General features: G+C 33.3%; 3 protein-coding genes across 3 annotated transcripts; 2 read left to right on the forward strand and 1 right to left on the reverse strand.

Annotated features, from left to right (window-relative positions):
* Positions 1-29,485: 29,485 nt before the first annotated feature.
* Positions 29,486-34,444, forward strand: LOC141693684 (putative pre-mRNA-splicing factor ATP-dependent RNA helicase DEAH5). The gene is made up of 2 exons (XM_074498837.1): positions 29,486-32,874; positions 33,806-34,444. Exons 1-2 carry the CDS (start codon positions 29,678-29,680, stop codon positions 34,197-34,199), a joined length of 3,591 nt encoding a protein of 1,196 aa, XP_074354938.1. The 5' UTR covers positions 29,486-29,677; the 3' UTR covers positions 34,200-34,444.
* Positions 34,445-35,495: 1,051 nt separating this feature from the next.
* On the forward strand, positions 35,496-42,014 carry LOC141690383 (uncharacterized). Its single transcript, XM_074495189.1, has 7 exons — positions 35,496-35,708; positions 36,556-36,674; positions 38,119-38,201; positions 38,558-38,679; positions 39,766-39,927; positions 40,433-40,523; positions 41,489-42,014. Exons 1-7 carry the CDS (start codon positions 35,522-35,524, stop codon positions 41,679-41,681), a joined length of 957 nt encoding a protein of 318 aa, XP_074351290.1. The 5' UTR covers positions 35,496-35,521; the 3' UTR covers positions 41,682-42,014.
* Positions 42,015-42,670: 656 nt separating this feature from the next.
* LOC141690382 (cytokinin dehydrogenase 3-like) lies at positions 42,671-45,686 on the reverse strand. Its single transcript, XM_074495188.1, has 5 exons — positions 45,032-45,686; positions 44,281-44,408; positions 43,889-44,146; positions 43,335-43,603; positions 42,671-43,239 (listed from the first exon to the last, which is right to left on the reverse strand). The coding sequence occupies exons 1-5, from the start codon at positions 45,642-45,644 to the stop codon at positions 42,945-42,947; spliced, it is 1,563 nt and encodes a 520-aa protein (XP_074351289.1). The 5' UTR covers positions 45,645-45,686; the 3' UTR covers positions 42,671-42,944.
* Positions 45,687-72,089: the final 26,403 nt, after the last annotated feature.

Consider the following 72,089-nt stretch of genomic DNA (forward strand, 5'->3'; position numbering starts at 1 on the left):
ACTTAATTAATTATATTAATTAAGTTTTTTTTACTACAAATATGTGTTCTTAAATAATAATAATTCAGCTTCTATCTTGAGAGAATACAAGAAAATTTAGATATATGTTTGTTACTTCTAAACTAAGGACTCGTGCATTCTTTATAGACTAGCAACACAGGTTTACAAAACTTGCACTAAAATGTACTAAACCAATTTCTAAAGCAACCTTGGCTATTTCCTTTTCTGGTGTTAGAAAATTTGTGCAGAATCTTGCAGGTTTGTAACCATCCTTTGTCCAATGAATCTTGGCCCTTGAACTTGTATTCTTCAAGCAGCTTTTGTAGACTTTCCAATTCAGTGAATGATTTGTTTGTTAACTAATCATCTTGAATCTTGAACTTGTCTGTATTCTGAATTTGAGATAGTATATCAAGAAGTCTTTTTTGTTTTGTAGAGAAGTGACATCTCGATAAGTAAAATGACTTATCGATATGCCCGAGTTCTCAACATAAGTAAATGACATATTGATATGTCTGAGTTCTCGATATATGTAAATGACTTATCGATATGTCCGAGTTATCGACATATATAAATGACTTATTGAGGTCTCTTGTTCTCGACATGTAGAATGACTTGTCGACATCTTCCAGTTCTCGATATAAGTTTTTGACTTATCGGCATCTTGAGTTCTCTACATGAAGAATTTAACTTGTCGATATCTCCAAGATCTCTACATACAGAATTGACTTGTTGATAACTCTAGTTCTCTACTTCTTCATTTGACTTGTCGATATCTCTAAGATCTCTACATGCAGAATTGACTTGTTGATATCTCCAGTTCTCTACATCTTCATTTGATTTGTCGATATCTATGAGACTTCTCTATAAGTCATTTTGGACTTCTTGAATAACTTCTTGATATACCTTGATCTATGACTTGTCGATATCTTGACTTTAAACATTTTTCATAGAACACCATTATTCAACTTCAAACTTCTACATCTTTTCTCTTAGGCATGATCAGGACTTGATCTTCTTCCAGAGTTTATTCTTTAGCTTGAAACTGTTCACAGAAAAATTCTCCAGTATGATCTACTAAACATTTTACAGACTCAAGGAATACAATTACATAATACAAATATTGATTATCAAACAACTTAATCTTAGGGATGTCAGTATGACCTAGTGTTGTTATTATACAAGCATGTATTACACAACGGAAAGTGCTATCTATAAGTCAAACCTATGAAATAATCTATTAAAGAACCACCTCATTTGACATTAAAGATACTTTCTCATTTGAAAGAGGTTTTTTCGAGCAATTCTCCAACTTGGTCCATCACCATCTCAGCAGATTTACCTCGTGATAAAGAAGAATTATGTTTGGAGGTTCTACAAAAGCGTAAGACAAGTAGTGGAGTGGTGATTTCAAATATTCAAAATGTTATATAATCTTTTGCTATGGAAACGTGGTGTGGGTACAATGTCACGGGCACTTCTGATGAGCAGCGTAGGAAGCTTATTGTACAAGACATGCCTTAATATAACAAGACTAAGTCACATTGACAATCCTAAGATTTAGTTGACTTTTAGTTATTATGTAATATGTAATTGTGTTCATTGAGTCTGTAAAAATGCTTAAGATGACTAGACTGTGATATTTTTCTATGAACAACTATCAAACTAAAGAATAAAGCTCTGGAAGAAGATCAAGCTTGATCATATCTTAGAGAAAAGATGTATAAGCCTGAAGAAGAAGAATAACATTGTATGTTAAAAAATGCTCTAAGTCAAATGTCAAGAAGTCACGGACCAAGAAATGTAGAAAAGTCATATCGAGAAGTCATTGTGGCCCATGGAGAAGTCACATCGAGAAGGCAATTTGGCCCATAGAGAAGTCACCTTTTTTTACTAAATTTTATATATGTTAGAGAGAAGAATAATAAACAAAGGGCTTCACCCTGGCTCTATGAAGCATAAAGAGATTTATCTAAACACAATCTGCACTCAAAAAGATTTGAAAAAGAAAGCAAAAAAAAGTGGGCAGAACAACCTCTGAACAACGACTAGTCTATACATACACATGGCATGTTGCAAAGCTTGGAATACCGGCTTATGAAGTATGAGTATTGTATATATATTATGAACTAAATTATACGAGTTATGAATTTTTTTAGAACCCGAGCATGAGATTATTGGTATTTTGTTAAAGAGTATTGTATGCAGTTCTATGATTTACTTGTTCAAGTATTTTTCATTCTAATACTTACTATTGCATGTTCAACTCTAGTAGGTTAACGAGTTAATTATAATATTGAGATGATTATAGTTAATTGACACAATACTTGAATGGTGCATGATTATACATGTTGATATTAATTTTGTGACTCTATAGACACTAGGGACCTTTGCCCGCGCGCTACGCGTGCTAGCAAAAAAAATATTAATTTTATTATTTTTTACGATTAGCCCCAAATAAATTATTTTACCAATTCTTTTTATAATTTGAATATTTTATTTTTCACGGAAAATTATGGTGTTGAGTTTAGGTAAAAGTATCTCAAGTAATATGATCACGAATAATTGCGATATGATATTAGTTTTATTTTTTGTTGCTAATATATAAGATAAAAATAAAAGTTTCAAATTAGACAATAGCATAAATTAATTAATGTGATTTAATTTTATGAAAAAAATGTATAGATACCAAATTGTGGCCAAATTAAAATTCAATTGACACGTCTCCTATTCTTTTATCAGGCATCAAAAAGTTTCAGTTATTATTTTTACTACAACTACAGAGTAACCATCACTTGAATAAAAAACAGAGGTATTATTGTTATTCACCGGTTCCATTTTTTTACTTCCTTCTCTATATGCACCCTTACAACATTGATTTTTTTTCACATATGATATTACATATGATATTGCATATGATTTTTTTGTAGCGGAGGATTTGGAGAAGAATAAAATAGAAAATGGGTAAGATGAAGATGTAAACGATATATTTTGCATTTGAGATATTAATGTAACACCTTTATTTGTCTCAAACTTCCTTACAGTACTAAAGCCTTCTTTTTTTGTTGTTGTGTGTAGATGGAAATTGAATGCTTAGATGTTACACGATTCATCACTATTTTCGATCCTTATTAAGATGATAATAATATTATGGTACACCTATATGTACATCTAAGAAATCCATATATGTTAAACAAATGTATAAGAAATCTCATAATTTAATGCCTGAGAAATATGATCTCGTACTATGTCAAATGAACTTTTTTAAGTACTGTTGAAATAAAATATTTAAGTTATGTATAAACAAAATAAGCTGTTTTTTATTTTCCCTATGTATATGGAAAAGTTCTATGGAGACCACTATTTAATTGGAGACCCCGGAGACCACCTATGTCCGACGATCAAAACACTATAAAATATATTATTTTGTAAAGTATGTTCTATGAATATCCCCAATTCATTAAAATTATATATATATATATATATATCTTAATATGTATATTTGAAGTACTAAAATATGTATATTTAACAAAAAATGTGAATTAAAAAATAATGCAAAATTTTATAGTTCACAATTTCGATCATTACATTTTATAAAAATTAGATCATGTCAATTTTTTGCTTAAATTTTTTCTCAATAATTTTGAAATTTAACTAAAATCAAAATCAGATATTTATTGATAATTACTCGCCATCGTCGCCTCGTATTTTGTCACTAAAAAGGTATAATAGAGGATACACAATAATTTTTAAATTGGAAAAAAATCAATATAAGATATTTATTAACAGTTTCTCCGTGTCGTCGGTCGAATCCTTATATTTTATAACTAAAATGGAATAAAAGAAGAATTATAATAATTTAGTAATTGGAATAAAACCAAAAAATGTTAATAATTGAGTGTTTCCCGACTTCGTTTTTAAGGACGCCTCATATTCTATAATTAAAAATTATATTAGGGGATATACAATAATTTTAAAATTAGAATAACATCAAAATGATAAATTTATTGATAGTTTCTCGACATACGACGCCTCGTATTCATCAACTACAAAGGTATAAAAGAGGACGTACAATAATTTTAAAATTGGAATAAAATAAAAATAAGATATTAAATGACTTTTAATCGACTTCCTTTTCGATGATACTTTATATTCTATCACTAAAAAGTATAACAGATGATATACAATAATTTTGAAATTATAATAAAATCAAGATAAGATATTTAATCATAGTTCTCAGACGAAGACAATGCCTCGTGTTCAACAACTAAAAAAGTATAAAAGAGGATTTATAATAATTTTAAATTGGAATAAAATTAATTTAAGATACATAAGAAGCGAAAAAATGTTATTCAAGCGGAAAAAAGAAGATTTTACCTTTCCAAGCCAACATCATCCCTTTAAAATAAACTTGCAAGTTGAAACAGGATAATCCAGGTAATTACTAAATGCTGCATAAATGAAGATGTTGGCAAACATATTAAATGGTCATCCCACCAGCAATATGCTAAACTCTGGTCTCTATTCTATAAATCTGAAAGAAAATTTTTCTACTTGTTTTTTAGAAATATGGTTATTCACATTGCTTAATTTATTACTTGCAATAAAAATTTTATTGACAATCTCTTGGCGTCGTCTTCGACGACCTTTGTGTTTTGGAACTAAAAAGGTATAATATAGGATATATTGAAATTAGAATAAAATCAAAATAAGATAATAATTGACTGTTTCTCGGCGTCATTTTCGAGCTCGCCTCATATTTCATAAATAATAGTATAATAAAGGTTATACAATGCATTTAAAATGAAATAAAATCATAATAAGATATTTATTGACAGTTTCTCGGCGTTGTCTCGTATTCTGAAACTAAAAAGGTATAAAAGAGGTTATACAATAATTTTAAAATTGAAATGAAATTAAAATAAGATATTAATTAACTATTTCTCGGCTTTGTTTTCGATGACGCCTCGTATTTTATAACTAAAAAGTATAATATAGGATATACAATAATTTTAAAAATTGAAATAAAATCACAGAAATGTATTTATTTATAATTTCTCATTGTCGTCGATGCCTTTGCCGTTGACGCCTTGTATTCTGCAACAAAAAATATATAAAAGGGGATATAAAGTAATTTTGAAATTGGAATGAAATCAAAATAAAATCTTAATCGACTATTTTTCAGCTTCGTTTTTGACAAAACCTTGTATTCTTAGCTAAAAGGTATAATAGAGGATATATAATAATTTTGAAATTATGATAAAATCAAAGTAAGATATATATTAACAGTTTCTGAGCGTTGTCGAAGCAAAAATGTATAAAAGAGAATATACAATAATTTCAAAATTGCTTAAAAAAATAAAATTGAAATTTAAATGAAATTAAAATAAGATATTTACTGACAGTTTCTCGGCTTCGTTTCCGACGACGCCTCGTATTCGGCAACATAAAAGGGATAATAGAGGATACACAATAATTTTGAAATTGGAATACAATCAAAATAAGATATTCGTTGATAGTTCCTAAGCGTCGTCTTGTATTCTGCAACTAAAAATGTATAAAAGAGGATACACAATATTTTTTGAAACTGGAATAAAATTAAAATAAGTTAATAATTGATTATTTTTCCGGCTTCGTTTTCGACGAAGCCTCATATTCAATAACAAAAAGTATAATAGAGGATATACAATAAATTTAAAAACGAAATAAAATAAAATCAATATATTTATTGACAGCTTCTCGGCGTCGACTAAAAAGGTTGAAAAGAGGATGCACAACATTTTTGAAATTGGAATAAAATTAAAATAAGTTAATAATTGATTGTTTTTGGGCTTCGTTTACTATGACGCCTCGTATTCTATAACTAAAAAATTATGATAGAGGATGAACAATAAATTTAAAAATAGAATAAAATCGAAATAATATATTTATCGACAGTTTCTCGGCCTCGTATTCGACGACGCCTCGTATTCAGCAACTAAAAAGATATAAAAGAGGATACACAATAGTTTTGAAATTAGAATAAAATCTAAATAAGATATTAATTGACTGTTTTTCGGCTTTATTTTGGACGACACCTCATATTCTATAAATAAAAAGTATAATAGAGGATATTCAATATTTTGAAATCGGAATAAAATTAAAATAAGATATATATATATATATATATTCATAGTTTTTTATGGTTGTCGATGCATCGTATTCTGCAACTAAAAAGATATAAAAGAAAATATAAAATAATTTTTAAATTGAAATTAAATTTTAAAAAAAATATTAATTGATTATTTCTCGGCTTCGTTATCGACGACACCTCAAATGTATAACTAAAAAGTATAGTAGGGGATATACAATAATTTTAAAATTGGTATAAAATCAAAATAAGATATTTATTGATAGTTTCTCTGCTTATAATGCAACTAAAAAGATATAAAAGAGGATATACAATAACTATAAAATTGAAATAAAATTAAAATAAAGTATTACTACGACTGTTTCTCAGTTTAATTTTCGACGACGACTCGTATTCTATTAATAAAAAGTATAATAGAAATTATGTATATTATTTGTTATAAAATTGAAAATAACATAAGGCATACATGGTTCACCTTTACAATATTTTATTATATTAATAGCATGCTATATATGGATGTAAAATATGTATTCTTCACGTTCTTTAAAATTGTAACATTTTATATCATTTATGTTAGTATTTTTAACTGCAGTTTTGATTGTAAAGTTTAAAATAACTACTATTCTCAAATGTCACATTTTGAATTCTAAATTTTTTACTACGTCTGAAAATATATTCTGCTATAATTTATGAATAAAATTTTGATATTAAATTTAGTAAAATGCAAAACGTCCCATATCTAAATAAATATAATCTAAAAGATAACATGATATAAGAAATATAATATTAATATAAAAATAATGTTATCAATACTGTATTATAATAGTCAAAATATTAAAAAATTTCTAGTGGATCGATATCCATACTAATTATCTTTTTAACTAAACTATTTCACCTTTTCTATTTTCACCATTTTCAAAAATTACGGAGGCTTCTTTTTATAAAGTAAAATAAAAATATTATAATTACTAATAACTAATCAATTTTTCTGTTAATTAACTTTTCTATTTTCAAAAAAAAGTTTCTCCTTTTCCAAAAATAATATAACTTTATTACATAAAATAAAATATTAATGAAACAAAAATGCATAACTACCTATCTTTTTGAACTATGAAACATCGTTTGTTTTATATTTTATTGCCAAAGTACTTACGTTTGTAAACCCATATGACGAACGTATCAAAATTTTTGAAAATTTAAAACTAACAAATTTCATGTATTAATTTTTTAATTCAAATTAAATATAAAAATAAAAAAATGTTTACAATGCACCATTATAACTTAAATTTGCATTTAAATAATTTTATAATAACCTTTTAACTAAATCTTCACTTGTTATAATTATAACAAATAAGAGAAATCATACGGTTCTCCTCACAAACTCCAAACCCATAATTTAAGCTAGAATTAACACATAAATTTGTATTTTATGAAATGAAATATTTGTTTAATAAATATTAAATAAATGAAAAAAGTAAAAAGTTCCATCTAATTGTTTTTTATTAGAATCTAGGATGAACTTAGATAACAAAAGTTCTATTAGTTTATACAGGCTTATTTTATAATATTTTAATCAAAATGTTACATGTTCGGTAGTTACTGTCATTAATATATATATTAAGACTTTTGTATTAATTTCCTTAAAAAGTTAACTTTAGACTTACTTTGAAAGGGAAAAAAAAATTCAACAAATAGAAATAGTTTGTGTAACAGCATCTTTGCAAAAATTGGTTAATTAGTTTGAAACGATAATAATTTTTATATAAAATATTAAAATAAAATTATAATGCACTTTCGTTAAAATATTATGTCATAATTATTCATTTAAAAGGTAATAAATGTGAAGTTTTTTGTATATAGTATATTTTTGCTTTTTATTTGTTATATGATTACAAAAAAAAATTGTAAAGTTTTTTATATAAAAAATTTACTACATGCAGTATTTTCATAATTCGCCCATGAATAAAATTTAAGATAGTAGCAAATATATATATTATTCAATATATTAAATATAAATAAAAATTATTAACATAAAAGGGAAAGCTTACTTTTACATAAACTTTTTTATTTTTTAAAAGATGTCTTGTTTAAATTATAGTTCTATTTACTAACATCTTCCAAACCAAAAAAATATGTCAAGGGGATCCCTTGCTGCATTAAGTTTAAATTCATTTCTTGTCCCTGACAATTTTTTAGAAAAGGCTAAACTATCATATATTGATAGAACAAAAGAAGCATCATAACACCAATGCACATGACAAAAAGGAAAAAACACTACTGAATACTGAATACTTCTGTAATACTATAAAGGAACTACTATATTAAATTACTAATGCAAATAATGCATCTCCTAAAAAGCATGTTGCATACCCATTTTCAAATATGAAAATTTCAGTTACCACATAGTGCACATTAACTACATCAGTAGCCTACATCTCTTCCTTGGGAAGTGAAAAAAAATGTTTCTGAGCTCTGCGGATCTCTGTAGTTCCATTAAGACTCCGTCAAATCTCCCCAGTTCTATTAAGAATGTTTTTGCTGGAAAGCAAGCTCCATTGTAAGATAACCCATTTGTAAGCTTCTCAGAGTGAATAGATCGTATATATTAGATGTTAGGTCCACAAATTCATTAATGCAAATCCTGTCAATGCGATCTGTGTATAGAATGTTCCCAATCTCCAAAGATCTACCATCAAACAATTCACTAGCTTCCAACACTTCTTCTCTAGCAACTATTCAATTAAACAATTAGCAATAAATTATTTTCTTATGGTCACATATACTCGGAGAAATATTGAACACCTCTCGTGCTGGAACTCTGCAACTTTACAAAAAGTACTGATTAGATATTTGAAGGAAGATATCATTAGAGCAAACCCGTTAGTAACATTTCCCTAGAAGATTAATTGTATCTTCTGCTCTCTATTTTCATGCAAAAAATTTATCAAATTATTGTATGTATCCTGCATTAGGAGACACTTATCTTTCTTTCATTTCATCCATCAGTTCATACATTTCATATATTTGAATTTTCCTACTCAAACCACGAATTAAAAAGTTATAAGTTATTGACTTCTTCCCACATCACTTATTCATCCATATCCTTTAGAAGATGAAATACAGATCATAGCTTTCCTACCTGAAAAAAATAATGTATGAATATATTATAAAGTAATGAATAAGGGTATAACATTCTTTTCATCATTTTTATAAAGTTCTTTTTAGCTTCTTGAAACCTCTCATCCTTCTATAAAGTATCTATTAAGGTTGAATAAGTGACCAAGTCAGGCATGCATTTCATTAGTATCATTATCCTTGCATTAGTTTAATAATACAACACTCGGCTGGTGAAGGTCTTCTTACACACAATATTAGATAATAATAAACCATCTTGCTATCTAGAGTGTTCAGAATCATGACTTAAATTAGTTGGATAGTAATCATTTAACTGGGAGTGTGGCCCTTGATATAGAAAAAATTGTGCTTGTTAGAAATTGGGGAGAAGATGTTAAAAAGAGCTGACCTAGAGTATACTGCTGACGCTGGTAATTAGGTGATCATGGAATCAAAGGACATATGTAATTATCCGAGTGTATTTATATTCCTGAAGTCCTTGTATTCTTGCCTCAAGAAAAACTCTGAGTGACAACAAAGAAAATAAATCCTTCGTGAGGTTAATTCTGACCTTAAATGATTAAATGAGAAAAAATCGTTGTGAAACAATACTTTTGAAGGCAGAATCTTGGTTCCAGGATTCTTGTTATTTTTTATAGTGTAATTTTAATAAAATCATTTAAATAAATATATTATACATAAACAAAATACAATTAACATAATCATCATCTTTATTTTGCTTTCTCCAAGAGATGATAAATGCATATACTTCTTATAATTATTCATTCTAGAACAAAAAACACTTGAGCAACTTAAAAGCCTACATTACATAAATGTTAAATGTTTGTATTGTGTAGTTTAGTGACGTGTTTAAGGAAGCAAAGAGAGAGGGAAAATGTGATAACCTGAGGACCCATACTGACCTTTTCGGTTTCAGCAAGATAATTTACACCATAAGCAATGTATGTCTTTGGACCCAAATGAAGTTTAAGTACATCAGGTGGCAACTTCACAGCAAGATTGAGAAAACCATCCCTATGATCTGTGTATGCCTGGAAAGTAATGCACTAATAAAATTGTCACAATGGTGAGGCAATAAATTTTCAAACTTATTTGATGGAGGCCACTCATTTAATTTGAGCATCTGAGAACACAAATTTGCATAGGTTCTTCCTTCAACATAACCATGGAGTAACCCGCAAGTATGAATCTCAACATATTTATGGAAACATAAATTAGACTTAAGACACGCTCTTTTCGTAGAAATGAATAAGATTTTACACCGGTCATTTAATTAAAACTTAATCGTGATCTTATTTCAGTCTGGAATAAAAAAAACATGGATCTGAAAAATATTAGTAGGTCACTTAATTTTCTATAAATCAATAAAGTAGGTAACATAACTACCTGACTGAAGTGCAGATGATAATCTCAAAGTTTTCCGTGGCGCCAATAGCTTATTGACCATCAAATGGCTTGTACCAAGTTCAAATCTGATTCAGAGTCATCACATTCAGTTTAACAGATTAAGCATAATATGTGTTATTTGTCTTTCCATTCAATATTTAGAGTAAATAAACGTTTCTGTAGTTTTACATAACACCAAAAATGTCCAACTGATGTGTATTCCTTGTATTATTAATTGTGATAAATATATGGGATAAACTTGAACTACAGAGTTTAAATATATCCAACATGTAACCTGGAAAATTATAAATTACAAAGTAATTTTTCTTTATTTTATAGCCATTTCAGAATAAATTTGTATCACATTGAACAAATTGTAGGTCATAAGCAACTTTCTAAAAAAAACTCGCACTAAAATTTTAAAGATCTTTATGCAGGATTCCAAAAATCACATGATTTAAGATATGCAAGTCAGAGCTGAAAAAGAAAAGTTGACCAATAGAAAAATGGTTGGCCAACATCAGTTTTACACCACTCCTCATAATAAAAATATGAGCTAGTCATGGATCAATCCAATGCTGAAATGTCAATTTTTGTGCTTTGTTTAATATATCAAGTGTTTTTTTGGAAACATAGATTGTAAAATATAAATTAGTCCATATACAATTCTAAGTGCTAAAATTGCATCATCCTCGCAACTGAAATATTCATTAGTTGAACTGTTCCGAAAATATAGTATCATATTAGTTTACTTTGTTGTTTAAGTCCGACTTTAGAGATCTTATTGACTGATATAAGTAGCACATCCATGAGGCACATACACTTCCACATATTGCAATCAACATAGTTTGTATATATTGAGGCTATAAACTTGTAAACAAATGAAACTCACAGATTTAGTAAGGAATTTTGATGGAAGGTCGGTCCATGTGAAAGATTCCTCGACATAAGTCCATTAAATATTAGAATACATATTCCGGTATAGACATTATATCTACGTCACAATTTTGTCATATTATTTATTAGTATTATCAAATTGATATTATCAATGTAAAATATTTTACATATCAAGGTTGAAATATATAAAATCAATTGGAAACTCTATCAAAACTTTAATTTAATATTTAATCGACAAACAAATATATAAACCATTAGTAATATTTAAAAGAAAAAATATAATACCTTCAAAAACTACTTTCAGAATTCACAAACTGTCCACCAAGTTTAGCACTCATGGCACCAAGATTAAAAACACTTATGCGCCCAATAACACCAAGGCTGCCAGTGACTGAATGGATGATCAATTTATCAAGTAAGCCAGCTCTGTCATATACTCTATCAAATACTGCCCTTCTATGGAGGTGCATTTGACTTAAATCTCCATCATTTTCTTCACATTCTGAATCATCACTATATTTCAGAAAAAATCATCAAACATGTCATAAACAAAAAATATACATTTTAATAAATAACTAAAAATTAAATCATGAAAAAAACTTAAAAGAAAAGATAAGGTTATAAAAGTAATATCGTTGTCTGGAGAACTTACTTGATTTGGATGAACCCATATATCATCTATGTGATTTTAACAACTATATTTCACCATAATCGTAATAATAGAATTGCACAAACATGAAAACATAAGATGAACCAATTGTGTTATATGAATAATAAACCAATCAAACAACATGTATAAACAAAAATTACCCAAACATATAAACACAAATATATTTATACACATTGAAAATATATATTCATAGACATACAATACTAAGAAGAAGATGTGAGAGAATTATTGAGAATTAAATTTTTAATAGATGCAATGATAGTCAGAAAATACACACACAAACCTAAACTAACACTTTCGAAACAATTGGTTTATGATCAATTACAGCTTCATCCTGCACAAATCAAACAAATTATACATAAATATACGAATATATATAAAAAGGCTATAAAAGAAGAAGGAAAAAGAAAAGATTAATGCTTTTGTGTGTGTATAGCCATTCTTGGGAGAGATCTGAGAGAAGATATATTGTTAGGAATATGTGTATTAGTTTGATGATAAGTTAAACAAAACACTTAAGTAGAAATTTAGTGTTTGTAGCCTCAACGGATAAGACCATCTTGGCTATCCGTTGAAGGAGTAGCTTTACTTAGAAATAAGTTTAGTATTGTAGCACATTTCATTCTCTGGATTCAAGTTGTAATTCTTAGATGTTGTGGGAAATTATCAGTCATGTTGACTACTAGTGGATATGCAAATAGGAGGGCTAATTGGAAATATTTCATGCCTTGTAATTTTGTATAAGTGAAGAAGTATCAACTGATATTGAAGACCTTCAACGGATAAGAAACAGAGTTTCAACGGATGTCTCTAAAGCTTCAACGGATAAGTGCTTCAACGGATAAGACTTCAACTGCTAATGCATCACCTGATAAAGCTTCAACGGATAAAGCCTCAACGGATAAGGCCTCAACGGATAAGGCATCAACGGATGAAAGCTTCAACGGATGCTTAGTTCAATAGCAGTTGATAGTGACAATTCATAAGCTGACAGAGGCACATGGGTTGACAGAGACAAACTGGAATGTGGCAGCCTCTAGGAGGAATCAAGAAAATGCAGCATTTCCATTCTGGTGCAAACAAGGGAGTATTCAAAGATTAACAGCTAAACCTAAATTGCATTGGATAGAGAAATGAAGAAGAAACATGTGAAGAGCCTTTTTAATTATATTTTACAGTTTTGTCTTCACTTGTAAACTTGGTGATATATAAACCAAGTAGCAGCTAGTAATTAGATGTGAATTTTCCAGAGCTGTTTAGAAAAATCCAGAGAGAAAATCATCTAGTTTGTACTAGGAAACAGCTGTGATTTAATTCTTTGAATCACAGATTTTCTGAAATAACACATCTCAGGTGGAACAACAAATCCACCAGAAAAGTTTTTAAGTTCTTTGTGTTCTTTACATTTGTGTTTGAATATATATCTGTCTGTATTAGCTTCAAGCAATTCACACACATTTGCTCTTTAAAACACTTAGCCTTAGAAACTGCTCAAAACTTGAAAAAGTTTTGAGATTTACATTCAACCCCCCTTCTGTAAATCTCATTGTTAGTCCACCGGGAATAACAATTGGTATCAGAGCAAGCTCTTAACATACAAAGAGTTTAAAGATCTATTCTGCTAACATCATGAGTGCACAGAAGAATCCTCCTGCTATCAACATGAGTAGGAAGGATATTGGTATAAAGATTCCAGTCCTGGAAAAAGATAACTATCATCACTGGAAAGTGAAGATGCATTTACAATCTTCTTTCTCAAGATGAAAGCTACATCAACTGTATTGAAAATGGTCCTCACATCCCTCACAAAGTGGCCACAACTGCTACTGCAACAGTTGCTGTTGGACATTCCATTCCCAAGCCAAAAGCAGAATGGACTATTGAAGACATGGAAGAAATCCGCAAGGACAAGAAAGCCATGAACATTTTGTTTAATGGCTTAGATCAAGATATGTTTGACAATGTCATCAATAGCCAAACTGCAAAGGAAGTTTGGGATACTGTACAAATCATCTGTGAAGGTACTGAGCAGGTTAGAGAGAATAAGATGCAGCTTCTTATTCAACAGTATGAATATTTTCACTTTGAAGAAGGAGAATCATTAAATGATACCTTCAACAGATTTCAGAAACTGTTAAATGGATTAAAGCTGTATGGTAGAGTGTACCAAGTCAAGGATTCCAACTTAAAATTTCTGAGGTCTCTACTAAAGGAATGGAAGCCTATAACAGTCTCTCTAAGAAATTCTCAAGATTATAAGAACTTCACACTTGAAAGATTATATGGAATTTTGAAGACTTATGAACTTAAAATGGAGCAGGATGAGCTGCTGGAAAAGGGAAAGAGAAAAGGAGGAACAGTTGCACTTGTAGCTGACAGTGAGAAGATTGAAGCCAAGAATGAGGAGAAGACAATGCCAAGTCTTAAAATTGGCACAAGCAAATCAGAATCAGGCAAGGGTAAAGAGCAAGTAGCTGAGGATGAAGACAATTCCAGTCAGGATGACTCTGATGATGTTGATGAACATCTGTCTTTTCTGTCCAGGAGGTTTGCAAAGATGAAGTTTAGGAAAAATACAAAATTCACTAAGCCAAACAAAAACATGGTGGACAAATCCAAGTGCAAATGTTATAACTGTGGCATTAGTGGACACTTTGCAAGTGAGTGTAGGAAGCCAACCTCTGATAAGAAGAAATTTGAGCAAGTTGATTACAAAAAGAAGTATTTTGATTTGCTCAAACAAAAGGAAAGAGCTTTTCTCACTCAAGATGATTGGGCAGCAGATGGAGTCAATGAAGATGATGATATGGAATATGTCAATCTAGCCCTGATGGCTAATTCTGATGAAAATGAAACTAGTTCATCAAGCAACCAGGTAATTACTACTGATCTCTCTCAGCTTTCTAAAAATGAATGCAATGAAGCCATAAATGATATGTCCAATGAATTATATCATTTGCGTGTTTCCCTTAAATCACTAGCTAAAGAAAACACTAGGATCAAAGAGAATAATATGTTTTTAAGTGATAGGAATGTTGTGTTAGAGGATCAGGTAATTGAGTTTGAAAAGATTAAACTTAAATGCTTGACTGTTGAGAGTGGACTAGAAGAAGCTGTTAAGAAAGTAGAAATTCTTTCTAAACAGTTAGAGAGTGAGCAAGAGGTAATCAAGGCCTGGAAAACATCTAGGGATGTTAGTGTTCAGATTACCAAGGTTCAGGGAATTGAATCATTCTGTGAGGATGCCTGGAAGAAAAACAAAAAGGAGTTAGAATTAATTGATGGATTGTCAACGGATGTGGAATCAACGGATGATGAAAGTTATCCGTTGAAGGAAGAAAAAGAGCATTCGTTGAAGGCTCATCAATTAAAATAGGCAAGTAATTTTAAAAATAAAAATCTCAATAAGAAGGATGGTTCAACTCTCAAGAACTTTGTCAAAGAAGGAGCTAACACATCCAAAGATGTCAGTAAGGTGAATATAGGACACATGACTTTAGATCAGCTGAAAAATAGGCTCAAGTTGGTTGAGGATAAAAAGGAAACTAAAAGAAAATCTAAAAGAAATGGGAAGGTAGGGATTAATAAACATAAAAATTACACACCTGATAAGTATGCTCCTAGAAAAAGCTGTGTGCATTGTAAAAGTGTTAATCATCTATCTGATAACTGTAAATCTGTTAAGAATGCTCCCATGCCTTCAAATCCCTCCATGCCTAACATGTCTATGTCACCTCTGCATGCTATGCCTGTTATGTCTCATCAGAATCCCCATGCACATTTTGCAAACATGTCATATATTAATAATCCTTATTTTACTGCATTTAGTATGCCTCAAATGCCATACAATATGACTATGTGGAATAATATATTTGCACAATCTATGCCTTATCAAATTCAATCAAATGTGCTAAATGATTTTGTGACTAACCCTACAGTTCAACCAACTACATCTGAGACCAAGGTTGACCCAAAGTTACCTAAGTCAAAAGATGCAGGAGGAATGAAGTCTAGGAAAAAGACTAACAAGGCTGGACCTAAGGAAACTTGGGTACCAAAATCAACTTGATTGATTTTGTTGTGTGCAGGGAAAAAGAAGGAATCTATGGTACTTGGACAGTGGTTGTTCAAGACACATGCCAGGAGATTTCACCCTGCTCACAGAGTTTAAGGAGAGAGCTAGCCCTAGCATAACCTTTGGAGATGACAGCAAAGGATTCACTATGGGATATGGCTTGATTTCAAAAGAAAATGTCATCATTGATGAAGTTGCATTGGTTGATGGTCTCAAACACAACTTATTGAGCATCAGTCAACTATGTGACAGAGGGAATACTGTTTCCTTCAATTCTGAAGCCTGTATTGTCACAAGTAAGAAGGACAATAAAGTGGTTCTAACTGGAGTTAGAAAAGGGAATGTGAATTTAGCTGACTTCAACTCTACAGATGCAGAATCTATTACTTGTCTTTTCAGCAAAGCAAGTCCAGTTGAAAGTTGGCTATGGCACAAGAAGCTGTCCCACTTGAATTTCAAGACAATGAATGATCTAGTCAAAAAGGACTTAGTTAGAGGAATGCCTCTAGTAGAATTCACAAGGGATAGACTGTGTGATGCTTGTCAGAAATGAAAGCAAAAGAAAGTATCATTCAATAAGAAGCTTGAATCTGCAATTGATGAACCATTACAACTGCTACACATGGATCTTTTTGGACCAGTCAATGTATTGTCAATTTTAAAGAAAAGATATTGCCTAGTGATTGTAGATGATTTCTCAAAGTTTTCATGGGTTTATTTTCTTGGATCAAAGGATGAAGCTAGTGAAATCATTATCAATCATATCAAGCAAGTCAACAATCATCCTAATTTAAAAGTAAGGAATATTAGGAGTGACAATGGAACTGAGTTCAAAAATTCAATCATGAAGTTGTTTAGTGAAGAAAATGAGATCATGCATGAGTTCTCAGCTACAAGGACTCCACAACAAAATGGTGTGGTGGAAAGGAAGAACAGATCACTAATTGAAGCTGCAAGGACAATGCTTAAAGAGTCAAAACTCCCAACTTATTTTTGGGCTGAGGCTGTTAACTGTGCATGTTACACTCAGAATATTTCTCTAATCAATCAGGCAAAAGGCATGACTCCCTATCAATTATTCAAGAGAAGGAAACCAACTTTAAACTTTCTGCATGTCTTTGGTTGCAAATGCTACATCTTAAGGAATCAACCTGATCACAAAGGAAAGTTTGATGCAAAGGCTGATGAAGGAATATTTGTTGGTTATTCTGCTGGAAAATCATATAGGGTCTACAATCTAAGAACCAACATTGTCATGAAATCTGTGCATGTTGTGTTTGATGATAACAAGATTGATGGACTAACAGATGAGGGACATCATGAAGGACTCAAATTTGATAATATTGAGATATATTGTGATGATAGTGAAGATGAGAATGATGAAGAAGACATCTCAAGAAGAATTCAAAATTTGCCTTTGGATAATGCAGATAATGCTGCATCTGTTGAAAGTCATAATTCAGCTTCTGTTGAAAGAAGCAATGCAGCATCTGTTGAAAGACAAAGTGCATCATCCGTTGAAGTTCACAATGAAGCATCCGTTGATCACAGTCTGTCAACGGATAATCAACTCACTTCATCAGTTGATAGAGCTCCCAATACCTTTCAAAGGATCAGCAACTCAGGGGGAGTTTCAACCAATCAACGTTCTATCACACATCATGACAATACCGAGGCAACCTCATCTAGAGCTAATCTACCACCTCAAAGGAAATGGACCAAGAATCACCCTTTTGAACTGATCATTGGTGATGCTACATCTAAAGTGCAAACTAGAAGGGCTACTCAAGATGAATGTCTGTATAATAGCTTTCTATCACAGGAGGAACCTAAGAGAGTGGAAGAAGCCCTATTGGATCCAGATTGGATTTTAGCAATGCAAGAGGAGCTAAACCAATTTGAGAGGAACAAAGTATGGAAGCTGGTACCCAAGCCAAAGAACAAGAGTTCTATTGACACAAAATGGGTATTCAGAAACAAGATGGATGAAAATGGCATTGTCATAAGGAATAAAGCCAGATTGGTTGCTAAAGGCTATTCTCAACAAGAGGGAATAGATTTTGATGAGACATTTGCTCCAGTTTCCAGACTTGAAGCCATCAAAATCTTTCTAGCCTATGCAGCCCATGCCAATTTCAAAGTCTATCAAATGGATGTCAAGAGTGCATTTCTAAATGAGGAATTGGAGGAAGAAGTTTATGTAAGCCAACCTCCAGGATTTGAAGAACCAAACTTTCTAGACTATGTGTATTATCTGTTGAAAGCACTCTATGGACTAAAGCAAGCACCTAGAGCCTAGTATGAGACTTTGTCAAAATTTCTTCTAGATAATCACTTCACAAGAGGTACTGTTGACAAAACTCTTTTCTTTAGAAATGTTAATGGCTCTACAATACTTGTTCAAATTTATGTAGATGATATTATATTTGGATCTACAGATGATAAGCTTTGTAAAAAGTTTGCTAAGTTAATGCAAAGTAAATATGAAATGAGCATGATGGGAGTGTTAACTTATTTTCTTGGTTTACAAGTTAAACAAGTTAGTGATGGAATTTTCATTAGTCAAACTAAATATATTTATGATCTTTTAAAGAAGTTTGACTTAATGGACTGTTCATCTGCAAAAACTCCCATGGCCACTGCCACCAAGCTTGAATTAAACAAGGCTGAAAAGTCTGTGGACATTTCAAGTTATAGAGGCATGGTTGGCTTACTTTTATATTTAACTGCTAGTAGACCTGATATAATGTTTTCTACATGTCTCTGTGCAAGATTTCAAGCTGACCCTAAAGAATCTCACTTAGTGGCTATTAAAAGAATCTTCAGATATCTCAAAGGGACTCCAAATCTAGGAATTTGGTACCCTAGAGAGTCTGGTTTTGATCTAATTGGCTACTCAGATGCAGATTATGCAGGCTGCAAAATAGACAGGAAAAGCACAACTGGCACCAGTCAATTTCTAGGGAACAAGCTTGTGTCATGGTTCAGCAAGAAGCAAAATTTTGTTTCTACATCAACAGCTGAAGCTGAGTACATTGCTGCTGGTAGTTGCTGTGCACAGATACTATGGATGAGGAATCAACTATTTGACTATGGACTAACTGTTGACAAGATTCCAATATTCTGTGACAACACAAGTGCCATTGCCATTACTGAAAATCCAATGCAGCACTCAAGAACCAAGCACATTGACATCAAGTACCACTTCATTAGGGAACATGTGATGAAATGTACAATGGAACTTCATTTTGTTCCAAGTGAAAAGCAGATTGCAGACATATTTACCAAGCCACTTGATGAATCAACATTCACAAGATTAGTAAGTGAGCTAGGTATGCTTAATTATTCATAAATTTATGTCCTCTTTATAATCTGCCTTGAAGCCTGAAATGAATTTGCTGCAAGAACAAAGTTGGCTTTAAGTAAAAATTATTCTATTAATGGATATTCCCTATCCGTTGAAAGCCAAAATTGTTCTATCAACGGATGTTCATTATCCGTTGAAAGACAAATAGATTTCTGGTAATTTTATCCCTCAACGGATATAATAGTGTTGATCATTGACGGATAACTATTTACCTTATCCGTTGCAGTGTCACATCAGTTACTTTAAGGGAGTCACAGCCGTTGATTCTTTTACTTAACCGATTGATACAGATATACACTGTTGTATGTATTTGTATTAAAGGCAGTTTTCAGAACTACAGTTTTCTTTATTCTCAAACGGCTGTAATTTATTTAAAAGTATCATTTAATCATTCTATTTACGTTTTAACTCAAGAAAGTATAAAAGCCCATTGAATTCTTATTTTCACTTTACGCTTTCTTGCAATTTTTATTCTCTTTCTCTCCCAAGAACTCTCAAGTTTTTCTCTGCAACCTCTACTCACAACAATGGCACCAGTAGTCAAAATTATGTCTCACTCTGGATTTGTTTATGAAAAGAACAATTTCGTAGCCTTGGTTGAAAAGAATGAAGCCCATTCTGATTATCACAAGATGATGGACTTCATCAAAAACTGCAAACTAAGCTATGCAATGTTGGAAGCCCCAACCATTTACTGTGAGGTAATTGAGGAGATTTGGACAACTGCAGAGTTCAACTCCACAGATATGACTATTGTCTTCTCTCTCAAAGGTAAGGATTACTGCATTAACTGTGATGATATACAGTCTTGCTTTAAGTTGCCTGAGAATAATGCCATGATACCACATATTGATAAAGATGTATCTGCTATGTTAGATTCCATAGGCTATGCTTTTGATTCTGCTAGTTTAGGTAGTATTATAAGAAAGGGCCTTAGAAAAGAATGGAGTTTTCTTGGAGATGCCTTTATCAAGGTTTTCTCTGGGAAGATTAGTAATTTTGATGCCATAACTTCATCTCTTGTTAATATGCTCTATATGCTAGTTTCTGATAGGTACTTTAATTTTAGCAACTATGTCATGCTAGAATTAGGTTCCAGGTTAGGTAACAAAGCTAATAGACCCCATAACATCTACTATGCTAGATTCTTTATGTTATTGGCTAACCATATTGCTGAAGGGTTGGTTATATCTAATGAGAGCAATAAACTCAAATGCTGGGCTCAAGAGAAAAGGGTCCTTGCAGACCTTGTGAGAATCAACCTCAACAGCCAGGTGCCATTGGTATATTTGCCAATAATGAATGCACCACAGGTAAGTGAGGTAAACACTTCTATAACTCCTACTGTTTCCAACCCCATTGTTTCTTTGCCTTCTAGTGTGGCAATGGAATATGTGTCTTTGTCCCAACAGGTTCCTACCAAAGTCACCAAAACTAAAATTTCAAAACACAAGTCAAAGAAAACCACCTCTATTGTTTCTCAAAAGACAACAGTTGTAACAACTACCATAAACCCTGAAGGGAGTGAACAGGGTGTGAGTGGTGAGGGGAGGGGTGAACATCAAGAAACCCCCCAGGATAAGGTGGGAGAGGTGAGTGGTACCCCAGCCAGCCAAGCCACAGTCTCTCAAAAGACTGTGGTGGTTCAAAAGGAGTCAAACACATCCCTAGTTGCATCCTCCCAAAAGGATGCAGCTATTGAAAATAGTCCCCAACCAGGGACACAGAACAAAAGAGGGAGGGACACTGAAGCCACACATTCACCAATCAAAGCCTTTTCAAGGAAAAAGAAGGCTAAAATCCTAGTTTCCACACAGGGGGCACACAGAACACAGATACATCCACCTGTATCTTTGCCTTCTCAAATTCAGCTTGATGTGACTCCAGCAAATGTGGAGTCACAGCCCCATTCTCTCATAATAGAAACACATCAATCATCAAACTCTCCATCACCCTATCTGGATGTGGATATGATATTCACATCAATTCCTGATTCTCCCTCCTTAAAACTCAGGGAGGAGGCCCACTCAAATCCTGTTGATCATCATCTTTTAGATGATTTGTTGGATCATCAGCCAATTCTTTCAGATATAGTTGAAGAATATGTGTCACCTCACTTAAAATCAATTCACACAGATTCAATAATTATGTCACTTTCAATATCTACATCTTTTTCTTCTTCAACGGATATCTCTCATCCGTTGACAAGTGGTTGTTCTTCGGCGGATAAGCTTAACAACAGTTATCCGTTGATACCATCAGTTTCCACTTCAACGGATACTCCCTATCCGTTGATGGTCTCTACACATATAACAGAAATAATTCCAACTGTAGAAGACATGGTTACTGTTCAATCACTTTTAGGTTTGAGGGAAGGGAGTGATAATTTGAGTGAGAGGCTGGGTTGCTCCCAGGCAAAAGGAGAGGTTGAGAGTCAACATATGCATGCTACTTCTTCCCGCATGGCAAAAGTAAGTGAGGGGAGTGCCACCTTAGAAGGTGAGGGTGAGGGTGTGAGGGTGTGTGTGAGCCAGAGGGAGCCCCTGATGCAAGAAAATAGAGAAAATGAGAGAAAGGCAGGTACAGAAGCTATAAGGGAGGATCCAGCCATTGCTAGTGAGTCAATGATTGTGGATGATGCAGAAAAGGAAAGACAATTTCAGCAACATTACAAAGCTGTAATTGATAACATTTCCTTGGATGCTGACACTTTTACTCACCCTGTTCCAGCCTATCAATTGTTGGCTGCTCAGGGCAATGTGGAGGCAGAACAGACTTTGAATATTGTACACACTTCAGAATCTCTTCTCAGAGATAAAGCTGCTGTTAGTAGGCTGCCTTCTCAAGCTGGTGAGCCATCTGAAGAATTTGGAGCAAATTCTAATGATGATGACTCTAATTCTTTGGATGAGAGCATGAACTTAGGGGGAGCAGCAGGCCCAAGTTCTATTCCAAATCTACCTGAATGGGCATGGGCAAAGGAATCTACACCAGGACAGTTTGGTGTAGCTTTGGTCAAGCAAGTTATGTCTATACAGAAGGCCCTTCAGGAGACTACAGATGCTGGTCCAAAGGCAATTCTTCAAGCTCATCTAGACTCTCTGCATCTCTTGCAGTTGCAGCATATCAGACAGAATCTAAGTGTGGATGAACTCAAGCAGGATATTACTGATCTGAAATCCTACAATGCTGAGAAGTTGGATTCAGTCATGCCCTATGGTACTATGCAAGATTTGTTAGTGAGATTGGGGAGAGAATCTGATGCTAACAAGAGGCTGGCCAGGTTGGAAAACAGAGTTCAGATCATTGAAGACTCTATGGTCACCATTCTTCAGAATCAACAAACTCAGACAAATTTACTAATGCAGCTGGCAAAAGCACAAGGCTTGTCCCCTACCCTTGATGATAACAAAAAGGGGGAGAATAAAAGGGAAGGGGAAAGGGAAGGAGAGCCATCAACAACAGTTTAAATATCTAAAGTGCTAATTCCTGCCATCATCACTTCTCCAACTATTCAAATCAAAGGAAAGTTTGATGGAATTGATCTAATCCAGATAGCAGCAGCTGAATTGCAAGTCAAAGAGCAAAGGAGGAAAATTGATGAAAAGGTGCAACAAATTTTTGGTTCTACAGCTTCTAAATCACAATCTGTGAAGCATAGCACAAAGGTGGAATCAATCATTATGGAGTTCAAGCCAGTAAGGAGGAATAAGGTTGGAGAAACTTCTTCCAAGAATATGAAACCTATGGTTCTCAAGCCCAACAACAGATCCAATAAGGACTCTACAAAGAATCCTCTAAGCTTTTCTCAGATGAAAGAAGTGGATTTTCCTCTTCCAAAGCCTAATGAACACAAGACTTTGGGTGGAAGTATCAGAAAGCACAAAGAGACCAAGGATGTGGTTAAAAGGATGAACATGGCTATTATCTTTAGAGAGGGAAAGAGCATCTGTGTGATGCAAGGACATCCCAAATTCTCAATAGCCAAGAGGGAAGAAGCTAGAAGGTTGAAGGAAGAAGCCAAAAAGCTAAAGGCTGACAAAAGAGCACAAGCAAATCTTGAAAAACAGCTAAAGTCAAGTCAAGCTGAAGAAAAGAAAGAAATTGAAGACAAGAGTGAAGATGTAGGTATGGGGGATGTGTTTAGTGATGATGTGGGGGAAAGAAGTAAGAAAAGAGAGGAATGACAGAAAGGGAACAGAAATAAGGCCAATGCAAAAAGAAAGATGGTAGATGAGACTGAAGAAACCCAATCAAAATCCAAACCACTACCTTCTATTCCTGAACCAATTGTGCCTGACCCTTTCATAAACATCTATGGTGAAACAATCACTCCTAAGGAGGAACCAATTGATTGGGACACCATCAAATTGCCCACCTTCTTAACCACTTATCCACCTTCAAAGAAACAGAAAAGGAAAATCAAATCAACACCTCCTCTAACCTCAATCAAATTCACTCAGAAGCCTAAGCCTAAGCCACAAGCCTCTAAGGATGATTATGTTTACATTTGTGACATAAAGGAATTTTCAGACATTGAACTCTATCTGGATGAGCTGGAGGAAGTAAGGGGAATAGATGCCTATAGACAGCTACCAGAAAGACTAGTGTTCAAATACAAAGGAAGTGGGGAAAGAACTTGGCCTTTCTACAGAATTCTGAATGTAGGCTACTCTACCTTGGTTAGAGTCTACTCAGCCATAAAAAGGGATTCTGGCTTTACCAGGACTGCCAAGACTGAGATTCTCAACAAGATTGCCAACATAAGGAAGACTTGGTGGGAGCCCAATGCCTTGCCTAGAACATTACTCATTCAAGAAAGAGGAATTACAGTTCACAAATCACCTCATTGGTTGATGGAGTTCAGAGACAACAAAGGAGTCAGAAGATTTTTCAGACTTGAAGATCAGCTCAAGATTGCCAGTAATGAAACTCTCAAGGATATGCAATCTAAGTTGGACATCAATGAAGAAGATGAAGTTGGGTTCTACAGACAACTTCAACTTCAAATAGAGGAGAATGACAGAAGGCTAGGAAAGAAAATAAGGGATCAAAGGAAAAGAAATTAATCTGCTCAGGCTAAAGGAGCACCCTTGGAAACAATGTAATTCTTCAATTCCATCTCAGCATACACATTTTTGCAGCACTTTTGAATTTATGCTTTATTACAGTTAATATGTTTGTCAAGTGTTTTGTTATCATCAAGCTAAACCCAAATTTATGCCTACAGTTCTAGTAGACATAAATAGGGGGAGATTGTTAGGAATATGTGTATTAGTTTGATGATAAGTTAAACAAAACACTTAAGTAGAAATTTAGTGTTTGTAGCCTCTAACGGATAAGACCATCTTGGCTATCCGTTGAAGGAGTAGCTTTACTTAGAAATAAGTTTAGTATTGTAGCATATTTCATTCTTTGGATTCAAGTTGTAATTCTTAGATGTTGTGGGAAATTATCAGTCATGCTGACTACTAGTGGATATGCAAATAGGAGGGCTAATTGCAAATATTTCATGCCTTGTAATTTTATATAAGTGAAGAAGTATCAACTGATATTGAAGACCTTCAACGGATAAGAAACAGAGCTTCAACGGACGTCTCTAAAGTTTCAACGGATAAGTGCTTCAACGGATAAGACTTCAACTGCTAATGCATCAACGGATAAAGCTTCAACGGATAAAGTCTCAACGGATAAGGCATCAACGGATGAAAGCTTCAACGGATGCTTAGTTCAATAGTAGTTGATAGTGACAATTCATAAGCTGACAGAGGCACATGGGTTGACAGAGACAAACTGGAATGTGGCAGCCTCTAGGAGTAATCAAGAAAATGCAGCATTTCCATTCTGGTGCAAACAAAGGAGTATTCAAAGATTAACAACTAAACCTAAATTGCATTGGATAGAGAAATGAAGAAGAAACATGTGAAGAGCCTTTTTAATTGTATTTTACAGTTTTGTCTTCACTTGTAAACTTGGTGATATATAAACCAAGTAGCAGCTAGTAATTAGATGTGAATTTTCCAGAGCTGTTTAGAAAAATCCAGAGAGAAAATCATCTAGTTTGTACTATGAAGCAACTGTGATTTAATTCTTTGAATCACAGATTTTCTAGAAATAACACATCTCTGGTGGAACAACAAATCCACCAGAAAAGTTTTTAAGTTCTTTGTGTTCTTTACATTTGTGTTTGAATATATATCTGTCTGTATTAGCTTCAAGCAATTCACACACATTTGCTCTCTAAAACACTTAGCCTTAGAAACTGCTCAAAACTTGAAAAAGTTTTGAGATTTACATTCAACCCCCCTTCTGTAAATCTCATTGTTAGTCCACTGGGAATAACATATATAATCAGTTACGATTTTGAATTCAAAAAATTTCAAACTTAATATTTAATTGCTACAATATCTTAGGCAATATCTTAGGAAAAATCACTAAACTCCATCATCGTTTTAAAATACCAGAATAAGAATTTGAAAATCAATCATATATAACATGTACATATCAAGATAAACATAAAAGTACATATACACATACCTCGTTCATGGAATCAAATTATTCATCATTGGTATCAATTTATTCACTTTCTGCACAAAATTAAATATACATCCTCAAAATATAAGCATTTCACTGAGACACCAGATCAAGCAGTAGGTAAACATATATTGATTACATGACACAATCAATCAGACAATATCTTAGGTAAAATCACTAATTTTTATCATCATTTTTAAAATACCTCATCTATGGAGGTACAGATTAAGATAAATGTAAAAGTATATACATACCTCCTCCATGATATCAAATTATTTACCTGTTATATCTGTTTATTTATTTTCTGTACAAATCAAAGAAAACTAAATTATAAATATAGGTAAGCAAAAAATTTGAAGATCTTTTCCAAACTAACACATAATATCATATATACAGACACGCATATATACATATACATACCTGAATTAACACTTTTCGAATTAATTGATTTAGGGTTCATCATCGTTTCTTATGCATAAATCACCCAAATATGAATATATATATATATACAAACAATACAAAATCAAAGCAAAAGACTTATTAAACAGAGATAAGAGATGGAATAGAAATAAATAAATAAATAAAAAGATTGACTGTGAGATAAGAATTTGAATTTAAAAAAATTAATTGTGAGAGATGATAAATCAGGAATGTATTGATTTCCGTATAAGCATTATCAGTTAGTGGGTTATCAAGTTTTAACAGCATTATCATGTTTAGAAATAATACAATTCAAAAAAATTCAAAAAATTCAGTTGTTATAATTAGGGAGCAGTTTAGGTGTATAACTTGATATGTTAGTTTAGTTTCTATATGGGTTAAATGGATTTAAATGTGAAAGATCCATGGATATGTGTATAATATAAAGTTTTATGTGTAACAATAAAATGGATCATGGGTCATGGGTAAATTTATGGGTAAATCTTATATGGGTAATAGTAGCTTTTAAGATTATATAGATATATTGTTAACTTGCATATCCGTGTGAAATTGGTGCTTATTTGTATTTTGAAAATTAAATTGAGGACAGACTAAAGAATCTATACTACAGTGATTTAGAGAGAAACCCATGATCATTGAATTTCAGGTTAGTGAATTGTGATTTTGCTATAGTATTATATTGCTGTAATTTAGTTAGTTATTCTAGTTAATTAATTAGTTTAGTTAGAAAATTAAAAAATCATTTTTTCACAACCCAATTGTTGGATATTATTTACATACAGCTTTTGAGAAACAATATTTAGTATTTATTACTATTTTACTGGTCGATTGTGTACACTTGCACAAATATTATTTTACGCAACAATATATGTTTTGCATATATATTCAGCAACAAAATCATGATTAATAATAGATGGGCCCAAATTATTGGATATGTAAAAATTTCGAGAGTTATTTGAACCTTAAATAAAACTTAAATCTTAACAATTATAATATTTTAAAACAAAAAATTGATTCCTGAATTTCGACTTAAATTATGCCTTTTTAGTTCTTGTTTGTTTATGAGGATGCGTTTGTGCATCGCTTATAACTCAACTTACAACTTATAAACCCCCCAAAATGTAATAAGTGTTTGTTGACTGAGTTTATAAGTCGAAATTATATAACTTATGAGCTAATAAGTTGATTATTAATAACGACTAAGGGTTCTCAACTTATTTTAATTTTTCTTTTTGTACAAACTTTAATGTTAAATTTATATGTTAATTTGATTTAAAATTTACGAATTAATATAATATTATTTAAAAATTATTTATTTCATTTCATTTAAGTAAAAAAAACTCTAATTTATAAATAGAATTATCCAGACATTTAAGTATTCACGTACTTTTATAAATTACTTTTTCATGCACCGGCACATCAGCTACCAACAAAATAAAAATAAATAGGAAAAATATTCACAATAAACTTAGTGAGTAAGAAACATAATTCTTTCACCATCATGACAAATCACATAAAATCTCCGTAATAAATAACATTGAATACCCATACATAATTTATAAATTTTTTATTATATCCTAGTAGTATAAGAGAGTTTCAATGGTTTGGACGTCAATATAATAATTTAATTCTTTAATTAAAATATGAATTTAAAACTATTAAAAGGAACAAAAGTGAGATACTACACCAACTCGGGCAAATTTCGAGGATGCGGATGAAAGGTAGGGAAAGGAAAGAATAATTATATAAATATAATATCTCACATTTTTTTTTTGTAAATTATCATATTATCCTGTGTATTTAAAATATACTATATATAATTTAGTGAATTTTAAAACAAAAAGATAAAATATTAACAAATATTTTAACCTAAATTTAAGAAAAAAAGATTATTACATAAATATTTTTTAAAAATACACTATTTTAAAGAATAGCATGAAATTTTTAATAATAAAAGAACTTTTTAAACAAGAAAAAATTATAAATCCAAATAATTTTTAAAAAAAATAGGAAAGACATCTTACAAATGAAATATTAAAATCTAAATAGAATAAAAGTAGCCCGTGCTTTATAACTTATAACCTGATAACTTGAATGTTAATAACAATTTACTATTTTTTAATTTATTTTAATTCCTCGTTTTATATAACCCTTAGTTTTAAATGAATATTTTTATATGTTAATCTAATTTTAAATTTACGAATTAATATAATAACATTTATAAATTATTTATTATGTTTCATTTAAGTAAATTAAATTTTAACTTATATGTCAAATTATCCAGACATATATCTAATTTATTAATATTTATCTAGTTATAATTTATTAATTATTTATTATTTTTAAATTATAAGTTATTTAACAAAACAAAAACATTATTTTATGTTAAGCAATGTACGCATTTATTAATTTGTTTTGCGTAAATACTTATTTATATACATAAAATTACAAAGTCTTAAAACCAAATTATAATATTAAAATCCATGTAAATTTCATAAATATACTATAGTTATAAATAAATTATGATAATGAAAATATAATTCAAAATTAATTTTTAATTATTTGTTAAAAGTAGTTTTTTGTTCTTTCTGGTATATTATGGTCACTAGTATACTAAATAAAAGACCATAATAAATAAATACGTATTAAATAAGAGACCCCATGTGAAAGACTAAAAATTTAATTTTAAAGGAAATTAAAATATTGATTTTGAATTATATTTTTACTGCAAAATATATTTTTAATTTAAGAAATAAAAAAACAAATAATTTTAAAAAATAAAATATTTCGGATGCAGTTAAATCTGTATTTAAAACATAGCTGACCTAATTGCAACACATCAAACCTATATACACAAATTGAACCATCTCTTTTAATCCCCAATTTTCAAGTCTAGGGTTTAAACTTTTTCCCCAATTCACCATCAATCTTGCATTAAGATTCGATCTTACACCAATTATCATACACATATCATCAATTCACCTTCAAATTTGCTTGAGATTCAATCTCTACACCAATTATCATACATAGTTGTATGTATACATGGCGTCTGAGGTTAAAGATGAAGGCTTGAAGAAACTTGAGTATCTTTCATTAGTTTCAAAGGTATGTACAGAACTTGAATCTCATTTAGGGTTTGGTGATAAAGTATTGGCTGAATTTATAACTGAGTTAGGTAGAGATTGTGAATCTGTTGATGAATTTGATGTTAAATTGAAAGAAAATGGTGCTGAGATGCCTGATTATTTTGTTAGGACTCTTTTGACTATAATTCATGCTATTTTGCCACCTAATGTAAAGTCGAAAAAGGGTGGGGATGGGAAAAGGGGTCAGGACGGTGGTGATTCAAAGTTCCCGGCTTTGAATATTAGTGATAGTAGGGAGAGGGTTAAGGAATTAGAGAGAGAGATTGCGTTGGAAGCGAAGGAGAAGGCGAAAAAAGATGGGGGTGATGAGGATAGGAGGTATCGCGAGAGAGATGATAGAGGGAGAGGGAGAGATAGGGAGAGGGATGGACGAGATGAGAGGGAGAGGAGGAGGGATGAGAGAGGGGATAGGAGGGATGAGAGAGGGGATAGGAGGGGGAGAGAACGGCGGGGGGATCGGGGGGAGAGATATCGGAGAGATGAGTATGATGAAGATGGGGAAGATGGGAGCGGGGATTTTAGGGGGAAAGAAAGGGGTAAGGATAGGAATGAGAGGAAACAGAGAGATGGGGATTATGAAGATGGGGATAAGTGTCGTGATAAGGTGATGTCTGGTGAGCCGGAGCTGTATCAGGTTTATAAGGGGAGGGTGCAAAGAGTGATGGATACGGGTTGTTTTGTTCAGTTGAATGAGCTTAGGGGTAAAGAGGGGTTGGTTCATGTTTCACAGATGGCGACTAGGAGGATTTCGAACGCTAAGGATGTTGTGAAACGGGATCAGGAGGTGTATGTGAAGGTGATATCGATTTCAAATCAGAAGTTGAGTTTGTCGATGAGGGATGTTGATCAGAATACGGGTCAAGATTTGTTGCCTCTGAAGAAGAGCTCGGAGGATAGTAGGATGAATCCTTCAGGGTTGAATAATGGAGGGCCTACTACGAGGACTGGGCTTTCTGGGATTAGAATTACGGATGATGATGCTCCTCTTCCATCTCGCCGACCCTTGAAAAGAATGAGTTCGCCTGAAAGATGGGAAGCACAGCAGCTGATTGCTTCTGGTGTTTTGAGTGTGAAGGAGTATCCTATGTTTGATGATGAAACAGATGGTCTCCTCTATGAAGAGGAAGGTGCTGATGAAGAGCTAGAAATTGAGATGAATGAGGACGAACCAGCCTTTTTGAACGGCCAAACCCGATATTCTATGGACATGTCACCGGTAAAAATATTCAAGAATCCCGAGGGTTCATTGAGCCGTGCAGCAGCCCTTCAGTCAGCTCTTATAAAGGAGAGGAGAGAAGTGAGGGAGCAGCAACAGAGAACCATGCTAGATTCTATTCCCAAAGATCTTAACAGGCCGTGGGAAGATCCAATGCCTGAAACAGGTGAGAGGCATCTAGCGCAGGAGCTTAGGGGTGTTGGTTTGTCTGCATACGACATGCCTGAATGGAAGAAAGATGCTTTTGGTTCAGCTCTCACTTTTGGGCAGAGGTCAAAGCTGTCCATACAAGATCAGAGGAAGAGTTTACCTATATACAAGTTGAAGAAAGAACTTGTACAAGCAGTACATGACAATCAGGTTCTGGTGGTTATTGGTGAGACAGGTTCAGGCAAGACAACTCAGGTGACCCAGTACTTAGCTGAAGCAGGTTATACTACCAGCGGTAAAATTGGATGTACTCAACCTCGTAGAGTTGCTGCAATGTCTGTCGCTAAGAGAGTGGCAGAAGAGTTTGGGTGTCGTTTAGGGGAGGAAGTTGGTTATGCCATTCGGTTTGAGGATTGCACAGGTCCGGACACTGTTATAAAGTACATGACTGATGGTATGCTTATGAGAGAGATTCTCATTGATGAGAATTTATCTCAATACTCTATCATAATGCTTGATGAAGCACATGAGAGGACAATTCACACTGATATTCTTTTTGGGCTACTCAAAAGATTAGTGAAAAGGCGACCAGACCTTCGATTAATCGTAACATCTGCCACATTGGATGCTGAGAAATTTTCAGGTTATTTCTTTAGTTGCAATATTTTCACAATTCCTGGAAGAACTTTTCCTGTAGAGATACTGTATACCAAACAGCCGGAAAGTGACTACTTAGATGCAGCACTAATCACAGTCATGCAGATTCATCTGACAGAACCTGAAGGAGACATCCTTGTCTTCTTGACAGGCCAGGAGGAGATAGATCATGCATGTCAGTGTCTTTATGAAAGGATGAAGGGGTTGGGCAAGAATATACCTGAGCTTATTATTTTACCAGTCTACAGTGCTTTACCAAGTGAGATGCAGTCTAGGATATTTGATCCTGCTCCCCCAGGGAAGAGGAAAGTTGTAGTTGCAACTAATATTGCTGAAGCTTCACTGACAATTGATGGAATATATTATGTTATTGACCCTGGTTTTGCAAAGCAAAATGTCTACAATCCTAAACAGGGGCTTGATTCACTGGTCATAACTCCCATTTCACAAGCATCGGCAAAGCAACGAGCTGGGCGTGCAGGACGAACTGGACCAGGCAAGTGTTACCGCCTTTACACAGAGAGTGCTTTTCACAATGAGATGTCCCCTACCTCAATACCTGAAATCCAGAGAATAAATCTTGGTGTCACTACTCTGAACATGAAAGCAATGGGAATAAACGACCTTCTATCATTTGATTTTATGGACCCTCCTTCTCCTCAAGCTCTCATTTCTGCTATGGAACAGCTATATAGCCTTGGAGCTCTGGATGAAGAGGGGCTTCTCACCAAAATGGGTAGGAAAATGGCGGAGTTTCCTATGGATCCTCCATTATCCAAGATGCTCCTAGCAAGTGTAGATCTTGGTTGTAGTGATGAGATTCTGACTATCATAGCAATGATTCAGACTGGTAATGTATACTACAGACCTAGGGAAAAGCAAGCTCAAGCTGACCAAAAAAGGGCCAAGTTTTTCCAACCTGAAGGAGACCATCTTACATTGCTCGCTGTATACGAGGCTTGGAAAGCAAAAAATTTCTCTGGACCATGGTGTTTTGAGAATTTTGTTCAATCTCGATCATTAAGGAGGGCTCAAGATGTGCGAAAGCAGCTCCTTTCGATCATGGACAGGTATGTATATCTTTCTTGCTGTTATTACTTTACCAGTCAATGTCAAGTCAATTGATTTCTAGTGGTTTACCAAATACTGTAATGGTAGATATTTCTGTTCCCACTTGCAAGCTCACTTGTGAGCTAACCCACACATACACACATGCAAATTCACTAAAATAAAGAGAAGTATACAAATTGTATGTGTGTGATACATGCACACATGTTGGTGGCAAGAAAAGATTTGTGTGTGTGTATATATATTCCAGCATATAGAAGCCCAATACATTCGTTGTTGGCAAGATTTGTGTGTCTGTTATATATATTCTGGCATCTAGATGCCTATTATGTTCCTTGTATATGTCTTAATTCCCCAAGTACGATTAATGATTTTTGGTCATGCATTGATTTCTTGAAAAGCTGGTTTGTTTAGGCTCCGAGGTGCTAGAGATTGGATGTATTTTTGGCTCTAGTTTTGTATTTGCAACTGCGCAAGTAGAACTCTACTTAGTTCCTGATTCTTGTAAATATTTTAGCCTGTTCTCAACACAAAACATGCAAGTCTATCATTGCATGCTCGGATCAACCTTTCCTTTTGCCACTCATTTCTTTGCCTATGTTAATTGAAGTCCAAAACAGGCAGCATTTTCTCAATAGATTAATTTGATTTTCTAGAAAATTCTCCTGTATTAAAATAAGCTTACTACACTACTTTTAGAAGCTCATGGTCTAGTGCAGCAGTACTTGCCTACGTATTGGGCTACACCCGCTTTAAAAAGCACACATTTTGGTGGAACAAACTTTTTTACAAACGAGTCCTTTTAATCGCATGAATGTATTTACTTCCAAAATGTTTTTTTGTCTAATAGTTTGTCTCAATTCATCCATAGATACTGAGGGATACACCGGGTATGTTTGTTTCATGTTTTTGACTCGTGTTTTGGTTATTCAGGTACAAATTGGATATTGTGAGTGCTGGGAAGAACTATATGAAGATAAGGAAGGCCATTACAGCAGGATTTTTCTTCCATGCAGCTAGAAAGGATCCTCAGGAGGGGTACCGCACTCTAGTGGAGAATCAGCCAGTTTACATTCATCCCAGCAGTGCTCTTTTTCAAAGACAACCAGATTGGGTCATCTACCATGAACTGGTAATGACAACAAAAGAGTACATGCGTGAAGTTACTGTTGTTGATCCCAAGTGGCTTGTGGAGCTGGCACCCCGATTCTTTAAAGTGGCAGATCCTACCAAAATGAGCAAACGCAAACGTCAAGAACGCATTGAACCACTTTACGACAGATATCACGAGCCTAATTCTTGGCGTTTGAGTAAAAGGCGTGCTTAGATTCTGCATTCTGGACTTTTTTTATGAATGTTTTTGTGAACCAGAATGTAGTTTGCACTGTAATTTATACCGGGGAACACCGCACAGGAGGTGTTGGTGGGTTTCTGCAGTTTTAACTAATGAAGCTTTGTCATTCCACAGTATTTTTTGCAGTTTGAGATATGATATATAGATGATTCAAATGCAAAATTGTTGCCTTCCATTTACGATTCGTGTAAAATTTATCCAAAAAGCAATTTCATGGACATTTGTGCTATTGGAAAAGGCCATGCAAACATAGATGGTTTTAACAGGTCATTAACCCATTTTGAAATTACTTGCTTATTGTTATATTGCTTGAATAAGAATTTCTACCAAATTCTTGAACAGATGGATCCTGATCTATAATCTTAAAAAAGAGTATTTAGAATATGGGTTCCGGTCCATGAAACCATCTATGGTAGGGGTGTGTACGGTTCGGTTCGGTTTCTAGCTATTAACCGTAACCGAACCGTTCGGAACGGTTATTTTCGGTTCGGTTAACCGTTTATCGGTTTCGGTTTTTTTCGATTTTTATTTTTTTTTTTAAAAAATAATTATTTAATATAATACTAAGAATATTTATAGACGTTATTTAATATAAATCTAAGAAAATTAATTATTTAGTATAATGTAACAAACAAGTAGCATCGTTAAATGAGGGATTCGTATTGATGAATTAATAGAGTTATAATATGAATGACTATCGACAAGTCCAAGTGCAAGTAAATGACTATCATAATCCATCTACGGATCCAATCACAAAAGGTTTTTAAAATTCTTATATAAATTTGGCAAGTATCATATACTCATATTTGTATAAAATAGATAAGTAAATAAATATATATAAATATTTTAAAATAATATTAGCGGTTCGGTTTTTCGGTTCGGTTTTAAGGATAAAACCGTAACCGTTACCAAACCGTCCGGTCGGTTCGTTTCGGTTACGGTTTTTGTCGGTTTCGGTTTTTTTCGGTGCGGTTTTTCGATTTTTCGGTCCGGTTTCGGTTTTTCGGTTTTTGTTGGCTTACCCCTAGTCTATGGTTATCTTTCAGTCAAAAATTTCCGCCAGTATTTGTTATTTTATTTGTGCTTTATTTTTTCGCACATAGAATTAATATTGAAAAGTTAAATTTTTTTCGCTATGAACATGGACAAGCGCCCATAAAATAAAATTACTAGTATAATTTTATTATTTAACTATAAAATTTGAGTAATTCTTGTCTTTTGGTAAAAACCTCTTCTATTTGGGCATGAGTTGAAATATCAATATCCCTCAATATTTTTCTAAAAATGTGACTATAATGGCAATGGGGGCAATTCTATATAATTTTCCATGGAATATTGTTATTACCAAAAAGGCGGCTCCATTAGATTACCAGATTCTTAAACAGACAAGCTGCTACATAGTACCTTCACGCAATCACAAATTACACACAACTCTAAACATGGCTCACTCCACCACTTCCACTCACTCTGAACAAACCCCAGGTATCAACTTTCTTGTTTTTCCTCAATTCACTTCTTGATTTGTCTAAAGTTTGTATTTTTAAATAGCCCATGTATATATCACACCTTGATTTGCCTAAAGTTTGTATTTTTAAGTGGCCCATGGGTATATTACAGCTTCATTTGCTTAAAGTTTGTTATTTAGTGGCCCATGTGTATATACAGCTTGATTTGCCTAAATTTTGTTTTTTTAGATTGCCCATGTGTGTATAAGAATGATTTATGTATGATTATGATATAATTGTATGTATACACACAAATAGGAGTTGATGGTTTTTGATTATATTGGTAACTTAAGAATTTGCAGGGATCCTAATGATTAGCCATATCGATAGATTGTATTTTTTATTATTAAATTTGAAAACTTTGGAGGTTTAGCTACCATGTGAAATTTATGCAATTGAGTTTGATACAGATAAATGCGTTTATATAAGTACTATGCAAAGTTGAGTGTTCATGAAATAAAATATGATTTTCGGGTTTGATACGTGTGAGTGGGTTTATGATATAATGATCTTGCAGGATAAATTTATTTAATCCTGATTTTTTTTAAATTTTATGAATAATGTAATTCTTAGTTGTCTCTGTTTGTTGAACCTCTTTCTTTAAATCATCCCCAATAAACTTATTTTTAGGGAACCGAAAATCCTTCTTTTTTCGCTGGAAGGATCGGTTCTATGAGTGAAATATAGTTTGATTGGTTTCAAGGTTTACTATGTGTAATCCCCTTTATGCCAGATATATATTTGCTCAGATTGCATCACAGATTTAGTTAGTGCTAAGTAAATCCTGTAATGTATACTCATTCCTTCTATTTGCAATGTTTCAGAAAAACAGCATCAGAGAATTACTGTGCAAAACAACTATGGTGAAAAGCTTGTGGGTGTATTCCGTGAAAGTGGGACGATGGAGACTGTAGTCCTGTGTCACGGTTTTCGATCAACAAAGGTCTGTTATTCAGTTTTTAGGTCCAATGTCCTCCATTACAAGAGGGCAATGTTATTTTGCATGTGTTAGGTCATAATACTGATGCATATTTTTTATTGGCTTGTAAACTTATATGCAAGTGCATGTAATTGTCATGGGTATTTCTATTGATATTGTAGTATGCAGACATGTGAGTAATTCTTTCTGAAGGGTGGATATACATTACTAATTATCATCTTAAACAGAGAAATCATGTACATTTAATGCCACCACAAGAGCTAGAATATCTACAGTTGCTGAGTTCAACAATAGCGAGTCGGATTTTTAGTCATCTCTCCCTTTGTATAATTTTATACTTGGAAAGTCTCAGTTTTAATTGTTTAATTAATTCTAAGAAAGAGGAAGTAAGTTAAAATGCAAATAATACTTTACTCCGAATCCTGACTGCACCCAGAGGGTTGTTCATAGCTAGGGATGGCAATCGGGTCGGTCGAAACGGGTTTAGCAAAAACCAAACCCGAACCCGATTATTTTTGCCAAACCCGAACCCGAACCCGGAAAAACCCGAACAACTAAACCCGAACCCGAACCCATCGGTTCGGTTCGGGTTCGGGTTCGGGTCGGATTCGGGTTTGTAGATCACTATCAAATTGCACCTTAATTTGCACAAACTCTAGTGAAAAATTAGTAGGCTCTGGTTTGAGCAAAGTGCTCATAAATATGACGATATTGAAATTTTTGGGATTGAATTAGAGGGTTCAGAGAAGACAATGGATAATATACCTCTATGAATAAAATTGTTGGTAAAATAATGCAACAATCTTGACCTTTAGTATACTTGTAATGAAAATGTTGCTAAAAACATATTTAAACAACTTTAATGCAATAGTTTGTAAAAAGTTTAATTTTTTAGTACTAATATTAGTAATATATTATATTATATATATTATATTATCACTTATAAAATACAAAATAGTATTTATCTATTAACACCGGTTTCGGATCGGGTTCGGGTTCGGGTCGGAACGAAACGGGTTTCGGGTTTTCGGGTGGGGTTCGAAACGGTATGCCTTAAACCAAACCCGACCCGAAAATGGTTCGGGTTTAAAAATCAAACCCGAACCCGAATCCAAACCCGAAATATTCAGGTTCGGTAAAACCCGATCGGATCGGTACGGATCGGGTATCCATCGGTTCGGTACAAATTGCCATCCCTATTCATAGCTCTAAACGGCACTAGTACCCATCACCAATTCCTTCTTTTTACAATATAATTGTCAGAAGATAAGACTAGCCTCATTGACTGAATCCTGCAAAATCATGTCATAAAACCTACTTATGATGATACAGTTGTGTTTTTTTCTTTAAAAAATTTAGGGACTAAATGCTCAAATAGTTATTGTTATTCTGATGTCATTTTGGTGAATATGCTAATTTTTGCTACATATTTGCTATCTATCTGCAGGAAAGTAGCACTATTGCAAGTCTTGCAGCCGCTTTAGAAAAAGAAGGGATTAGTGTGTTCAGCTTTGATTTTGCTGGAAATGGGTAAGTTTGTGGTTTTGTACAACTGATAGGAGTAACGTTTGAGTTATTTCAACATACCTATAAATATACTTAAAGTAGGTAACTTTTCAAAAATGAATCAGGTTACGGCTTATTTTGAATACTTCAATGTTGATACACATATTATCTTTTCCGCTTCATGTGAAGTGTGAATATACCTTTACGTGCTATTTGTGTCCTTTTGCATCAATACATAGTAGCATTCAGTAAACCTTTTCCTGAATAATATTGTACAAATAAAATTAATATGGTGTTTTATTGTTTAAAGTGACACTCTGAAATATACTGCAGTGTAAAAATTATTATTTGTTGTTTAGTTATTAATTTTCAGTTTTCAGGGAAAGTGAAGGCACATTCGAGTATGGTAACTATCGGAGAGAAGCTGATGACTTGTGTGCTGTAATTAAACACTTAAATGGAATGAAACGTGTAGTAATTGCAATTGTTGGGCACAGCAAAGGTTTGAGCTTTTGTACTATGAATCTAACAACATTCTTTTGCAACTTTAGACCCCTTTTTTACTTGCTCTCCTTTTCACTTTAGAGATGATGCAACTTTCTTCCCTTCAGTTGTGGGGAAAACCTCCATTTATATCTCGTTGAAGGATAAATAAGCTCTACATTTTACTATTTAAGCTCCATTTTGATATTAATATTACTTAAATACCCAACCTTTCTGCAACTCTCTCTCCGATACTATGGGTAATTATGTAATTTAAATATCAAATTGGAGCTTAAAATAGTAGCTTATTTATCATATACCTTTATTTATTTGTCACGTCAAAAATTATGATGCGTTAAGGAAACTAAGCTGAATTTGGAAGCTATGTTAATTGTACAGTTGTTGTGGTTCAAACATTTGCTTAGGAGGAGGAACATGAAAAAAAAATATTTATCGTATCATTTTACTAGTTTGCCCGTTAACTGATGTAAAAGTTTTATGTAAAAAGTCAGTGTAATCAATGTATGTTCAACAAATTCTTACTACGCCTTCTTTTTTAATGTGCATTAGAAAAGATAAGATAATATAATCTAGTTGAGAGAAAAAACTTTGATGGTTGAAGAACCTTAAAGGTCAGTATTACAGATTTGGGCAAGTGAGTCTGGTTATTTATATCACTCATTGCACACGATTTTTGTGTGAGCTTATAGTTCTTTAAACCAGTGAATTAGATAAGGTTGACACTGATTAAAAAAAGGGCAAAAATTAATCCGAGGCTACAGTAAAAACGGTTAGATTAAGATTTCTTAACCTGAAATGCTGTCAAAAAAATCAACAATCCATTATAAAAAGATAAGCATCTGAACATAATAATCCTCATTACATAATATTTTTTATATATGATAATGCTTTTTACGACATATAACTGGAAGGCAGGTAGCAAGATGCAAGTCTCAGGATGACTGCTACCAGATTGCTGCATCTATTTTTTATCTTGTTTTGATGACAGATACGTCTTTTAATTTGTTTTTGTATCTAGGATAGCCAGAAACTATTGTTTTTGATATGTTGTTGGCTTATTAACTGTTGATAGCAATCCTTGCAGGGGGTGATGTGGTGCTTGTTTACGCATCAAAGTATCACGATATCAACAGAGTTGTCAATGTTTCTGGCCGTTACAATCTAGAGCGAGGCATTGAAGATCGTTTGGGTAAAGACTTTCTGCAAGTGCTCGAGAAGGATGGATCCATCGATGTTAAAACTAGAGGTATGTGAATTGTTATCTGACAACATGAAATATAATTAAATAATCACATGCATATTCCATGTACTACTTAAGTAGGATCTTGAATTCTATGCATCATTTAGTTCTTTGAATCGACAACTTGTTGTGACGGGCAATGTTGTATTCCAAGTTCAAACGGGGTTGCCTTAAATTATGAATATTGTTGCAAGTTCTCACAGATATATGTGTCTTAAGACTGGCGTGGACATTGCTTTTGGCTTAACTTATGTTCATGCATCAATTAAAAATGTATTGCCAGTTTATTATTGGAAGAAATATACTTCAAATCTGTTACTGCCAGAATGTTGTATATATCTCTGCATGGCAGTCATTGGGTATGCAATGGTCAAGCTCTACTGGTCTTAAAGGCATTCGAGTCCCCGTAAATCGTGCAACCAGGCACCATTGGGTTGCGTATTAATGTCTTTAGAGCAAATTTATCATCATATGCTAATGTACATCCAATTAATAGTTTTTCTTTCTACAGGGGATTCTTATCGTGTTACCAAGGAAAGTTTGATGGAACGCTTAAATACCAATATGCATGAGGCTTGCCTCAATATTGACACCACATGCAGGTCAGATGAAGTTGTTAATATATTTTTTATTTGGCAGTTTGTTGGTTTTTTATGAGTCATGACTTATGACTAGCATTCCTTGCCAACTTCATCTTATAAAAGAATTTGCAGAAAATTAGTACTTCAAAATTTTTCTACATCCAGTAATCATACTAATAATTAATCACTCTTCATCAAACCTGTTGAGTGAATGAGTAAACTTTTCCAGGATAATAGATTTAATCAGATGTAGTGTCGTGTTCATCCACCGGTTTGATTATGGTGGATTCTAAACAGTGGTCCTGTTTAGGGGATTAACAAAAGGTACATAAGATATGTGGGAATTAGTGGGGCCTCTACATCTCGAACTAGGGACCTATAGAAACCAACTCTAATGCCATGTTAAGTTCTCATCAAAACCGAGACCTTGAGGTGTTTGATTCAAAAATTTGATATATGCTATGTGGTAATAAACTTATTAGTTTTCTGATGTAAAAGTCTCTTTACCCGCATGTATTTTTACAACATTTTGTCCAAATCTGTTTCACAAACAAGAAAATTTCTACGTTTGTTTGTAGAGATTATAGCCCCTACTCAATAGTCCCATCACTATAATCCAATAGATTATAATCCTTGCACAATAGTCCCGTCACTACAATCCTTGTATTATTAGTCCTTTACATAGTCCCATGTCCATAAAGTCGTATAAGATTTTACGGAAACCAAGGCTCTGCCTGTTTATATTAGTTGTTATAGATATGTCTTGTATGATTATCTCAAAGTCTATGTATTAGTATTTAGTAAATAAAAAAATGTTTGTTATTTTGTAATAATCCTTGGTCCTTCACGTAGTCCCATCCCATATGATATAGATATGATATAGAGAAACCAGACCTCTGCCTGTTTCATTTTAGTTGTTATAGATATGGCTTATATGATTACCTCAAAGTCTATGTACATGTACATAACATATGTTTGTGGCACAGGGTTTTGACGGTACATGGATCTGATGATGAAGTCATTCCCGTCGAAGATGCAATTGAGTTTGACAAGATAATACCGAACCACAAATTGCACATAGTAAAAGGAGCCAATCATTCGTACACTTCACACCAAGCCGAATTAGCTTCAGTAGTTGTGCCTTTCATTAAAGATGGTCTGGAGAACAAAGATGCATAAGCAAAGGTTAAATCGACCCAACCAGAGTTAAGCTATAAAAAAATAGTCTTAAAATTATCTTTGGTTCCTTTCTATTCCTTTCTATTATATCATGGTGCAGCTGGGGGGGGGGGGGTGTTGAACCACACATGATTTGGATACAATACTGGATTTTCAGTTTTCTTTTAGACTTCAGGTTAAGGCTCACAAAGCATCCATTGTTATAGAACACACCAAGTGCCAGATGTTTTGGGGTTCAGACCTTTTTCCTATTGTACTCTGTATTCCATTATGACTTCTGTATCAGAAATATGTGCATCAGCCATACTTCACTTCTTTTCGGTTTTCCCAGTACTTCAAAATTCAATTTTTTTTTTATGAAAGTATAGTTGTTATTATTTGTAGAGAGTCTCTCAGAAATATATTAAGAAAAATGCTAGGTATCCAAAAATTTCTCATTTTTTCCCCAAATGTTGACAGGTCACATGTGTAATTGACAACTTTTATAATTAAATATGAGATTTCGCGTACATAAATATGCCCCCATGAATCGGCACCTTATGTAAGCAAATACTTTTTGTGGTCAACAAAAAGAGAATCTTTCCAAAAGCAAAGATTGGAGTTTGAGTAGCTGATCCGTATCTTTTGATATAGTAATTTAGGAGCACATTGGGTGGCCTGTATGGTCTTTAGAAAAAGATGCAGTTAACTAAAAAAATACAGGCTAAAATTGAGTTTATATCAAACTAGCTAGTAAACAGCTACTCCCTCTGTCCCATTCAATTCTATATACTTTCCTTTTTTGGATGTTCCATTCAATTCTATACATTTCAAACTTACCAAAAATAGTAAAAATTTAATAATATAAAAATCAACTACATCCACTACTTACCCCACTACACTCACTTTATCCCTTAAATATTGATTGGTCCCACCACTTTACCCAACTTTATACTTTTTTCTCACTAAATTATACTTTATTCTTCTCTCTCATCCCACTATCTTACCAAAATTTCCAAAAATAACATTATTTAACTATTATGTCTTGTCCTCCATGCCCAAATCATTTGTATACAAATGGCTGGGACGGAGGGAGTACTAAATTAACAATAGTTTAACTGTACTAATAAGAAACATAATCCACATTTCTAAATATGATATGCAATGTAAGCTGTAGTCCATTCAACAAATGACCACTCCATATCTAGATTCTAGTTACATTCACATGCATGCAGGTACGTGCATACAGCTCACAATTCACAAATACTTCCATGAATGAATGATTTAAACAGATTGGAAAATCCTTTGCCCAGGGGACAGTATCATCTTTGGATCAAACAGAGTCTTCCTCTCTTGAAAAGTATTCCACTTTTCTCCAAAATGATTAATCCACTCTCTTCTGGTGGTGTAATGTGGAAGATACTGCTTAACTCTAATCCCAGCTTTCTCGCAAAACTCGAGGATATCGTTGTTTTGATCATCCATAGCCTTCCAATTATCATTATTACCGGCAAGTAATAAGCCGATAGAATAAAATATATCTTCATCTGGTGTAACTGCAGACATCCTATCATCCCACCTGCAATTCAGCAAATTTTCGCATTAGATTTATTAATCGACTAATTTCATAATAGGCGTAATTTAATATATGAACCAGAAACTTTTGTAATTTACCCTTTTCTGTTGGTTGGGTACAAAAGAACAGGTCCTCTGGTTATGTTTCGTGCATGGATCATATTGACAATAACACCTTCATGGAATTCGAAAATTTCGGATTTTGGTACGAAGAGATTTAACCATGGATGAGGAACATCCCATAGTCCCTGAGACTGAAGTTTCAGTTCTCCACTTCGGACTCTGTTCAAAAAGTCCATTAATGTAACATCTTTCTGGAACATGAAACCTGAATTGAAGCTTAACCCCTGAAGCAACTCTTTTAGCTCCTGTATATTATTTAAAAAGTGAGAGAGATTCGTCCACTTAAAAGGATATATATAAAAATGTAAACTGGTGTAATTTTTAGACGATTTTACAGGCTACAACGGTTTGTAGTGAAAAATGATTAGACGGGTTTAAACCGTAAAGTGTACTTGAATTTTGTGTGTCAGACGGGTACTAAACTTGTAAAACTACCGGTTGCGACAGTAATCCAGTATTGTCAAAACATTAATTAGGATAAAAATGGAAAATGCTACAGCATTCTGATTTTGTATTTTTTAATGATGTACCTTGTCAATAGTGTGTACGGTGAGATCATCATAGTACTTGACAACTTCTAAGCAGTAGATGATCTTGTGTTGACTGAGTAGAGATGATATGTTGGATACATCATTTGGTGAGAAAAAAGAAGATCTCCAGTTATTTGCAGAACTCTGGTTCATCAGTAAATGACCTTCCACATAATCCACTCCGATTATCGAAATCAAGTGTTCTTGATCTCTTGTAAATGCAGAAAAATCATGGTACAGCATGCGCACCCATTTCACCTGCAATTAACAATATTACACCATAAAATACTTGAAGAAAATGTCATGTATCGAATTTCATTTCGTGTATTTTTAATAAATAAAACCTGTCTGTAAGAAAGACATGTACTAGTGTTTCAATTTATAGTTCTTACTCTTTTTGGTGCCTTGTCTAGTACAATTCTTGCTCGGGTTATAATCCCAAACTGACCAAGACCTCCTAGAACTGCATAGAAAAGCTCACTGTTTATGTGTTTAGAGCAAGTGAAAAACTCCCCTTTCCCTGTGCACATCAAATACAACAAAATTAATAAGGTCTACACATTATAAACTTAAATAGTAGACAAGTGATTAGTTATACGTACTTGTTCGAAGTGACTACAAAAATAAACAAAGAAAAGACAATGATACTAACGAGTCACTTCTATAGATATATGCTCCATTTGACTGTATACACACACGCACACCTACCTAATAACACAAAGAATCTATAAAACCCCTAGACTAGACAATCTGATTCCTGCCCCCCAAGCAAACTAAGATCAAGTAAACATACGACATGTGTATCTATTTTACTATTGTTTGTAGATTCCTTGTAATTCCTGCCCAAAAAGTTGCCAAAGTATGAATACCAAATGGAATCTTCTAACAAACCTTTGAAGGTGACACATGTCTCTAAATTTCTAAATGCATGTTTCTTCTATCGATAGAATAATTGTAGAATTATTTAATATTTCTTCCTAATTAATTTCTCCTTTCACTGCTTCCTAGCTAGTCAAGACACATCTACTCTCGGTGATAAGAGGTCAAGAGTTTGACGTCTTGTGAATGCATGTGTATGCATGCATGTTCGATTTAACCTAGTCATTGAACACATTTAAGAACACGTAGATTTATAATATGTACCAGTTATAACGTCCAATTCATGGACGTTGCTGATTTGAGGACCATAACAGAACGCCTGGCCGCTCATTCCGGCATTAGAGAGTGTACCACCAACAGTTAAATACAAATAATCCGTCCACGACACCGGAGCAAGGCCATGCTCAAGTGTGGCACTTAAAACGTCAATCCAAAGCTGCTCACCTCCAACATCAGCGTAAAACCCTAATGACGAACTCCACGAGACCGTAGTTCCCACGCTACTATTATTTAAAGATTTCATGTCCACCACAACTCCGTCACGAGCAGTGGCCTGACCTCTCACAGAATGCCCGTGGCCTCTAGCCGCGATCGGGAAAGGGGTTGTTGAAGTATATGATAGAGTTATAAGATTAATAATGTCGTCAATATGAGAAGGAAAGAGGACGGCTGATGGAATATTTGATGTTATTATGTTTCCGAAATCAGTGGAGGCCATCTTTATGGCATCAGAACCGAATTGAAGATTAGTTGTAATTCGAAGTGAGCAGCTGAGAGTGCTCCAATGATTAGGAATTACTGAGCTAGATTTTATTTTTATCAATGGCTTTAAGTACCTCCCTAGTATCGAGATTAAACTAGATATAATAAACGACATTATTCGATAAGAGAGGGAGGGGGGAGAGAATAAAAAAAGATTGAGGGAGGGGGGGGGGAGGGAGGGCGGGAGGGAGAGAGAGAGAGTGAGAGAGAGAGAGAGAGTTGTGAGTGCAGGGAGGGGGGGGGTGAAGGAGGTAAGAAAATGGTTTGTATTTATAGGGAAAAAAATGATAAGAAAGGGAAACTTTGCATGAAATTTCAAAGATACAGAAGGACAAGAATGATGATAGGCTTCTTTCACTTATTTCAACAAGCATCGGGACTTTTAATCCCATGTTTCATTTGTATAAGCAAAAGATTCTTCACAATTAACCCACACAATGAACATGCATGAAATACACATGCACTCACAGGTGTACGATTATTCTTGTGGACCTTAATTAAATCAGGGTCGACGAATTTCAAACGTATCTTTTGTGGTAGATAGCTAGTAGCATTTATTTACTGTTAAAATTCCAAAAAAGAGTAACTGGTCACAAACTATAGATAGGCCAACATCAGAAGGATCTTTTGTAATCTACTATATAGATTGTGTTGGACTTCTCATGGGACAAGGCATTGATTTATGATTTAGATTCTTCTTATCTCCGATATGATCAACATTTATGTCACAATATACGTATAGGTAAAATATTGAGAAGGTGCATCGTACATCACTTAGATTTTCTTCTTTTGTTCCAAGATTTTGTTTGTGGCTCATACTATGATGTATAATCTCATGATCTAGTCCAATTTCTAGTACTAGAATAGTTACCCTAGTGCTACATTTTTTCATGTTTTCAGATTGATATATGTATATTAAGATTATCGTCAAATATGGTTGTTAGCGAGGTTTGAAATCTTCAAACGCTGATAATTTAATTTTGTTTGTTAGGAATGACTTGGTAATTCCGTCAATGTCTTGATGATGTCCCTCCATGCAACCGTCAAGCTAAAAGAACTTATGCATCCATGCATATATATATAGATCATCATCATATGTATATTCTTTTTGTTAATCAAAGTGTTCGGACCACTTTGCTTACTAACTCAACAACTATCACGATAATTTACCAGTATGATCTCCACTAAAACTGAATATGAGATTTTGGGTCGGAGTCCACAACAACCCAAATCTTTAATCCCGCTTAAATTCAGGATCATCCAAATCCGAGTGTTGTGCTGAAATCAAACCATGAATCTCATGATTATAAATTTTCAAAGTCTCGATCACAACCGGCTGAGGTAATCGGATGGGTTATAGATCATGCATATACATATGGCTAACAGAATCAAGCTTATGATAATTTGATTAGCAAGAATAGACCATTAATTAATTAAAGTCAAGTTACAGGACCACAAGTTGGTAGTGCATTATTAGTTAAAGATGTTTTGTAATTGTGCTTGTAATATTTCAAGGCCAGGAAGCAACGTTTTTTAAATTATGCTCAACTCCACTCAACCATAAATCTTTGACCGGCTGAAGCAAAGGACTATGATCTGTAAAAGTGACTTGTTCTCCTAACAAATAACGTCTTGGATATACATGCGTTTTTAATTGGTACAGCCATATATCTAGCAAATTTATTGAAAATATTGTCTAAATTATATATACAAACTTTTTTATGTGTAACACATGTGCTTCATCATCCAAAAGATCCTCCATAGCCACTGTAATTTGCACAAATTCAAAGTAATGTAGGCTGTAAGGCATTAAGGTGGTATTTACAATGATCGTAAATGAGAGAGAGGGTTCGAAAAAGAAGAGAACAATCAAAACTAGCGGCTACGTACATGAGTATTTAAAAAACCTAACCTAGCTAGCTAGGGTTATATTGAAATGATAAAAGAGGAAAGTTTGGCCAAAAATAATAATAAAGGCTGAGTACAAAAAGGTCTCAAAATTAAAGGATCAACTTCATCATTACTCAAAACCCTAATGTCTCATAAGCCACACAAAAACTTTAAGGACATTTACATTGTAATTCATTTAACATTTAACACAGGAAGATGGTATGTATAAACGATTCGACAACGATTATTAACAGATATTATATTTGGATATATATTAAAATGATCTTTTATGTAAAATATCGCTCTCCAAACCGGCTCCCTTTTAAATATGTTACAATGAGATTATCAGATATCGTCCCATCCTGGATTTGATTGTAAGATATATAAATTTAATTATTCAAAAAAAATAAAATTATATATATATATATATATATATATATGGGGTTATTCCAATAAAAACCAATTTAAAATAAAAACTAGAAACCAAGTAATTTTAAAAAAAAAACTAATTCGAAATATAACACATATGGTATTCAAATCGATCGTTGAGAGATGTAGAAAAATACAGTGAAATCGGATTTTAAAAAAAAATTACGGAAACGAAGGGGAAAAGTTGAAATTGGGTGTGAGAGGATGCAGAGTAGTTGGGTATGGTGATTTAGGGGGACCATTAGATTAGGTAGATCTAATGGCTTAGATTGATTCGTAATTTCTATTTTAATTTTAATTTGTATTTGATTATTCCCCTATATATATGGTTCTCCTTTCTTTTACGCCATTTTCTACAAAACTAGTAAGTTGACCCGATCAGAAAATCTAAAATTTCTAGAGCAATAATTTATACTAATCCTTGAACAATATATTGCGTACATGCAATGAACCGAAATGATGTATTTCTTTTTAACTTTGCACGTCCACAAACAAGAAAGGTAAAAAGGTATTAAAATTAATTGAGTTTCAAACCATCATTACATACATTTGTAGATCCGAAAGCAAAAAATCCCATTATTATTTCGGTAAATCGTGCGATGTCTAATATTTTATACACATGCAAAAAAATCACATACAATAATTTCGATCCCGTGAAAGAGTACAAAAAGTAAATCACCATTTTGGGACAAGTAAACAACCACTTGAGAACCTGGTGAATTATTTCACGACTTTTAGCTTGGAAATTACGTCTTTTTGAGACAAGTGTGTGTGAGCTTTTAACAGGGAACAAATCTCGCCAACTTGGCCTAAAAGACATTCTAGAATTTGAGTTGGCCTATATTCACACTACTATGTAGGTCTATAAATATAATGTAGCATGTGAATGATATATTGTATGGGTCTGTCAACATATTTTTGGTCGATGGTCCCGGACGGTTGACTGATCTAGGTACTTAGGGCCAAAAAACAATTAAATTTCTTTTATGAATAATTATTATATGGATGACTTCTTGTATATTTATTAATTTTTGATTACCTAAATTCTTTAATTCTATTATTTTTAGACTTATTAATATTTGGCTTTTCACTAACTTATGTCAATTGTCCTATATAAAGAGGTACATGTACATTATTTGATATATGAGAAATAATAAAACAAGTCTCCATATTCTCTCCATTTCTTTATTCTAGTCTCTTATATTATTTTATTATATAACACGTTATCAGTACGATTCGCTTTGTACTTATGGTATATGTCTTTTTACTTTATTTGTATGATTGGTGTACCTTCAATGTGTTGATCGATGAAGATTGTTCTTGATACGAGTAGTGAGTTGTTCTTCCGATATTAGAGGTCTTTCAAAGACTTTTTTGAAGAAAGAAATCTTGAAAATGATTAGGGCTGAGTAAAACCGAACCGAAACCGAAAAACCGAACCAAACCGTATAATTTCGGTTCGGTTTGGTTTGAGTTTTTACAAAAAATTCGGTTAATTCATTTTTTCGGTTTTAACCGAAATAATATTGGTTCGGTTCGGTTAATCTAAAATTTAATTCGGTTTAACCGAAATAACCGAAATATAAATATATATATTTTTTGAATTATATTATATATATATATTATAATATAGTAAATATAAACAAAAAAACAGACTGTATGAATATAAGTATCTTCAATTTTTTACATATATAATATAATATAATATTATAATATAATATAATATGTATTCTTTTAACATTTCGAATTATTTTTTGTTTCCCATTTAAATTATTTTGACAAAATTTTCAAATATCCAGAAATCAAACCGAATTAACCGAAATAATTCGGTTCGGTTTTTGGTTCGGTTTGTGCATAAGTTTGGTTCGGTTCGGTTAGGAAAAAATTATTACTTCGGTTTTCGGTTAATTCGGTTCGGTTCGGTTTCTGACCGAACCGACCGAATTCTCAGCCCTAAAAATGATCATCAAATTGTAAGACTTTAAGGTAAGCCTCCATTCACCATTCTTTTCATTTTATGGTACTATACTAAATATATATATTTGAATGATGCTATTTTTACGGTTCTCGTAAAATTATACTAAATTAGTTGTACATCAGAATTGAGAGATTTTGGATGTTTAGGAATAGTCCCTTAATTTTCTACAACTTAAACTAGTTAGTATTTTTGATATGATACATGTAAATGTGAATTCATCCAGATGTACATAAACTGGATCATTTTATATGTTTACATGTTTTAAAATTTGCTTTTGGAATAGATTGATTTGAATATGTGGATATTATTACATGGATAATATATATATATATATATATATATATATATATATATAGGTTTGGAGTTTGTATAACCTGATTTGGATATACTTTAGTCTCTTATGGATTTAAACACATTATTTGGATATTTTTGGAATTGAGTAAATTGTTTTGAATACGTACTTTTGCATTTGGGTAAATTGTTTTGGACTCTTTTGGATCTGAATAATTCTTTTGGATTTCAATAAACTGTTTTGGACCCTTTTCGAATTGGTTGAAACATTTTGGATCTCTGTTCTCGTCTCACTTGGAATCTGAATATTTGTGAAAATACTTGTTTTTACTAATGAAAATCATGTCTTTTTCTTCTGCCATATTATATTTACAATGATTATGTTTTATACCTTTTGTGGATAACTATAGATTTATATTATGTCACTCTCAAATATGTGTAGAATTCATTTAATATGTGATGATTCTCACTTGGGTTCTGTTTCTCGTACACTACATTATTTTATTCTGACAAATAGGATATAAGACAAAATTATATTGTGTATATGTGATCATTTTATTCAAAATGAATCCAAAAAAATCACAAGTTATTAATGATTCTCAAATCCAAAAATTGTACATGATTAATAGATAGTAAATTGCCATAATCTTTAAAAGGTAACGAGTCATGAGCCTCTTTCTATCTAAAAACGGATTTTTCTCAAGTCATTGTCTATTTCTTATGAGTTTAAATTGATAGTAAGCTTAGTTAATGGCTTACCTAAATTTTCTATGAGAAAGACGAAAGTTCCATATCATTCTTATTCATGTAAATTTGTACGACCTTATCTCTAATCTTTGTCATTGTATCTCATATTAATATATGTTGCACGGGTCATTGCATGCCCATATTTAATTTTTTTATTTCGAGGACACCCCAAATTTTGAGATAGTCAAAACTTTATATATTATGGTTTGAAAAAGAAAGTTTATTCGGACACACTATGTCACTTGTATTAAGTTGTCTTGCTCACTTATTAGAGTGTATTACATATTATGCATGCTTCAAATAAGTGATATTTCAAAAAATTTATATGATATCTTGATAAATGATAAAATCACTATGTGCCTTTGTGATTTAATCTTCGCATTTGTAAAAGTGATTTTTTATCCACTTAAGTTAAATGATGTTGGTATTAGCGACAACACCTATTTGACGTTTTTTAATAGATTGAATGTATATGATTGCAACTAGAAGTTGCATCTAGTAACAACCAAAAGTTGTCTCTATATAATAAAATTATTTTATTTTTTATCACACATTTTTAATATGTTTAAACACTTATTTACATTCCACAAGAATGATATATTAGTATAATATTCAAATTATGATTTTATCCTAAATGATATAATCTCCCTCGAGGATGGATCTATATAAAGAATAGTGTGATGTTTGGATATAATAGAATTTAGTTGAATAAATATATATTAAATAGTATCCTGCAGATACAGTGTTATGAAATTGGTTTGTTACAATCATAAGTTGATATTATGATTAATTGTGATTTAATTTTGAATTATTGATAGAAAGATTACGTATTGCAACAAATGACACCCTTCCATTTCTTAGAGTATATATGACAAAATTAGAAAATGAAAGGATATCGATCATGCCTGTAGCAAAGGTCATGATATTACAAATACGTTTGATCGTATTCTTACCATGTGTATAAGAAATATTTCTCTTAAATGAGATAAAGATGACTAATATCAATACCTAATATCTAATATGAGTCATTTAAAGAGGGATTATTATATAGAATGTCTCATTATATATTTTTCTAAATATAAGGCTCTTGAAGAGCATGTATAAGACTCCTGAAGAGCATGTGCATTTTATCATATTATTCTTAAATACATTTTTACCCAAAAGGGTATGTATATTATTGATGTAATTGTACTCTCCCAAAAAATTTAAGAATATTTTTTATAAAATTACTGAAATTGATTTTAAGTAAACCAGAAGTTTAATGATAACTTTATAGCTGGACATTACCATCCAAGCCATCAATTTAATAAAGATGCGAATAATAATTAAAATTTATATGAACTTTTGTTGAAGAACCTGCAGATTCTTCTCAGTGATAAATATGTTATTTCTTGTAAGGTATAGTTGATCACCAACAATGATATAATTACGATTTATCATCTTTAAGAATGAATTAATGAAGATACAAAATGAGATAAAAATCTCCCATTATAGTAAAATGAGATATTTTATGAAAAATATAATTATATACCAAGTTTTATCAAATCGCATCTTGAAGTATGCAAAATTCATTATTTAGAATATGTGATTATATAATGCTGGTGAATCTCACAATGAGTATTATCTTGTTCATGAAAATTGTTGAGTATTTTGTATCAATTATATATTGATTCGCATCATATAAACAAGTTTTCATATTTCCTCCATGTCATAAACAAATTATTTGGTCATCATAAATTTTCCACCACGATAGGAAGATCGATTCCACTACTGGATAAATATTACATATGAGTGCAATGGAATCATCAGTGTATTTATTTATGACTTGATTGAAATCAGGGAGAAAATAAATAGTTCATGAATATTTTTATAAGAATGAATTATCGTTGCCTCATCTTGATCCTAAAAAAAGATGTTAATATGAACCAGAAGTTCTTAAGATAATTCATTTATTTGATGACCAAAAATAGTAAATGTGTCACATACACCAGCTACATATGTTTCAATAATATTAATGTCATAGAATGACAACCTCAAGATACTATTATATCTAAAGAACGCCTAAAGTGTGATAGTCAAGTTGGTTTCTGAGCAATTGATGATATCAAGCAGAAACTATCAAAAGTTCACATCAGAACTTATATCAACGGATGATGATGATATAAACGGATGATGATATCAATGGATAATGATATCAACGCATGATGATGTCAACTGATGATGTAATCAGTATTTGTCACATTAGTTGATTTTCGATAAGGAAAAGGAAACAGGAACTCAAGGCGGTGAAGGACTTTATCTCCAAAACATTGTATATGTTTCCTTGTTGTTAATAGAATATGATTCCTTATACACTGTGTAGCTGTTGTAATAACCCCAAAATTTTGGACTTTTTGTAACCCTTATGAATAGTGATTTTGCTGATTATGCTGAATAAGAAATCTTTTCATGCCACACTTTGTAGGGGTTCTTTTATTGATATTCTGAGATTTTATTAGTACTCTATATGGTATATAAGTGTATGTAAAGATCGTCAGAATCCAAATTCGAACACTTTGATTTTTCCCGAAAGTCCACCAAATACAGAAAGAATTGAATATGAGGTAACAAGATAAAAATGATTTAAATTCAAGGATTATAAGAGATGATCATAAAAGGAATATAATGTATTGAGAAAGGTTAATGGAACCCAAGTAATAAGATCCCGGGTATGATCCCTCAAACGATAAACGAGAACGAAAGTTAAGCGAACCGTATAACAGATCAGCGATCATTAGCCAAGTAAGTAGGAGTTTATCAAAGAGGTTAGTGGATGATGATGTCATCATACCAACAATAAGAAGACACGTGTGATAAGATGACATAATCATGGTGACTTAAGCATGACAAAAAGGAGGGATTGGTTGGTTGATTGTGAACCATTCATTCTTTATCATGGTAAAAATTCTAATTAATTGTCAAAGCCAAAAGGGAATCAACCAACAAATAACATAACACCAAAATCAAAAGCAACCAAAACAAACACATTTTTCTTCTTCCCCCATCTATTGCTCTCGGCTTTTGGAAGAAAAATAAGGAGGAGTTTTTTAAAAACCCAAGCTACACACCTTCAAAAATTATAAGGTTTGTTTCTTTAGCTTCCATAATTCATAACTTAGTTATGCTATAAGTTTGGATCCAAGAATCCAAGGTTTACCTAGTTAATCAATTCCTAAAAGTTTAGGGTGAATAGTAACTTTTAAGAATAAATTTTTGATTCTTAATTTTATTTGTAAGGACAAGGTAGCTTAAGCATAAATCAAGGCTTTCATGGGCATTCCAAGGATCTTTCATTGATTAAAAGCTTCAAGGAAGGTATAATCTCTTAACCTAGCCTTATTATTGAATGTTAAGAGCTTGTTATGAGTAGTATAGTTCATGAGAAGCATGATTATTGTATATTTAGAGTTGGGTTGGTTTTGTAATGTTTTTGAAGTAGTAAATCTTGATTATTAGTTAATGAACTTAAGTAAGCTTTTAGTTCATGATTGAGAAGTAGTATAAATGGGAAATCTTGAGATTTTGGGGCTGTTGAAGTAAAGTATGGATGGATTTTGGTTGTAGTAATGATTGTGGATTGATTTGGAGTGGTATAAATTTGGTAATCGCGTAAACATAGCCGTCGTAATGCCCGATTTACCTTAGACTGTTTTTGTTCTTAACTTCAGGACCAGTGAACTCACTGTTAGGTTTTGACCATTGACATGATTAGATATTTCATGTTACGAGCTTCGTTTTGATATGTGGTTCGCTTGAATCCGATGTACGGTTTAGGAGAAACGACCGTTTTAAGTAACGGCGTTTCGCGATCAAACCATTACCCCTCGCCTTACTTTGAAACCTTGGTTAAGGCCCTTAAATGACTAATTGGAGTATGAAACAATTATGTAAAGTGGGTTAGGCAGTTGGTAGGGGACTCGCGAAAGAATCGCCTTAAAACCCTTAATGGTTAATTTATTAAAAATGGTGGTGCCAAGGGTACTCGAGCGACTTAAGTGAATCGTTAAGCGCAAAAGCGAACGTTAGAGTCTAATTTGTTAAAGTCTAGTTTCTTAAGCAACTTTGGTTAATTCCAACTTATATGTTGTTTATAGGTTATCAGACTCGTCCCAGGCCTTATACCAACCCTAGTCGCTCAGGCAAGTTTTCTACCCGTTATACTGTTGTTGTGATGTATATATGTATATGCATTATCTTGTGATAGATGCATGATTGTCATTAGTAAAATCTTGCGATATATTGGAGCATGCTGATATGGTTTATATGCATGCCTGTTTCATAATATTGATATCTAATTGTTGATTCATGCTTATAAGTTGCATAATACCTATGCTAGAGATAAGCAGTATTTGCTATACCCTTAGTATAGGGGACCCAAAAGTGAACATTTTTCTAAACTGGGAGTCGATGTTCCCGAGTATAATATATATATATATATATATATGTTAGATATATTTGATAATGTCATGGCTAATATGTTTTATATTTAGCTTTCAGATCTTATTTGAACAGGATAAATCAGTACTTAACTGTTGATCAGTACTTATACTGGAAGTCAGGACTTAAGGATATCAGTACATATGTTATGTGACGCCCTCCAAACCCGGGTCAGAAGTTTGGGGTCCACACACACATCTTAATTATAACCTACTTATAACAATAATAAAGATAATAATAATAATATATGCAGTGACCCTACTTATCAACTACCACGGACCGCAACAGGTTAAAGTATGCACACAAGCCAAACACACTAATATATTACAAACCGTTCAAATCCCAACTATTTCAAACTCACACTGAGTATCAAATATTAATACAAACTTTTACAAACTTAAATTATCCCAAAAGAAGCCTACTAGCTCAGCTTCCTCAACCTGAACCCCTAGCTCTCGCGCTGGACTGGGGATCCTCGCTACCAACTGGTTCCTTTTTAACTGGAAAGAATATAAACAACATCGCACAAATGAGCTAACTAGCTCAGCAAGTCAAAATGACAAAACTGAGAATAATGATCATCAGGTGACTATGATTATGATATCAAGTGAACATTGGATTATGATTTAGAATTGGATATTATACTTTTAATTTAAAAGCCAAGGTTAGGCTGCTGATCAGTCACGCACTAACCCCGAGCAAGGCACACATCATTGCTCTAACTACTGGATCCAAGGCACACATTGGCCTAACTTGACCATTATATGGTCTGACCACGAATCTGGTCCATAATTTTATAAAAACAATCCAATTCTAACATAATAACAGAATATGCAATAATAAACAATAACCAAAATCATTAACAACAATGAGTGTTTAACAATGAAAGGTTTTCAATCTTTGTAAGGATCAAATAAGTAGTTTAAAAGCTTGAACGCTGGGTAATGAAAGAATTGGATAACAAAAGAATCAATATTTCAGGGTTTCAAAGATTTGGGCTCTCAAAGCATAGGATACAATGGTTGAATGTACAAGTAATTCAGTTCAGTGTTTGGGATTTTGTTTGCATGTATTTATGGAATAGTATCGTATACTTGAGGTTCGAGTTTGGGTTTACAATAATCAATGGCTTAGAAAGAATATGGTTCATGGCTCAAGAACAATAACTGAAATCAGGGTTTAGGTTTCCGTGCTTCAAAGCACTTGCAATGTCAACAAGACTATCAAGAATTACAATGTCTCGAGAAAGTTCAGAACACTTGCCTGGTATTAGCTTACTACTCTGCACTGACTTCCAATCACAACCGTCTTACTCTTCAACTATCTGTTTTCCTTTCCTACGTCTTGCCTTTTCTGCTCACATATCATAAGTATCTATCAATCATCAACTCATAGAGTTTATTCAACACACACTTCTATCTACCCTTCGTTTTACCCAAATCCGATTAACGGATTGAAATCTATGCAATAACGAAGTAAACACCGAATATATAGACCGATAGTCAAACAACAGGTCACGTATAACACATAATACATCACGTAATCAATGACATATCATTTATAAAGAAGTCTCGGGTCATAAATGTGCTTTCGGGTATTTAAAATAATTTTTAAAACATTTTTCGGAATTAAAACGGGTCGTTGGATCAATTTCGGGTTAATAAACAGGGTTCGGTTGGCCAATTCTGGCTCCGAAACAATTTTAGAATAATTATCGAGCCTTGAAAATAATTTAGAATAATATTTTAAAGCTCGAAACTATTTTTCAGAATTTTTAAATCATTTTTAATAATTAAATCTAATTAAATAATTAATTAAAAATCAATTAATAATTAATTAAATCAATTAATCAATTAATTTTCGAATTAATTGACTAATTAATCAATTAAAAATTAACTGAAATTAATTAACTAATTAATTCAGATTTATTTGTGAATTAAAAATAATTTTCGGAATTAAAATAATAATTTTTAGAATTTTCAGAAATTAAAAACGAATTTTTATAATAAAAATAAATGGAAAATATGATTTTTAAACATTTTTAAAACAGGAATCCTATTTTTGCAAAGTCTGGAAACTTCAGGGACCTAACTGCATCGTTTTTAAAACTACAGGGGCCTGTTTACAATTTTACCAACCCCGCCGTCAACTTCGCCGGAGTGTGGCCGGAGAACACGATTCCGGCCACCTCAGGCCGCCAAACTGTCCAGATCACAACTACACCTCACCAGGAACATATTCATGCAATCAAATCATTATAATCATTCATGTTTTGGCCGGAAATTGGCCAAGAACATCGCCGATTTCCGGCGAACATCGAAAATATTCAAAACACAACTCCCTTCTCTACAGACCTCGTTGGTTCATGAAACTTATACGACTGGATTGCTAATTTCACAGAGAACACAACCCACTATAACACAACATCAATCTATCACAGAATAAGAAACCCCCAAATTTCAATTAAGAACATTCATACGGGTTATAAACCCTAATTTTAAAATTCGAAAATCAAACTCAAATTTGAACATGTTATTGAACTCCAAATCAGACGTATGACATATGAAAATCATCAGGAAAACAAGCTCTACAACATGCAATCATCAAATCATACAAACAATCATCCGAACAAAAATTCATATTTTTAATAAAATAAATTCGAAAATAAATAAATTTTTAGAAATTAAACCTTTGATTCTGCAGTGAAACAAAGCTCAGAATCTGATAGAACACCTCAAATCCTTCGTTTTGGTTACTCAAGCTTTAAAAACAGAGATCGGTAACGCCTTCGTTTTGCTGTTTGATTCTTAGAACAGTTTATGAATATAAGATTTTTCTCTGTAAAATTATATAATTATCTGTCTGCAATTGATTTTTATACGAAATAAAATACGGTAAAAGGCTATTTATAATTACGGAAAATTAGTATCCCGTTGGATCATTCCGGATATAAAATGGTACGTTTATTTATAAAAACTGATCCAAACGGTATCGGTTTTCGGGATAATTATCCAAATCAGTACAGCTTGTACTGCGGTCTTGGTTTCAGCACCCAGTTACACGTACTACGAAGTGATAATTGGGATAGTTTAATAAAAAGCTCCCGTTTATCGAAAATACGGGTTTTATTAATATACCGAAACGAATATTGTATCGAAAATGTTGTGCCGGGACCCGCGCAGGACAAACCGTACGCCGGATCGAAAAAGTCGAAACATGGAAAATGCTCGGAATATTACAATTAGGTTAGGAAGGAGTTCTCGGAAGAGTTTCGGGTTCCAAAAACGTAACAACGGTTGACGTCGGTTGGTTCCCGTTTTTATAAAATAAATTTTAATTACCCGAAAAAAGATTTTAAAAATTTCATATGATTCTTATAAATCTATAAATCAACATAAAAATAATTAGGAAGATATGACAATTATCTATATTTTATTTTGGACATATAAAAATTAAAATACTCAATTAATATTATTTTTGAATATTCAAGTACATATATCACTTAACAATTAACTCACAAAATAGATACTGAACACACATAATAATTATTTAATATCGAAAATAATTACACGATATATCCCGGATATTACATGTTATCAGGAGATAATCGTCAGAAGATAGATATCATAACTTAAGTGCTGAAGGACAATCAGATAAGGACAGTAACTGATTAAAGGAAAGAAGATCAAGATAAACATAAGAAGAGATATCCATGAAGAAGGAATTCCGTAAAGAATGGAATACTTGGAAGAAAAGATATCTGATTGATATATTTTAGGAAGCAGAATTATATTCCATATCAATTAGCGATTATCTTGTAACTGTGTAGTATATAAACACAGATATAGGGTTTACACTATAAGTGTTATCATTATTAGAGAAGATTATTCATTGTAACCCTAGCAGCTCTCATGATATTTGTTCATCACTGAGAGGTAACAGTTCCATACTGTAACAGAGTTTATTATTTCAATAAAGTTTGTTTTCTGTTACTTAAGTTCTTAAAGTTCGATTTGAGTGTACTATACACTGTATTCACCCCCTCTACAGTGTGTGTGTGACCTAACAATTGGTATCAGAGCCTATCTATTAACATACATACAGTTAAAGATCCAAACACAATCATGTCGGACACAGAAACTCCAACTAAGCCTACCAAAACTGAGGAACCACCAAAGACATAAATTCAGAGTCGGTATGAGACCATCAGAGTTCCCATACTGAGACCATCTGAATATCCCATATGGAAGGTAAGGATGACCATGTTCCTGGAAGCAACAGATCCAGAATACCTTGATAGAATCAAGGAAGGCCCTCACAAACCAACCAAACTCGCTGTTGCAGTTGCAGGTGAAGCAGCAAAGACCGTACCAAAGGAGAAGAGTGATTATACTGCTGAAGACATAGCATCAATTGCTAAGGATGCTAAGGTACGACACTTACTGCATAGTGCCATTGATAATGTAATGTCAAACAGGGTAATCAATTGCAAGACCGCTAAGGAGATATGGGATGCTCTGGAAACAAGGTGTCAGGGAACTGACACAATTAAGAAGAACAGGAAGACAATACTCACTCAAGAGTATGAACACTTTGACTCAAAGACTAATGAGTCATTGAATGATTTATATGATAGATTTGTCAAACTTTTGAATGATTTGTCATTGGTTGATAAAGAGTATGATATTGAAGATTCAAACCTTAAGTTCCTGTTAGCTCTTCCTGAATGCTGGGATTTGAAGGCAACGACAATAAGAGACAACTACAATCTTGATGAAACAACTCTTGACGAAATCTATGGAATGCTCAAGACTCATGAGCTGGAGATAGAACAAAGAAGTAAGAGGAAAGGAGGAAAGTCAAGGACAGTTGCTCTTAAGGCTGAAGAAGAATTCCCCAAAGCAGCTTCCTCAAAGAAAGACAAGGGTAAAGCTCTTTTCATAAAGTCTGATACTGAGTCATCAAGTTCTGAGAGTGATGATGACTCAGATTCTGAAAGCTTGCATGAGACTAATGCTGATGAGGAGATGATGAAGCTGTGTGCTCTTATGGTGAAAGGAATCACAAAGATTGCATACAGGAAGTTCAGGAAGGGAAAGAAGTTTTCCAGGAAAGGCATAAGTTCTGATAAGAAGAATTTCAGAAGATCTGAAGGCAGAGGAGGAAAGTCTGACAGAGGAGATTACACCAATGTTAAATGCTATAACTGTGGTGAGAAAGGCCACATATCTCCTGACTGCAAGAAGGTAAAGGGTGACAAAGGCAAGGCTCTTGTCACAAAGCAGAAAAGCTGGACAGACACCTCAGACTCTGAAAGTGAGGAAAACTATGCATTGATGGCAAATGCTGATAAAGAAAGTGCTGAGAGCAGTTCTGAAGCTGCTGAAATAAAGGTACCTCAGACTACTTATGTTTTTCATACTGATTATATTAATGAGTTGAGAAGATATCTTAAAACCATGTTTGTTAGCTATAGAGATCAAACTTTAACATGTGAAAGATTAACTTCTGAAAATCTTGCATTTAAGAAAAGAAATGATTTCTTAGAAAAAGAGTTAGTCATGTTCCATCAAACTCAGAAGGATAGAGATGATGCATTTTATGTTAGGAATGAAGTGCTAAAATTAAATGAATCTCTAAAAACTGAGTTAGAAAAGGAAAGAGAGATTATCAGTTTTTGGACTAACTCTGGCAAAACAACTCAAAATTTGCTAAGTAGTGGAAACTGGAAAGAGGGCTTAGGTTATGGAGAAGATAAGAAAGATAAAGGAACTGAAGAAATTAAGTCTGTTGATAAACAAAAGCCAAAGTTAAAACCTGTTAAGTTTGTAACTGTAAAGTCTGATAATGAGAAATCAGAAGTTAAAGAGGAATTAACTTCTGACAAACTAAAACAGGAAAAGACAGCTGAAGTAAACATAGGCTTAATGACTAAGAAGCAGCTTAAGCATAAGCTGAAAGATGTTAAGAATGCAAACAAGGTAAAATCACCTAGGAAAAATAGGAATGGAAAGGAAGGTGTGAATAAAAGCAATGATTATAAACCTGTTCCTGGTGCTCCTAGGAAAACATGTCATAACTGTGGAAGTTCTAACCATCTGGCTTCTTTTTGCAGGAAGAATAAGAATATTAACTCCTTACCTTCAAAATCAGGAGTTAAGAGTCAGTCTGTTAGATACAAACCACAAAATCCTTGTTTTCATTGTGGTAGTTTATGGCATTCCATTTATACTTGTAAGGAATATCATAGTTTGTACTATGATTATTATCAAATAAAACCTTCTTTGAAGAAAGTTTCCATTGTTCCTTCTAGTGTAAATTCTGATTCAAAGTCTGATAGTGTAAGTTCTGATAAGAAAAATGTTAACATAAACTCTGATGCTAAATCCGCTGCAAATGTTAACAAACTTAATAAGGCCAAAGGATCCAAGCAAGTCTGGGTCCTTAAAACTAATAATTAGTGGTCTTTGTGATTGCAGGGCAACAGGAAAAATATTCTAGTTCTGGACAGTGGATGTTCAGGACATATGACTGGAAATAAGGTCCTGCTATCAGACTTTGTGGAGAAAGTTGGCCCAAGTGTTTCTTATGGAGATGGCAACATTGGAAAAACATTGGGATATGGCAATATCAATCTTGGAAATGTCATAATTAAACAAGTAGCTCTAGTCTCAGGACTTAAACACAACCTACTGAGTATAAGTCAAATCTGTGACAGAGGTTATCATGTTGATTTCTTTGAAGAACACTGTGAAATTGTGAGTAAATCTAAAGGCAAAGTTGTTCTGAAAGGATACAGGCGTGGTAACATTTATGAAGCTAAGCTTTCAATAAGTACTGATGGTTCTGCAATCTGTCTAATGAGTAGAGCATCAATTGAAGAAAGCTGGAATTGGCATAAGAAACTCTCTCATTTAAATTTCAACAATATAAATGAACTGGTCAAGAAAGATCTTGTGAGAGGATTGCCAAACACAGTATTTGCTCCTGATGGTCTTTGTGATTCCTGTCAGAAGGCCAAACAAAGAAAATCTTCATTCAAGAGCAAGACTGAATCATCAATTCTTGAGCCTTATCATCTACTACATGTTGATCTATTTGGTCCAGTAAATGTCATGTCTATTGCAAAGAAGAAGTATGCGTTGGTCATAGTGGATGAGTTCACCTGATACACTTGGGTGTATTTCTTGCACACAAAAAGTGAAACTGCATCTATCTTGATTGATCATGTCAAACAGCTGGATAAAATGGTCAAAGATTCTGTGAAAATTTTAAGGAGTGATAATGGCACTGAGTTCAAGAATTTGATAATGGAAGAGTTCTTCAAAAGCCATGGAATAAAGCAGGAATTTTCTGCTCCTGGAACTCCACAGTAAAATGGAATTGTTGAAAGGAAGAATAGAACTCTCATTGAAGCTGCACGTACAATGCTTGAAGAAGCAAAGCTTCCAACCTATTTCTGGGCTGAAGCTGTGCAGACTGCTTGTTTTACTCAAAATGCAACACTCATTAACAAGCATGGAAAAACACCATATGAGATGGTGAAGAAAAAGAAGCCAAATCTGAAATACTTTCATGTATTTGGATTCAAGTGTTTTGTTCTCAAGACTCATCCTGAACAGCTATCAAAGTTTGATCTAAAAGGTGATGAATGAATCTTTGTTGGATATCCACTTTCCACAAAAGCCTTCAGAGTCTATAATTTGAGAACAAAAGTGGTCATGGAATCTATCAATGTCTCTTTTGATGACAAGAAGATTACTGGTCTTGAAGATTTCATTGACCACGATCAGCTGAGATTTGAAAATGAAGACTCAAATTCTGATACTGAAACTCCTGACTGTCTAAGTCCTGATACTGTAAACTCTGATATTATTGAAACTGTGGTGGCTACGCCAAGGGAAGATGCACCTATGCAGGGGGAGCATACTCAAGATCCTACCACAGCTCAAGAAACATCAGAACATACATCTGGCTCTTTAAGTTCTGATTCGTCAAGTTCTGATAAGCGAAGTTCTGATAGTGCTGAAAATCTAAATACTGAAGAATCCAACTCAGAGAGCACAGTTTCAGGGGGAGCATCAGAAAATGAAGATAACATGGATCATGGGGGAGCATCCAGTTCTAGAGAAAACCTTCCATCTGCAAGGAAGTGGACTACTTAGATGCAGATTTTGCAGGTTGCAAAATTGACAGGAAAAGCACAAGTGGAAGCTGCCAATTTCTTGGAGGCAGATTGGTTTCTTGGTACAGCAAGAAACAAAAGTCAATTTCCACATCAACTGCAGAAGCAGAGTATATTGCTGCAGGAAGCTGTTGTGCACAGATTCTTTGGATGAAGAATCAGTTACTGGATTATGGGTTAACATATTTCAAAATCCCTATTTACTGTGATAATCAAAGTGCTATTGCTATGACAAGTAATCCAGTTCAACACTCTATGACAAAGCACATCAGCATCAGGTACCACTTCATCAGGGAACATATGGATGAAGGTACAGTGGAATTGTATTTTGTTCCCACAGATCAACAACTAGCAGATATCTTCATAAAACCACTGTGTGAAGCTACTTTTACAAGATTGGTAAATGAACTTGGAATGATTTCAGGTTCTTTCTCTAAATCTGCTTAGTCTTGTTCTGTGTTATCAGACTTTATGCTCAGTATTTACAGAATTAATCTCATTGTGTATTCTGTGCTTAATTGATAAATGTCTTTAAGTACTGACTGTTGTCTGATATATGTTTCTAAACTCTGATAAGTGATATGTCTGTTCAAGTACCTATTCAATCCTATGAGGATAACTGTGCTAGATACTGACCTAGTAGTATTCAATAAACAAATGATTCCATGTAAGAAGTAATTATTTCAGTGGAAACCCTATGACACTAGAAAATTCTGATAATTGAGCTTAGTTAAGTTTACTTTGTATATCTTATTACTAAGTCACAAATTAGAATAATGCTACTCATCTGTTAAGTTCTGATACTAGTAAAACTGCTGAATGTACTAAGTGCTGATAAACCTCACTTATCAAAAGAAAAAGCAAAAAGATCAAAGAATAAAATCAGGTACTCCTTTGAGATCTAGAGTAAAAATGTGGAAGGGACGACCCAAGTGCATTGCTGGTATTAAGTAAATATGCATTAGAAAAGCAAAATATTTTCTTGGTGACATTTCACACTCTATGATTACTGGAAAAATACTCTGATAATAACATAAATTCTGATAAACAGTCGTGACTCACTTACACTAAGAAGCCACTGTAAAATAGAATTTCAAAAGATGCATAAAATTAGCACAAAACAGTTGAGGTGGACTCAAGCATGACCTCATTCATCAGTAGGTTTCAGGACAATGACAGCTCTTTAGCAAAATTTTAGTTATGCCTTATTTCTAAGATGTACTGAAGTGAATCAGACTTTACTCTTTGTCTGTTATTTAGCTTAATGCACACACTAATCACTCCATCTGAATGATGAAAATTTATGTGGTGGTCTATGTTATTTTAGATAAACAGTCATTGTGTCATTATTGCACAAATTCTGAGGACAAGTTCTAGTTACACGTTCTGCTGATTGAGTTCTGAAGTCTATAACTCAGAACTTGTATGAGGATTTACTAAGATGGGCATTCCTTTTTCGAGTTAAGAAATTATGTTCTGATGACTGTTAAGTTCTGATATAGGTCTAAGTTCTGATTTCTCAGTCTAATCCTTTACTTGGCTTATCTGTGAATAAAATTTGATAACAGTCTCAGTTCGAACTAGAATATGTTGAAGTGGAAGATTAATAGTCACTATGATTAGGATTAATGGTATTCGTACTTGAACAGTCCACTGTTTCTTGTTTCTTGTGCGGTTTAAACCATGATTCCTCTTTCCAATGAATGTTATTCTTTTTCAAAGTCTAGGGCAACCACTTCACATCAGCCTTCCCATCACACTTTTATCACAAACTCACTCTCGTTTTTCACTTATCATCACAAATGGCTGAATTTGGCTGGTTCTACAATTATGGTGATGAGACTGTTCATGTCTTTTTGAATGGAATTCCAACTCCATACCCAATCACCAACATTCCTCACAATCTCTGGATTCAATTTCCAGAGGTTATCAAACGTGATCTGGTGGCCGTTCGAAGAGAACTTCATCTTCATCATTTCTGTCAGCAAGAGCGAATCATCCGACTCACCATTTTGTTTGTCGAGAGTAGGAAGAAGAAGATGACTTAATCTCGTCTTCTTCCTGTTTTTCTTCATCATCAGCTTTGTCAGGCTTCTTAGCTAGGACTAAGGCTGTTGATGTTAGGATTAGAAGCTTAGGGAAAATCTTGTATAAGTATTGATGTAATTTCCATTTCAAAAATGTATTGTCTTGATATATTAATGAAAGTTGTTTTTACTTCAAGATTTTATCTCTGAGTTATTTTATCTTGTGTTGATAAATCCTGATTGATATTCTGATGACCGTATAAATTTTGTTTTATATTAAGTTCTGATTCATTTTCAGCACTTACTTATCTAATTTATCTTGGTCATTTTCATGTGATGTATTTTCAGAATATCAATGATGCAGTGAAAAATAATTCAATCAGTGCTAACGGTTTAAATTTTGAATTAAAACTGTTTCTCTTGATAAATGGAACGGTTTTTCCTTGAAACTAGGCAACTGGGATTTAATCATTGATGGAGCTAAGTTTGTCCCCAACAACTATGCTACAGTTCTTGATCACACTGAAGCTCCATATGAATTGCACTTTGTGCAAGATCTTCTTGCACATAGTGAGGTTGGGTATGCATTAACACAGCCTGAATTCTTTTCAAGCCAACAAGTTCTGAGGTTTTGGAGGACTGGACTTTTTGATGATGGTGGTCAACGTAGAACTCCCAGTATTATCTTCCAAGTGGGTGATTCATCATTTGTAGTCACTCCTGGTACAGTACGCAGGGCTTTACATCTTCCAGAAGATTGTACTTTCTCAATTCCAGAGGACTCAGCCCTTCGGGAGTTAATGACTGAATTGGGATATGAAAAGAGTCTGACGAAACTTGGACAGTTGAAACGGGCTAATATCAGAAGAGAATGGAGTTTCTTCTTTGATTGCATCACCAAAGCTTTTGGGAACAAATGTTCAAATTTTGATGTTATCCTAATTCTGAGTCAGCACATAGGGTATGCTATTATTCATCAAACTCATTTTGATTTTGCAACTGGAATAATTTATTTTATTGGGGATAGGATGACAGAGGATCGAGATGTTGTTTATTTTGCCAGATTCTGTCAACTTATTTACACTTACTGTACTGATAAACCTCATTTAGTCAGCACTCAAACCCCACCTTTTAAGGTTGCAAAATGATACTTTAATGACCTGATAAATGCTGATACTAAGAAAAAAGTGGTTAGACCATTACAGATTCCTAAGTCTGTAAAACAAATCCTGGTAAATGCTGATCCTGATACTTATAGATCTGTTTACTCTGATGTCCAACCAACTCCAAACACCCAAAATCCATCAGCTCAGTACCTACCTCTCATTCTACTCAACCTACCCTCAGAACATATCTCAAATCCTATCTCTCCACTTCACAGACTGCTCAACCTTCATCTTCAGCACCTACTGTAAAGCCTTCATCTTCCAAGCCAAAGAGGACAAAGAATGTTCCTCAAACATCTCAAAAGAGAAGGAGGATTGTATTGAGAGATGAATCTGATTCTGAGGAACAGGTTTCTTCTAGAGAACATGTTGTTACTGAAGCTGAGAAATAGGGTTCTCAGAAGGATTCTGAAATTGGGGGTTCTAGGCTTCTCAAGAGGCTTAGACGAATGATAGTTCCTGAAACTCCCAAGGAATCCAAATCAACAAGGAAGTACAAGAAACAGAGGGCACAAAGGCCAGTTTCAGATGATGAAGAGGAAGCAGCTAAGGAAGGGGATCAGGAATCTCTGATCTTACAAGACAAGGAATTTGCTCCAGTCACTTCTTCTCCATCAACTCCATCTCAGGAAGCTGTATCTGACAAGGCTAACTCACCATCTATGTCTCTTGTTGATCCAGGCACAAGTGCTGATATTGATGTTCAACACTTGGTTGTGTCTGAAGTATTTCTCTTAGAAGCTCCAACAGCAAATAATCCTTCCACAACACCTGTTACTGATGCTGTTCAAACTCCAGAGTTATCAACAACACCTTCTCTGCATCAAGATGCTGATGATCAGACTTTAGGTGAGCATCAGGATATGGCTGTTGATCAGAACTTAGTATCAGATCAGCAATTAGAGGATGCTGAAGCCTCCATTGCTACTCACACTGTTGTCTTATCAGAAGATACTGATTCTTTAAGTTCTGATGCTGTAAATGCTGGAGATACTGGTGAAGTTGCTCCAACTGTAGATGCTGATGAAGCAGGTCCTTCAGGACATACTCCTCAACAGACTCTTCCTAAGTCTGAACTGGTAAAAGAGTTTGTTATCGGGGCTGCACCAGTACCTTGGAGTGAAACTCCTGCAGGTCAGGAGTGGACTAAGGAATGGAACTCCGTTTAATGTGTTCCAACTGCAATACATCTTGCTGAGCACTGGACTAAAGCTGATGAAATGTTAAATTCTGATGGGTTAAAAACCCAGCTTAGAGTCACTGCATTGAGTATTAAACATCTACAAGGTCTTCATTCAACTACTCATGCAGAGCTACACAAGATTCAGGAGAACTTTATCAAACAAGAACAAGTTTGGAAAATTGATAAGAAAAAGTTCTTTCAACCTACCATTGACAGGATTGCTTATATTGAGCAAACTCAAGAGAAACAACAAGCTCAGATTGATGACATTCTGACAAATCAAGCATCTCAGCAATCGCAACTTACTGAAATCCAATCCTCAGTGGAATTACTTATCTCTCTTTTACTACCTGCTGATGCCAAAAAGGGGGAGAAGGTAATTAAGTCCAAATGCAACACTAACAAGACACTGCAAGGAAAGGATGATGGAAATGATGATCAAGGATACTCTGGAATGGGTAGCGGTCATAGTCAAGGTAGAAGGTTTACATCAAGACAAGCTAGTCACAGGACAAGTTCTGATACTGGGAAAAGAATAAGTTCTGCTACTGGTAAAAGGATAAGTTATGACGAACTTCTAGATCTTGATGAGGAAATGTCAAGACAGTTATTTCTTCAAGAAAATCCAGGAATGGACTTGGAAAGTTTAAAGGAAGAAGAAGCCAGACTTAAATCAGAGAAAGTCACATCTAAATCTGAAGTTTCTGGTAAAAAGTCACTTCCAAAGCTCAAAGGCATTGTGATCAAAGAAAGGACACATACTGAAGCAACATTGGCTAGATCACAACCACAGATAGATCCAAGATCCAAGGGTAAAGAAAAGGTTGGTGAACCTATCAAGGTTTATGTACCTCCTGAGGAAGAAAAAATTACTGATGAAAAAGATGATCTTGCTCTGACTTCAAGAAAAGTTCTTAAAACAACCTCTGACATGGCTCAAGTTGTTCAGAGTCAAGAAATTGTAAGTTCTGATATTCAGAAGAAGCAAGTAACCTCTGACAGAGCTCAAGTTAACTTGATATCAGAAAATAGATCAAAGACACTCCTACCAGGATTCACTAAAGCAAAACAGACTCAATCTTTGAAGACTACTGCAAGTGGTTTTGAAGCAAGAGTAGTTACTGGAAAGGAAGCTAGAGATAAAACTGGATTAGGAAGTGCTGATGAAAGAAGAGTACACAACACTACCAATGATCCAACTTCCTTGAGTGAACCAGGTATTGGAGCAACTCCTGAGAGATTGAATCAACTGGAATCTGTACAGATGGTTTACCATACCTACTTGAAAGAATACATCATGTTGTATTTCATGACAGATGGTAGGGTTTATCATATAAGACAAAATGCCATTCTATTGAAGTATTTTGAAGAATTGGAGCATGTACTTTTCTTACTTCAAGTGGATGACAGAATAACAGAGACTGCTACAAACTACTTAAAAGAACAAATTCAGAGACAGAAAAGGCTTTATTCTGTTAAGTCTGACAGCATATATGTTCCAAAGTACAGAGATCACAATGGTGATATTGTTGATATGAAGCCTAATACTGCACAGATCAGAACATATCTTGGTATTAAGGGACTTGAATTCAATCTAGAGTCTGACAAAGCTTATGTCATAAGACTAGATCAGGAGTTGAGAAAAGCAAAGATTAATGATCTCAGAGCTGCAATCTTTTAAACTGGTGAAGATACTGCAGAGCTTAAAGATGTCAAAAGGAGAATTATTGATGAACTCAGATATGCTGAGAAATGTTTGTTGAAGAACTATCTCAGAACAACTCCTGACATCAGAGAGATCAGAAAATGATGAAGCCAAGTCGAAGATCTACAACTGCTTAAATTCTGATATTTATACAGACTGAAGTTGTTATCAGAAGTTGAAATTGGTAAAAGCTTTAAGGACTGTAAGTTGTAGTTATCTAGTCTAATTCTCATGCATTTGTACTTAATGTTTTTAACATCATCAAATATCTGTTAAACTTGTATATTATGTTAATTTACAAGTTGGGGGAGATTGTTAGATATATTTGATAATGTCATGGCTAATATGTTTTATGTTTAGCTTTCAGATCTTATTTGAACAGGATAAATCAGTACTTAACTGTTGATCAGTACTTATACTAGAAGTCAGGACTTAAGGATATCAGTACATATGTTATCAGGAGCTAATCGTCAGAAGATAGATATCAGAACTTAAGTGCTGAAGGACAATCAGATAAGGACAGTAGCTGATTAAAGGAAAGAAGATCAAGATAAACATAAGAAGAGATATGCATGAAGAAGGAATTCCGTAAAGAATGGAATACTTGGAAGAAAAGATATCTGATTGATATATTTTAGGAAGCAGAATTATATTCCATATCAATTAGCGATTATCTTGTAACTGTGTAGTATATAAACACAGATATAGGGTTTACACTATAAGTGTTATCGTTATTAGAGAAGATTATTCATTGTAACCCTAGCAGCTCTCGTGATATTTGTTCATCACTGAGAGGTAACAGTTCCATACTGTAACAGAGTTTATTGTTTCAATAAAGTTTGTTTTCTGTTACTTAAGTTCTTAAAGTTCGATTTGAGTGTACTATACACTGTATTCACCCCCTCTACAGTGTGTGTGTGACCTAAATATATATATTTATATATATATATATAGATATAATTTTCAAAACTATCAATTGAATAAGGTTTATTCGATAACTTTATTTTATTTAATGAATATTATTTTGAATATTCATTCGAGGACTCATGACTCCGTTTATTTTATTTAATGAATATTATTTTGAATATTCATTCGAGGACTTATGACTCCGCTTGTTTTATTAATAAATATTATTTTGAATATTCATTCGAGGACTTATGACTCCGCTTCTTTTATTAAATAATATTCTTTATTTTATTAAAGAATAATGTTTCGATAATCAAACTTATTTTCGATTATTCAAATAAAGATCGTACTTTCGTATAAGTATATCTTTGGTTATTTATTATTCATTTCAAGTATAAGTTTTAAAACTTCTACTTCAATTATTTTTATAAGGATTATCCTAATGGGAATATTATTTAAATAATAATATTCAGATATTTTCTAATATATCGGGACTGATTTATTTCATTAAATCAGCATTACTCCAAACATTCTTAAAAATATTTTTGAGTCTTCAAAATGATTTTTAAAAGTTAGGGCGGATCCCAAAACTCATTTTTATTTTTAAGATCCTCCTTTCGAAGGGGATTTAAATACTCGCTCAAAACCTGAGGGATCCGACTCTGTGGTGTATTTTATATTCGCAACAAGGTTGCTGTTTTGATAAATGAATTGATTACTTACCCAACTTTCGGGAAGTAAGTCCATCTAATTGAGTCGGCATAAGCGACAGGCCGGGGTACGGTCTATCAAAGTGTAAGTGGCTGGGTGGCAGCCCATCAACGCGTAAGAGGCCGGATGGCGGTCCAGCACAAGGTCCTAATGAGGCCAGGGTGATGACCGGTGGGGGATTCATCCATCTACTAGTAAAAAAGGTTACTTATTGGTATCTTTGCCTGATCAGCAAGATATCAGGATTATGCCAAGGTTTTCTCCTTTCCAAATTCATTGGATATTGCAACTCTGTTTATAATTTTCATAACAGAGGTTTTCAAGTAGTGTATGAAATGTATATATATATAGGTGTATATATATAAGGACTTAATGAAGTATCTCGTAACTTCATTTCTTTCAAATGATAATTTAAAGGTTGAATCTATTCAAGTCTTATCTTGTAGTCTCATCAGTGTGATGAACTTTTGAAACTAATTATAACTTGAACGGTGGTAGTTCAAGTAGTATTGGGAAAAGATATAAGTATATTGGAGTATCTGGTAACTTCATCTTTTAAACTTATATCTAGTAAATGATTACCTTATGCATGTCAAAGATTTTCAAAAAAGCGTTGAGACAAGGTTAGATATATGAGATCACCTTGCAACGAAATTTTTATACAGTTATAAACTGGAACTCTGTGTATATTATACATGTCAGAGGATTTCAAAGATTGTGAAAAGTATATATATGTATATATATACTGAATATTTTATGACTTGGTCGCGTTAAGATAACAAACTTGGTTCACTTCTTTTTGACCAAGACTTTCATGAGTACTATGAGAATGCTCATATATTGTTAATTATTATACATATTATTTC

The sequence above is a fragment of the Apium graveolens genome, chromosome 10, assembly GCF_009905375.1.
Source record: "Apium graveolens cultivar Ventura chromosome 10, ASM990537v1, whole genome shotgun sequence".
Taxonomy (NCBI): Eukaryota; Viridiplantae; Streptophyta; class Magnoliopsida; order Apiales; family Apiaceae; genus Apium; species Apium graveolens.

What these genes read in the sequence shown, in the direction of transcription:
- LOC141690382 (XM_074495188.1), bottom strand. Translation starts at nt 45,644, where the DNA reads ATGTCGTTTATTATATCTAGTTTAATCTCGATACTAGGGAGGTACTTA. An exon ending in CCGTACACACTATTGACAAG is followed by an intron (nt 43,604 to 43,888) that starts GTACATCATTAA and finishes AATAATATACAG; the next exon opens with GAGCTAAAAGAGTTGCTTCA. An exon ending in TACCCAACCAACAGAAAAGG is followed by an intron (nt 43,240 to 43,334) that starts GTAAATTACAAA and finishes GCTGAATTGCAG; the next exon opens with GTGGGATGATAGGATGTCTG.
- LOC141690383 (XM_074495189.1), top strand. Translation starts at nt 35,522, where the DNA reads ATGGCAATGGGGGCAATTCTATATAATTTTCCATGGAATATTGTTATT. An exon ending in TTTGATTTTGCTGGAAATGG is followed by an intron (nt 38,202 to 38,557) that starts GTAAGTTTGTGG and finishes TTCAGTTTTCAG; the next exon opens with GGAAAGTGAAGGCACATTCG. An exon ending in AATTGTTGGGCACAGCAAAG is followed by an intron (nt 38,680 to 39,765) that starts GTTTGAGCTTTT and finishes CAATCCTTGCAG; the next exon opens with GGGGTGATGTGGTGCTTGTT.
- LOC141693684 (XM_074498837.1), top strand. Translation starts at nt 29,678, where the DNA reads ATGGCGTCTGAGGTTAAAGATGAAGGCTTGAAGAAACTTGAGTATCTT. An exon ending in CTCCTTTCGATCATGGACAG is followed by an intron (nt 32,875 to 33,805) that starts GTATGTATATCT and finishes TTGGTTATTCAG; the next exon opens with GTACAAATTGGATATTGTGA.